A 72,089-nucleotide genomic window follows, 5' to 3' on the forward strand; every position below is an offset into this window, starting at 1 on the left:
GATATATGAAAAAGAAGATAAGAAAAATATTTATAAGAAATAAATAACAAAAAATAAAAAAATAAATAAATAAATAAAAATATAATAATGTGTATAAAAAATATATAAAAATTTAATAAGTGATGTCATTAAAAAATGAAAATAAACACTTGAGAAGTCTATATCCAAATTCAAAACTTTTTTGAAAATGAATTCATATATGCATTTAAAAAGAAATAATGGTCAAATTATTGTGCCAAAAAACTCTATTAAGTAATTTCTTAGATTTTTTTTTTCAATATGAAATATATTTGAATATATCTCCGAATTTCGATCTTATCACATCTTCACACTCAAGGACGTCATAGATTACCAAAATCTGCAACTCTACTCTAATTATCAAAACTTTTTTTAATATTGTAAAGTGTAATCTATTTTCAATACCAACTTCCCAATCTCATCACAGACTCTAAACGTTTTTAGATTTCGTCCTAATACTAACCAGTGGTGGCCACAGAGGCAACAACGGCAATAGCCAATAAATACTTGATTGAAGACATTTTCCGCTTTTAGTTTTCGATTTGAACAACAACTGCTGTGTTATTTTCTTTTTTTTTCGAAAAATTTAATTCCGCTTCTGCTTTACACAACCAAACGCCTACACTGTTCACAAATGACTGCTGCTGGCTTAACTCTCAAGGAAAGTCGAATGCAAACTGACTTCTTTCGTTTGCCTCCCTGTGGGTAGTTGTTTCTTTGAGAATTCGCGTTTCGGCAAAAATTGAGTGAAAAGCTGTGTTTGGGTGTGTTTTCTCTGCATACGCTTGAGTTAGAATGTGACAAAAATGTGTCGGATTTTCTCTCAGAGTATATCTAATTTCTAATTCAGTGAATATAATGTGGAGAACATTAACGCATCTGTGCTATTTATTTACAAAATTGATTGTTATTGATGCTCGTAAATGGGTCAGGGAAGGATAGATTCGTGGTCATAGTTTAGTTTTGCAATAGCTGAGAAAAATGAATAAAGATGTTATGGGTTAAATTTTCAAAGAAGCGTGAATTTTAATGCCATGAACAGGAAGAAACACATTTTCAGAGATTTAAAAACCCAGCAAAAACTTGAGGCTGTATGAACAGAACTCTTCATTAAAAGAGGTAATGTAAACAAGCAATCTTCAGCATTACTGGAACGTTAAAACCAGCAAGGAAAGACAAAAGTCGGGAGGTGCCGACTTTATGATACCCAACACCACTACGAATGTTTAGTAGAGTCATGTTTGGCAAATAAACGTTCATATAGGCATTAATTGTGTATTAAAGCTTGAGAGTAGCTCAATTTTTTAATAGCTTAAGAATAACCTATAAAAGTTATATATTAATCGATTTTCACCAAACCAAAAATTTATGATGCTATATAGAGGAATACATAAATTTTCGGAATACTTTAATATAAGAGCGGATGAAACTACTTTATTCGGTCAAATGTGACTTCCTTGATGTACAGGATGAGATGAAAAAACTGCAACAAACTTCAGACTGCTGTCATTTATAAGTTACTCGTCCGAGAGCTGTTAAAACTCCAGATAATTACAGTAACAGCTCATTATATTGTTTACAAGCGTACCAAAGCTTTTTGGTGAGCATTTTCCAGAAAAAAGTTATTCGTGATGGAATTTAAGCGTGATAGTGTGATTTTTTTATATGTGGCTGGAAAATCACAAGTGGCTATCGTTAGAGCTCTTCAGCATTTAAATGTGAATAAATCTTTTGTGTCTCGTACCATCGCTCGTTACCGCGATACTGGTAGCGTAATCCGACGTCAAGGAAGTGGACGGACCAAAACAGCGACATCAGCAGAAATGGTTCGAAAAATAAAGAAGCGAATTGATCGAAGCCCTAGTTGCAGTGGCCGAAAAATGGCTTGTGAGCTGAACATGTCGCAATATTCCATTCGGCAAATATTGAAAAATGAGCTCGGGGTAAAGCCATTGAAATTCCAAAAAAGTGCAAGAACTTACATCGCAACAAAAAGAAAATAGACTCAAAAGAGCTGCTTCGCTTGGCCGAAAGTGGTGAACTGCCGAATTTGGTTTTCTCCGATGAGAAAACATTCGTTGTCCAACAGTTTGTAAACAAACAAAATGATCGTGTTTACTTGCCAAAGAGGTCAGCTGAAAATGTGCACCTTCGGTTGGCCCCCAGAACTCAAGCGCCGGCCATAGTCGCTCTCCGTTCGCATTAATCGACCGTGGCATCAGAATAAATGCCGAATATTATCACGAAAATATTCTGTATTAAAGCCTTGGACACGCAAACATTTTGGCCGCAGACCTTGGACATTCCAAGAGTACTCAGCACCATCGCACACAGCACGCGTCACCCAAGAATGGTTACAAATTGAGGTTCCTCCCTTCATTTTCAGTGCACAGTGGCCACCAATATCTCCGATACCAATCCGTTGGCTCTAAAAATACCAAAGTGTCAATCACCTTAAGCAAGCGCTTCGCCGGGAATGGGCAAAAATACCGCAGAGCAAAATTCGGGCAGCGTGTGACAGTTTCATTTGCCGTTTGAAGGCCATAATTCGTGCCAAAGGTGACCAACTCGAACAAATCTAAACTTATTCTAAAATCAGATGCTATTTTCGACATTTTTGCTATAATTCAATAAAATTTTAAAAAAAAAAAAACAAGTAAGCAAAGGCTATAGTCGTGCGGGGCCGACCATGTGATACCCTACAACACTATAATATGTTAGAAGCCCCCTTATGTCCAAATCTATTTTGGAAGATTTCGCTTTTGAAATTATTTCACGGAGCACTGCCCTTAGCATTTTAACCAAGGACATTTGACCAATTTTTACGCACTCCGTCCTGCTGTTAGTTGTTGTGGTCCATTTTACAGCTAAATGTAATCCAATGGTTATCCAAAATGCTAGAATTCTTTCCTGTCCTTAATTCTCTTCTCAGGCGTGTCGATTGGCGTCAATTGTGTGATCAGAATTTTTATACCCTACACCACAAGGTGGTCAGGGTATTATGTCTTTGTGCATTTGTTTGTAACAGGCAAAAGGAAACGAGATAGACCCATAGTTCCTTTTGATGATCTGCATAGAATCACATTCTGAGTCGATTTATACATGTCCGTCTGACTGTCCGTCCGTCCGTCCGTCTGTCCATTTATTTTTGTAAACAAAGTACCGTTCGCATTTATTGCATTATCCAGATGAAATTTTGCACAAATCATTTGTTTGGCCCAAGGACGAACCCTATTGAATGGTATGGCCGAATGGTATGGAATTTTGTACATACAACCAGATTAGGCCTGAAAATAAGTATGCTAAATTCTATCGAAATCGGTTCAGATATGGCTATAGCTCCCATATATATTGTTCATCCGATTTGTTATTTTAGTCCTCCGCAGCCGTAATATGCACTCTGTAACAACCATATTTGGGGAAATATATCAAATACAGCTCAGAAATACCTATGCCAAATTTTATCGAGATCGGTTCAGATTTGGATATAGCTCCCATATATAACTTCGTCCGATTTAATTTTATTGTACACCAAACGTCTAATAGTTGTCCAAATGGGATGGAATTTGGCTCTTACGACCGAATTGAGTCTAGAAGCTAGTATGCCAAATTTGGTAAAGATCGGTTCAGATATAGCTAAAGCTCCCATATATACTCTTCATCCGATTTTTTATATTTGTTACCCACAGCTATAATATGCACTCCGTAACGACGATATTCTGGGAAATATATCAAATACAGCTCAGAAATATCTTTGCCAAAATTTATCAAGATCGGTTCCGATTTGGATATAGCTCCCATATATATCTTTATCCGATTTCAAATTGGTGTAGGGTGCAGGGTATCATAAAGTCGGCCTCGCCCGACTTTAGGACTTTCTTAACAGTTTTTTTTTGGATATTTGCCTTTTTATGAGGAAAGGACCGATACGGACCATTTTTATTCAACTTGATCCAAATGAGGCTCTGCCTATGAGAGCTATCGGCAGAAACAGCCAAACATATATATCTAGCTCCAAACCAAATATCTTGAATCGGATTCTTTTTTTCAAAGCGATATGTGGTCTAATACTATTTTGTTGTTTACGAATATTCATGAAGTTCATAAAATGTTCATAAAATAACAGATACCGTCTCCAGTTATAAGGCCGAAGGTACTTAAGAATTAATCACCAATCTTGTCAAATATATTTTACACAATTATCTATTTCTGTATGTTATCCTGTATGATCCTTTTACTCTTATTTAAAAATTCACGTAAAACAATTTTTAAAAGATCCACGATTATTCTCTTCGATAGTCCTTGAAAATAAATATTTAAAAATCCACGATTATTCTCTTCGATAGTCCTTGAACAAAATATTTAAAAAAAAATTCGACCGATTTCCCCTTATATTTTACACAAATATCTACTTCTGTATGTTATCCTGTATGATCCTTCTACTTTTCAGTTTGACAAGCTTTATTTACAAATTTGGTTATTTTTAACCCCATTTCATTATACCGTGGTGTAGGAAGTGTTTAGATCCCTGAGAAAATCGCCAGAATAGTTGACGATATGACAGGAACGACATATCAACATTTGACGAATTCGAAACACAATTGAAACAGTTCAAAGACCTCTTCTGGCTTCAATGTGAATTGCAATATGTATTGATAGGAGAATTATTTTTAAAACAACTGAATCATTTCCATGATAAGTAATTTTATTGTTTTATTGCCAAACCCGCAAAATATAACTCGTGTTCTGCCAATACGTTGCTGGAGGATATAAATGTTTCCGCAGCGGCTGTTTTAAATAATTTAATTATCTCAACATTTTTTATGCGCCTTAATGGCTTCTTTGAACTTTGAACCTCGATAATTAGTAAATAACAACAAAATGCATGCCCAAAAACTGCATAGTAGACCTTGATTCCATATTTAATTGCCCATCCGAATTGTGTGTGCCTGAGTGAAGTGCATTAAAATCGCTTTAACCTCATTTCAGATTGCTACCCACAACTCGTAAATTGTAATATTTAATTAAGATGACGATGTCGTCATTACGACTAATCGGAGTACGAAATAAATGCGTTGTGGTCATTCCACCACTTCGTCACTGGTTAGAAGGGGAGCATAACAAAATATTTCAAATTTCATTTAAGTCTCTACGACAAAAAAAAATGAAATGAAGAAATTCGCGCCATTCACCAAAACAAAATGCCAATGTCTCTGACATCTAAAATTCAGCTGACATCATCTTCAAATAAGTATTCGCATTCTCAGTCACAACTGAGAGAAGCACTAAGAACGAAAGGGAATGTTGAGCGAAACGAAAGTGCTTGCTGCTACAACACTCTCCCACTCAGAGTGGAGATACTTGAATATTTTGAGCGAAAAAGGGGAGAATATGTGAGTAGGGAAGTTGTGAATAAATTAATTTATAAATAAATATATATAAAAAAGTAATTTTGTATATAAAAAATAAAAGAGATTACACATTTGTTTTAATATTCTATAAATAAATGAATAAATACATAAATAAAACGTACTGATAATAAAATCAAATTAATGAATGTGTAAATATAAAATTAAGATTTTTTAAATTAATAAATAAAAAAGTAATAAGTACTTTTGGTTTACAATTAACCCGAAAACGATAGAAGATATACATGGGAGTTATATCCAAATCTGAACGGATCTTGATACAATTTAGCAGAGGCATCTCTGCGCTGTATCTGATATCTGATACCCAACATCATTCTAGTGAGGGTGCATATTACGAATGTGGGGGACTTAACACCCCAAATCGGAGGAAACATGTATATAGGAGCTATAGCTATATCTCAACCGATTTTCTCCGAATTCGATGTACTTACTTTTAGACTGAATTCGGTCTGATGTACAAAAAATCCAGAACTTTTGGACTTAAATTGGCCACTTGGTAGGAGCTATATATCTGAACCGAATTTCACCAAATTTTACTTACATGCAACTTTGGGCCAAACAAATATTGTTTGCAAAATTTTATATGAAGCATGGACGGACGGACGGACTGACAGACCGACTGACATACATAAATCGACTTAGAAAATGATTGTATGAAGATCCTCAAAAGTAAGTATGGGCCTTCTCTATGTTACAAACAAATTCACAAAAACATAATACCCTTACCACTATGTGGTGCAGGGTATAAAAGTCCAAGTTTAGTCCTTAAAAAATAATTTAAAAATCCACGATTAGTCCTTAAAAAAAATAATTTAAAAAATTCACGTTTAGTCCTTCAAAAGAAAATAAATAGTAATAATAATTTAAAAATCCATGATTAGTCCTTAAAAAAAATAATTTAAAAAATTCACGTTTAGTCCTTCAAAAGAAAATAAATAATAATAATAATTTAAAAATCCACGATTAGTCCTTAAAAAAAATAATTTAAAAAATTCACGTTTAGTCCTTCAAAAGAAAATAAATAATAATAATAATTTAAAAATCCAGGTTTTGTCCTTGCAGAAAATAATTTAAAAATCCAGGTTTAGTCCTTGAAAAAGTAATTTAAAAATCCACCTTTAGTCCTTGAAAAAAGTAATTTAAAAATCCACGTTTAGTCGATCTGATAGTCCTTGAAAAAAAATTGAAAATTCCACATTTAGTCGCTCCCATAGTCCTTGAAAACAAATATTTTAGAAATCCACGATTAGTCCTCAAAAAAAAAAATATTCTAAAAATCCACGTTTAGTCCTTTGTCCTTGACCCTTTGTCCTTGAAAAAACTATTCTAAAAATCCACATTTAGTCCTTGAAAACACTATTTTAAAAATTCACGTTTAGTCTTTGAAAAAAATATTCAAAACATCCACATTTAGTCCTTGAAAATAAAAAAAACAAGATCCAGGATTCGACAGTCCTCAAAAACAAATATTTTAAAAATCCACGTTTAGTCCTCGAAAGCAATATTCTAAAAACCACGTTTAGTCCTTGAAAGCAAATATTTTAAAAATCCTCAAAAAATATGCAAAAATAACACCTTTACTCCTTGAAAAAAAAAATATTTTAAAGATCCACGTAAAACAAATATTTAAAAAATCTACATTTAGTCGCTTCGATACTCCTTGAAAACAAATATTTTAAAAATAAACGATTATTCTCTTCGATAGTCCTTAAAAACATATTTTAATAGTCCACGTTTAGGCCTTGAAAACAAATATTCTAGAAATCCACGAAAAATATTTTAGAAAACGAAAAATATTCTAAAAATCCACGTTTAGTCCTTTGTCCTTGAAAAAAATATTCTAAAAATCCACATTTAGTCCTTGAAAACAATATTTTAAAAATCCACGTTTAGTCCTTTGTCCTTGAAAAAATATTCAAAACATCCACATTTAGTCCTTGAAAAAATATTCTAAAAATCCACTTTTAATCTTTGAAAAAAATATTTTAAATATCCACGTTTAGTGTCGAAAAAAATATTCAAAACATCCACCTTCAGTCCTTGAAAAAATATTTAAAAAATTCACCTTTAGTCCTTGAAAAAAAAAATATTTTAAAAATCCACGGTTAGTCCTTGAAAAACGTTTAAAATCTTCGATGGGTATTAGGCGAACGCTTAATGTTAGATTTGTCAAAGTTACACTGTGCGACGAAATTAAATTTTTTGGATAATAACTGAAAACCTCCAACAGATTAAATAAGTTTTTAAAAATTAACCTAAAGAGGAATATAAAGAAGTACTTTGGATTACTTCAAGATATGTCACTTCGGTTTACTTTTTGCTACAGTGTCTTTTTAAAGATTTACTCCGATTTCAATTTTTTGTATGTTTTTGTCAAGTTTTCCATTCAATTTCTCTAAATCTTGGAATTTCGAATTCTTGATTTTCTTGAATTCTTGATATTTACAAAATTTCTTGAGAAATAGTTTTCTACAATAGAGATATTATTCCTTATAAAAATATTCCTCTTTTCATTGTATATGGTATGTTTTGATGTCGGTGATGGGAGTTTTTGACTATTTGTCTAACACACCTTACTTCCAATCTTCCGGTGATGATTACAGGTGTAGAGCTCCATTTTATTAGCCCCAATTTGCAAATGACGTCTTCCAATAATCCTCTTGTAAATGATTTCCTATACAACTTCCAAACACATTCATAACGCACACCCCCATAATAAAAAATTCAATATGTATGTGTGTGACATCATTCTCATCAGCATTCTTTTGTGGCTTGTTTCCTTTTTGCCTTTTCACAACAACTGTGTGTTGTTAGCCTTCAACAACAAGTTGAAAGCTTTGCAAAACGGAAGTAATTTCATTTTGTTCTTTTTTTGTTTGCTATTTGAAATTCCTAACCGAGGATATACTTAATATTCCACCAACCAAACAATCAACTAACGCTGAATATGTGAATGGAACACGCAACTGTTGGCGTCTAACCACACACAAACACAAACAAAGCGAGTCCTTGCCGTTGAAATATGTCTTGAAAGTTTAGAAATTTATGACAGCTAAAAAGAAAGCAGTGATATCACTATTTCCATCATTTTATAGTCGAGTGGTGGAAAATGAAAGTGATTTTGGTTTTAAAATCACTCAAACTCAATATGTGTGTGGGGAGAGAGACTGAGTGAGTTGTGGTAATGCGTTGGAGTGATTTTAAAGTTTTGAAAAATTAAATATTTATTATTTGAGAGGAGAGTTGTAGGAAGTGAATTAATGTTGGGGAATAACAGATTTTTTTCTTTTTTCATTAAATGCAATATTTTTTGTATTTTATTGAAAATGTACTCTTCTTGTATATTTAAGTAAATTGTCGTGTTATTGAGAAGAAGTAGTTTTTTTTTATCAAAAGGCTTGTTTAGCGATTAGTATACAGTTAGATAAACGCATTCAAATCCACAAAAAATGGAACAAATCGAAGACGAAGCTCTTAGAATTTCTGACTCGCGTTTTTTTTGACCTTGAAAAAAATATATTTCAAAATCCACGTTGACTTCTCGAAAAAAAAATATTAAAAAAGTATTTTATATTTAAACTCCTTTTAAAATCTTCTTTAAAAATCAACCATTTTTCTCAACGTACTCAACGATTTTGGTCCAAAAGATCACTGCAAAAATAAATATTTATTCATGGTCTGAAGGTCACCTAAAAATATACTTTCAAGTTTGCTATAAAGGCTATCTCTTAAAAAAACATAGATTTCTTATCAGAATGTCTCTCTAAAAATATTCTGTGACTTGGAAGATCCCTGTGTAATTATTCATTAAAAGTACTGGATTATTGGCGGTGAAGTAATTATATCAAAATTTCCTCCTTAACTTCCTTGTAAAGTATCCTTAAGAAATTTGAAATTCATATCCTTGTAATTCTTTTTGTATTAAAAGTAATCCCAATTATTAGCACAAAGATAGCTTCAGATAACTTTTTACATCTACGTTTTTTTGTTTAGAAGATATCGCAGAAACAAATTCTAATATATCAATTTTTGTCGTTTATTGTCTTCAAATTCTCTCTAAAAATATTTATCTAAAATTAGTTTTCTAAGGTCCTTTTAAAAATTACTTAAAATATTCCTCTGAAGGGGTCTTTTTAAATCTTCTTAAGGAACACATGATTTGTGGACCCTGGAAGACCAATTAACATGGATTTTAAAAGGACCCTAAAATGGCAAGAATTGTTGATTTTTAATGAAAGCTAGAAGGCCACTACCTGTGGATTTCTGAATTATCCTAAATTTTCATTAGAATACTGGACCTTAAAAGAACTAAATTTTTTTAATTTTTAAGGGAACCTGGAAGACCACTAAACGATGACGATAAGTATGGATTTTTAAGAATCCATAAAATGTCATTAAAAGTAAAATTTTCAAGAACACTAAAGGACTAAAAGCATGTAGTTTTTAAGAACCCTAAAAGGTCTAAAAGAAAAAAGAATTAATTTTTAAAGGAACCCAAAGAGGATTAAAAGCGTAGCTTTTTAAGCGAACCCAAAAAGGATTAAAAATGTGGATTTTTAAGGAACCCAAATAAGACTAAAAACTTAAACTTTTAAAGGAAACTTAAATAATTTTTAATAGACCGTAGATGTCGTGAGACTTGGATTTTTAAAGGATACTAGAATGCCAGTAGATATGGATCCAAAGGACTTAAAAATTTACTAAAAATTGTTTTTTATGGTACTAAAAAGGACAAAAATCCTGAATTTTTAAAGGAACAAAATAGGACTTAGTATTTTATAAAAAAATTAACTAAAACCATGTTATTTTTCGAGGAAAAATACAGGAGTAAGAACTTGATTTTTTATAATTCTTTTTGTGTTCTGGGAAATAAACAATGTTTATAAACTTTTTTTAAATCAATGTATACAGGCCTTCCAGGGAATTAAATCTACACCAAAGGCTTTCTAAAGATTTTTTAAAAAAATCACCCTAGGTCTCTTTGGACCAAATCCGTTTCAGAACATTTGGAGTCGATGCTGCTGCCCACGATAATTCTCGAATGGAGTAGCCGATTTGGTCTAAACTTGGTACACGTAATATTTTTGTAAAACTTAGATCGAGTTCGGAGATGGGCAATATCGGTCCACTCCTTCTGGTACCTCCCCCACAAAAGGTCGAAATTTTCAATCTGGTTTTGCTCCAACTTTGTCAGTGTTAGGTCTGGTGTGAAAATGGACAATATCGGTCTACTCCATCAAGTACCTACCCCACAAATGGTCAACATTTTGAATAATTACAACTCTCATAAAATCTGATGTAAGAGTTTGATTGTCTTAAAATTTCACACATTCCAATACTTATACTAACCCAACGCCTGGTACCAAGATTGAATGCATCGGTCCACTTTTTCTGGTACCTCCCCCTCAAAAGGTCGAAATTTTCAAAAAAAAAAAAATCTCTGCACAGAAAGAGAAATAAACTGATTTTGCTATAAGTTTGCAAATACTAATATTTGCGTCAGTTCTAGGTCAGGTGCAAAAATAGATTATATCGGTTTACTCCATCAGGTGTCTCCCTCACAAAGGGTCAAAATTTGTAATAATTACAAGTCTTATAAAATGTAATGTAAGAATCCGATTGTGTAAAAATTTCGCACATCCCAATAATTTTATAAACCCAAGTTCTGGTGTTAAGATTAAATATATCGTTCCACTCCTTATGGTACATCCCCACAAATGGTCTAAATTTTGTATATCCATTAAGCTCATAAAACGCGACATTAATATCGGATTCCACTTAGACTTGGTACATCTGAATATTTTTATCAACACAGGATCTGTTAAAAAACGGTAGAGATCGGACCATTCCTCCTGGTACCTCCCCCACAAAAGGTCAAAGTTTTGAATAACCAAAACGTTTATAAAATCCGAAATAAACATCAGGTTCTCTTTATATTTCACACATCCCATTATTTCCACTAACAAAAGATCTGTTGTGAAAATGGGGTATATCGGTTCACTTCTTCTGTTACTTCCACCACAAAGGCACAACATTTGGAATATCCATGAAGCTCATAAAAAGCGAAATTTACATCCGATTCTATTTAATACTTGGCACATCTTAAAATTTCCATTAACACAACACAGTCTAAACCTAGTACGTCGCATTATTCATATCATATTTAATTAAGTCCGATACGAAATGACCAATGTTGGCCCATTCCCCCGCAACCTACTGCATAATGGGTTAAATATTTGAATAATCATATCAATATCAATAATCATCAATCAAAATATTTTTAAATAATCGAACATTGGCTGAGGGTATACATCTGTCGGCAAAACCGACCGATACTTTTTTACTTGTTCGTTTTTTTATTATTTGGAGATTTATTAGATTATTAGACAAAGATTAAGTTTTCCCATAAAGTAAACAAAATATCTATTTATTTAGCCAGCTACCATACCACTGGCATCATTAGCGACATCTATGAAAGCTTTTGATTTGATTTGTTGTACATAGAAACTTTTGTGTTTTCCGCTTTTCCACAAAGCTTTTCCTATTTTCGTTTTGTTTATGTAGGACATCTGTTGGTAGAATAATGAACAAAAATAATGGTGAAGAAAGCTTCAGGGCATGGAATTTGCCACATCCATTATTTTTAAAATAATATCTACAAAAATATATCCCGTATATTACCTCCGAATAACTTAACTTTGCACGAGATTTTCTTAATAGCTGGCATTTTATTTTGGCAAGACAGAAAAATTAGTGGTATAATATCAATTTTTTCTTTATCAACCTCATGACCAAAGCTAGCTGATGAACTTTTCTGTAGGTGAAAAAACCTGGCCCTCACAACAATTCCTGTCATTGATTTTCATCCGTGCCATGTTGCGTCATTCCGGTGTTAAAATTACACAATAAATTTGCATAAATTTAATTAAATGAATATCCAGTTTAGCACCCTGTCATTCTTCCTTCCGTTCTCATCATCTCATTTCAGGTAACCATTCCAACTCGTGTACAGACAATGGTCATTAAAAATGAACTGCATGATGCATCGTCATTCTCATCACCCATCAGACACAACGTGTTGTCAGATTGGGCAATGGCTGGCTTCCTGGGGGTGATAAATTAATTTTGGAATCATAACCAAGGCAATTAGCCGTTCATTTGTTTCTATGTGACATGTTTGTTTTTTGTAAATTCTATTTTGCATTAACACGTTAAGGATATAAAGTTTACAACACAAAATATGACCAGCTTGCATGACGACCTTGAACTATACGCTAAGTCCATTCAAAATTTTAAGTAAATGTTTGTAAATTTACATTAGCGTGCATATTTATTTTAAATAACAATAAAGAGGGTTTAACATTATAGGCGGGGTAATTAAAAGAGTTCGCGTTACTCAAGAAACGTTGTTTATTATAGTTTAAGTAGGCATATCCTTAAATGTCATATTAAAAATAAACAAATGTGTAAAATGAGAACGATAAGCAATTTTTTTTGTTAGCTTACGACACAATCTTAAAATTAATGGAACATTTTTTGACAATATTGTAAATTTTTAATACTAGTAGATATATAAAATTAGTTTTTCCATTTTCATCGAAATATTGGTTTCCATAAAAAAATACATATGAATAAAAAAATTTGAAATCGGTCACTAAAGTTTTTGGTATATCTAGAAAAAAATTAAATTTTGGAATATTGTGCACATTTCGGCAATACCTAACTATCGGTATTTTATCGATTTTAATAGCAATTTTCCAGTGACAGCTGATTATATTATTTACAAGCATACAAAAGCATTTTGGTGAGAATTTTCCAGAAAAGACTTATTCGTGATGGAATTCAAGCGTGATAGTGTGATTTCTTTATATTTGGCTGGAAACCCAAAAGTGGCTATCGTTAGAGCACTCCAGCATTAAAATGTGAATAAATCTTTTGTGTCTCGTACCATCGCTCGTTACAGTGATACTGGTAGCGTAGCCCAACATCAAGAAAGTGGACGGAAGAAAACAGCAACATCAGCAGAAATGGTTCGAAAAGTAAAGAATCGACTTGATCGAAACCCGCGTCGCAGTGGCCGAAAAATGGCTCGTGAGCTGAACATATCGCAATATTCCATTCGGCAAATATTGAAAAATGAGCTCGGGGTAAAGCCATTGAAATTCCAAAAAGTACAAGAACTTACACCGCAACAGAACGAAATTAGACTCAAAAAAACTAAAGAGTTGCTTCGCTTGGCCAAATGTGGTGAACTGCCGAAGTTGGTTTTCTCCGATGAGAAAACATTCTTTGTCCAGTAGTTTGTAAACAAACAAAATGATCGTGTTTACTTGCCAAAGAGGTCAGCTGAAAATGTGCACCTTTGGTTGGCCACCAGAACTCAACCGCCATGGGCCACCATAACAGCCGATGGTCGCTCTCCGCTCATATTAATCGACCCTGGCATCAGAGTATATGCCGAATATCATCGCGAAAATATTCTGGAGGATGTATTAGAGCATTGGGCACGCAACCATTTTGGCCTCAGACCTTGGACATTCCAACAGGACTCAGCACCATCGCACTCAGCACGCGCGACTAAAGAATGATTACAAAATGAGGTTCCTCGCTTCATTTCCAGCGCACAATGGCCAACAAAATCTCCGGATACCAATCCGTTGGACTATTGTGTCTGGAGTATTTTGGAAAGCAAGGTTGGCACTAAAAAATACCAAAGTGTCGAGAACCTCAAGCAAGCGCTTCGCCGGGAATGGGTCAAAATACCGCAGAGCAACATTCGGGCAGCATGTGACGGTTTCATTGGCCGTTTGAAGGGCACAATTCGTGCCAAAGTTGACCAATTTGAACAATCGAACAAATTGTGACCTGTAGTGGGACTGCAAAATGAGGAAAGTTTTAATTTTTGGTCCATAAATCCGTTGGACTATTGTGTCTGAGTATTTTGGAAAGCAAGGTTGGTACTAAAAGATACCAAAGGGTCGATCACCTCAAGCAAGCGCTTCGCCGGAAATGGACCAAAATACCGCAGAGCAACATTCGGGCAGTGTGTGACGGTTTCATTGGCCGTTTGATGGTCATAATTCGTGCCAAAGGTGACCAACTCGAACAAATCTAAACTTATTCTAAATTTTTTTTGCTGTTTCCGAAATATTTAGCTTGCATTCATCAAAATTAAAAAAAGTGTAAAAATTGTGTCGTTTGACCTTTTTTGCAGTTTTTTTTATCTCACCCTGTATTCCAATGCTAAATTCAGAGTAGATTGGGGTTTATAATTCCGACCTCTAAAGCTACTGCAAAATCAGCAATCTTTTCAGGTTTTATCCATTTCAATCTCTAAATATCTTGCGATCATCACGAAACGCAATAGGCTTCTATTCTTACCTTAACCTCACCTCCATGTAAAATTTCGTGAGGATCATAAATACGACTTGTAGATCATAGATCGACTGAGCTCGATGAGATTGGGATATCCATATATATCATTTAGACCAATATTTCGGGGAGTTACATAATTTTTGGCCCAATCAAACATATAATATCACCAAATCAGTGTTGTAGGGTACAAAACACTGACTCAATTCGCATTTTTAAAGATTTAAAATTTTTAAAAATTTTGACCCTTTGTAGGGTATTTACCAAAAAGGGAAGTCCGCTATGATCCATTTTCACACAAGATTTAGTGTTGTTAGATGTATAGTGATGTGCAATATTGATTGAATATTGAATATTTCTTATTCAAGTTAGATCAATTTCAGCAAACCCGAACCAAGTGTTTCAAATTTGGTAAAAATCGGTTCAGATATAGCTATAGATCCCACATATTTATTGTATCCGATTTAGTGTTTAAGTCCCTTATATTCTTTATACACACTTCACAACAATGATATTTGGTACCAGATATCAGATCCAGCCCAGGATTTTTTTCTTTTTCCCATTTCAGTTTATTATGCACCAAAAGGTTAATATCAGTACAAATAAAGTGGATTTTGGCTTATATGACCAAATTCAGCCCAGAAGCATGTTCTTCAAATTTGGTAAAGGTCTGTCTAGATATAGCTATAGCTATGTATAGAAATTTAGCACAAACATTTATATTATATGCAGGGTATGAAAATGGTGTATATTGGTTCAAGTTTAGGTATAGCCAAAACCAAATTCGCAGAAACTTCACACTTGTGGTTCTCGATAGGTTCTATCCTTGCATAGAACTGCTATAGCCCCCATAGAACTGTACCTCCCTTGACACCTTGACAGTTGGTGTTCTTGGTAGGACTGTTCTCTCACTGCAAAAAAAAAAAATATTTGCCACAGGTCCAATAATTGCTATAGCCCCTGTAAGACGGTACCTACCGATTATCGGTGTTTTAAAGGTTTCCGCCACAATTTCCATCAAGATTACATGAAATTTGACATTTGGCGTTTTTGGTAGGTCTGTTCTCACATTGCCAAAAATATTTGCTAGAGGTCCATTAATTGGTATAGCCCCAATAAAACGGAGCTTCCGGATTTTCAGTATTTTAAAGGTTTCTGCCACAATTACCAATTAGGGTTTCTTGGTAGGTCTGCTCTCTCTCTCTACAGGTCCACTAATTTGTATAGCCCCCATATAACGGTGCACCCTATTTTCGGAACTTTTAAGGGTTCTGCAACAATTTCCAATCAAATTACATGAAATTTGACATTTAGGGTTCTTGGTTGGACTGTTCTCTCCCTACAAAAAATATTTGCTACAGGTCCACTAATTGGTATAGGACCCATATAACGACACCTCCCAAAATTCGGTATCTAGAAGGTTTCTGCCACTATTTCCAACCAAATTACGTGAAACTCGACATCTGGGGTTTTTGGTAGGACTGTTCTCTCCCTGCAAAAATATTTGCCACAGGTCTACTAATTGGTATAGCCCCCATATAACGGTACCTCCCTATTTTCGGCATTTCGAAGGTTTTTGCCGCAATGTCCAAGCCTATCAGCTGAAATTTGGCAATAACGGTGATCGGTAGATATGTTCTCTTCCTGCGTAAAATGTTCGATTCATGTCAACTAATTGGTATGGTCCCCATGTAAAGGTACCTCCAGAATTTCGGTATTTTGAAGATTTATGCCACAATTTCCAACCAAATTAGATGAAACTTGGAATTTGGGGTTCTTGGTGGTTCTTTTCTCACCTTTCAAAAATGTTCGCTGAGGTGCGCTCACTAATTGGTATAGCCCCCACACAACAGCACTTTCGATTTTAGGCATTTTTAAGGTGTCTGTCACAATTTCCAACCAAATTACGTGAAACTTGACATCTGCGGTTTTTGGTAGATCTGTTCTCTCCCTGCAAAAAATATTTGCTACAGGTCTACATATAACAGTACCTCCCGATTTTCGACATTTTAAAGGTTTCTGGCACAATTCCCAACCAAATTAGATGAAACTTGACATTTCGGTTTCTGTTCTCTCCCTGAAAAAAATATTTGTTACCGGTCCACTAATTGGTATAGCCCCCATATAAAGACACCTCCCAATATTCCGTATTTAGAAGGTTTCTGCCACAATTTCCAACCAAATTGCATGAAACTTGACATCTGGGGGTATTGGTAGATCTGTTGTCTCCCTGCAAAAAATATTTGCTACAGGTCCACTAATTGGTATAATCCCCATATAACAGTACTTCCCGGTGTTCGGAATTTTAAAGGTTTTGCCACAATTCCCAACCAAATTAGATAAAACCTGGCAATTGGGGTTCACGATAGGTCTCTCCTTGCTTGTTGGGCTCTCTCTTTGCAAAAAAAGTTTTGATTAAGATCCACTAATTAGCATAGCCCCATATAACAGTATCGCCCGATTTTCGGTATTTTCAAGGTTTTTGCAACAATTTCCAAGCAAATCATCTGAAACTTGACAACAAGGGTGCTCGGTAGGTCTGCTACTTCCTTCCGAAAATTTTCCTGAATTGAACATTTTTCGGTAGGAGATAACAGACCAGAAACCTTGAAAATACCGACAATTTCCAACCAAATGACATGAAACTTGACATCTAGGGTTTTTGGTAGGTCTATTCTCCCCCTGCAAAAAATATTTGCTATAGGTCCACTAATTGATATAACCTCCATATAAAGGCACCTCTTGATTTTCGATATTTTCAAGATTTATGCCACAATTTCCAATTTAATAAGTGTTTAGAAATACTTTAAAATCTTTGAGATTTTTATATGGGTTATATTCCTCTAATCAGTGAAATAGCAGACCGGATAAAGCACACAATGGATAAATCGGTCATGTTTTATTATGTGTTTAATATCTAGAATTCATAAATTTTGTACAAAATATTTTTGGGAAAATTGCTATTATATCAAAACTTGCTTCTGTGAAATAAGGAAAGTAAATGGTAGGTTTTAAAGTAACTTTATTTGGTTTTCTTTTTTCTGTCATATTTCGAAGGTTGTTTTTTTCTTGTTAATTTATTTAATTATGTATTTGTGTACATTGAACATTTACAAATATGGCGAAATAGATGCTTATAAAATATATTTTTAAATCTTAGGTATAAAATAATATCAAGGCGAACTTAAGGCAGTTTGTCAAAAGCTTCTCTTCTTTAAAACTTTTCCATTAACATTTTGAAAATCGGATTTTTGTTTCGGTTTTTATAATTTAAGAAATTTTTTGTTAATATTTTTTTTTTTAAATTTTGAAAATTAATTTTTATATAAATTTTGACTTATTTACTTTTAAAATATAACTTCTAAAGTTCTCATTCTTAGATAAAATAAAGCTAAAATTAAGATCACAGAACAAAACTGTGTAAAAATAAATATATTTATTTAAATTAATTAATATTAAAAAAATAAACTTTTTAGAGAAGAAAATACAATTACACAAGTGACTGTTTTCAATTGATCGGAAATCGTGGACATAGCTGTATATTTCCCATACTTTTTAAAACTATATATCATTAAATTAATTTGCGTACTAACTACTTAATAAATTAATTCTTAAAATTAGATTAAATCAAGTGACTAACAACAAAAATATCACAAAATAATTATAAAAGAATAAATCCACTCATTTTTTTTTTTTGGTTGGCTTAATTGTAATTACGGAAGTTATTAGGTGTGTAGGAGGGGGAGGTTTGGAGGGAGGGAGGATTACTATTTAGTTTCCATCGTTTTTTTTTTTTGTGTTTTAATTTTCTTGTGCTGCTCCACATAAAGTATACATTTCGTAAATTATTTAGCCACCATTCCGCTGAAAACGTTTAAACACTGACATGCTTGCCCACCACGACAATTATCAAGGTGACGGCAGCCGAAAGGAGACCCAACAAATTACCACCCATCCCAATGGCGCCATTACATTTCTCCGTCAGACAATCTTCACAGAAAATGCGATGGACATTTTTCTCGGTGGGATCATCCATGCAATGATTCAAAGTATCCGATTTGTTGGTATAGTAACAGAAGCGTTTTACTATCGTCTGGCCATTAACTGAAAATGAAAGAGAGAGTGAGAGAGATGGGGAGAGAGATAAACGTTAATGTCCTGCAAATAAGCTCATTAGCATAATTAAAAAATGAAAAAATGCCAACCTTCTTCCACGGTTTTACGACAAACTGGCCTTTCATGCTCCGATTTAATGCTGCTATTACAGGCACGCAACACGCTTAGATTGCGTTCCTTGAGCAAATCTACAGGTATGTTGTCTTCGTTGAAAACTTCACCACAAAAGTCCTCAGAGCCAATTGTGTCGGAGCTACAATGCCAGCACTGTAGGCGATTGCTGGGATTGGGGTCGGCAGCTGGAAAAAGGAAAAAAGTAAAATAGAGAACATTTTTTAAATAAGGAATAATGGGAAAACTTCAATTATTTTGTGTGACAAATGTAAAAATTTTCAATTATTATAGGAAAAAGTCCAGTAGATTATGAAAATGGAGCTAGAAATAGAAGACACATGTATCGGCGTTTTGAAAGTTTAGATCCCAAAGAAACCTAAATTGAGGAGGAAACACGATTCCTTGAAATCCTTGAATTTAAGGTATAAAGGGTTAGATAAAAAAATGCAACAAAGTAGTCGCCATAATTTTTACATTATTTTTTTTTAAATTCTATTGAATAAAAGCAACAATTGTCGGAAATGGCATATAAAATTTCAGAATAACTTTAGATTTGCTCGAATTCATCACCTTTGGCACGAATTATGGCCTTCAAACGGCCAATGAAACTGTCACACGCTGCCCGAATGTTGCTCTGCGGTATTTTGGTCCATTCCCGGCGAAGCGCTTGCATGAGGTGATCGACACTTTGTTATTTTTTAGTGTCAACCTTGCTTTCCAAAATACTCGAGACACAATAGTTCAACGGATTGGTATCCGGAGTCTTTGGTGTCCATTGTGCGTTGGAAATGAAGCGAGGAACCTCATTTTGTAACCATTCTTTGGTGACGCTGAGCTCGATGGTACTATGTCCTGTTGGAATGTCCAGGGTCTGCGGCAAAAATGTTTGCGTGCCCAAGGCTCTAATACACCCTCCAGAATGTTTTCGCGATAATATTCGCCATTTATTCTGATGCCACGGTCGATTAATACGAGCCGAGAGCGATAATCGGCTGTTATGGCGGCCCACACCGTCACCATGACCGGGGCTTGAGTTCTGGTGGCCAACAGATGGTACATTTTCAGCTGACCTCTTTGGCAAGTAAGCACGATCATTTTGTTTGTTTACAAACTGCTGGACAACGAAGGTTTTCTCATCGGAGAAAACCAAATTCGGCAGTTCACAACTGTCGGCCAAGCGAAGCAACTTTTTAGCTCTTTTGAGTCTATTTTTATACCCTACACCACAAGGTGGTCAGGGTATTATGTCTTTGTGCATTTGTTTGTAACAGGCAAAAGGAAACGAGATACATCCATAGTCCCTTTTGATGATCTGCATAGAATCACATTCTGAGTCGATTTATGCATGTCCGTCCGTCTGTCCATGTATTTTTGTAAACAAGGCACAGATCGCATTTATTGCCCTATCCAGATTAAATTTTGCAAATCATTTGCTTGGCCTAAGGACGAACCTATTGAAATTGGAGATAATCGGTCAAAATTTAGATGTAGCTCCCATGTATATCTTCGTCCGATTTGCCTTTTATTGTGCACCAAACGTGTAATATCAGACCAAATAGTATGGAATTTTGCACATACAACTAAATTAGGCCTGAAAATAAGTATGCCAAATTTGATCGAAATCGGTTCAGATATAGCTATAGCTCCCATATATATTGTTCATCCGATTTGTTATTTTTGTCCTCCGCAGCCGTAATATGCACTCTGTAACAACAATATTTGGGGAAATATATCAAATGCAGCTCAGAAATACCTTTGCTAAATTTTATCGAGATCGGTTCAGATTTGGATATAGCTCCCATATATAACTTCGTCCGATTTACCTTTTATTGTGCACCAAACGTCTAATATTTGCTCAAATTGGATGGAATTTGGCACATACGACCGAATTTACTCTAGAAGGTAGTATGACAAATTTGATATTTCAGATATAGCTATAGCTCCCATATATATATTGTTCATCCGATTTGTTGTATTTGTTACCTACAGCCGTAATATGCACTCCGTAATAACGATATTCAGGGAATTATATCAAATACAGCTCAAAAATATCTTTGCCAAATTTTATTGAGATCGGTTCAGATTTGGATATAGTTCCCATATATATCTTTATCTGATTTCAAATTAATTGTGCACCAAATGGGCAATACAAGTCCGAATTTAACTTTAAATTGTAATTATAATCATAGCGTGTGTGATTGAATTCACCCATAAAAACTTTTAATTGTTATGCGCAGGTCTACTAAATTAGCAAAGTGGTGTAGGGTATCATAAAGTCGGCCTCGCCCGTCTTTAAGCATTTCTCTACTGGTTTTTACGTTGCGGTGTAAGTTCTTGCACTTTTGGGAAATTCAATGGCTTTTCCCCGAGTTCATTTTTCAATATTTGCCGAATGAAATATTGCGATATGTTCAGCTCACGAGCCATTTTTCGACCACTGCGTCGCGGCTTTCGATCAAGTTGCTTCGTTACTTTTCGAAGTATTTCTGGTGATGTTGCTGCTTTATTCCGTCCACTTCCTTGACGTCGGGCTACACTACCAGTATCATTGTGACGAGCGATGGTACGTGACACAAAGATTTATTCACTTTTAATTGTTGGAGTGCTCTAACGATAGCCACTTGTGGTTTTCCAGCCAAATATAAAGAAATCACATTATCACGCCTGAATTACACCACGAATAACTTATTTTCTAGAAATTTCTCACCAAAATGCTTTTGTACGCTTGTAAATAATATAATCAGCTATCACTGGAATATTTTTAACAGCTGTCGGACGAGTGGCTTAGAAATGACAGCACTCTGAAGTTGGTTGCAGTTTTTTCATCTCAGCCTGTATGGTTACTCTTTAAAACTCTCTCTTTAAAAGATATTCGATTTAAAATTTAATTAATTTTCAAAAGTCAATTGAGTTAATGACACACTTTACTACTTCCCATGACAAACATTGAACCTTAAGCATTTTCCATAAATTGTCTTGTTTCCTTTACAAAAAAAAAAAAAAAAAAAAAACGCACGCACATTTTCGACCATTTAAACTCTAAACTACCTCTACAATTGTTGTTCAATAAAATTATTTTAACAACACCATATTTTTGAGATGCGATGACGTAAATATATTAGAAATAAAATTCATTGTTTGTAACAAATTTCTTAGAATTAGACCATGTTACCCCACACGAAGAACCATTCATTGATGGAATACTAAAAAGAAAATTGCCCTTAACATAGATTACGTTGAGCGCCATTCTGGCTGACAGAAAGAAACTACAAATAACGGCAAAATGCCTTCGAAAATTGCCAAATGTTGACTGGGTCACATAAAACTTTCTTAAAATAGTGGTGTTGTTGAACTGGTGATGGTGATGATGTCAACATCCCAGCGAAAAAAAAACTCCAACTCCAGTTAATACGAAGAGCGACAGATAGACAAATGAATAAGAACAAAGGACAAATAGGATAACCCACATATCGAAAGAACAACAAATATGCTTCGAAAATAAAAATAACCCACACTCATTGCTTCTGATGATGACAATGCTTTTGGAACTATGTCAGGAATTGTCAGACACTAGGCTTTGAATACCAATAACTTGGCACCATTTCATGTTGTTGTTGGTATTTATTTTTATTTTAGTTCTTGATTTCAATACTTGAATTATAATTGAGGCATGACTTTTGATATTTCACATTTTTATAGGTCATTTAATATGTCCTCCCTCGTATTTTTCTAAGCGATTTGAGGGCAAATGAAAAGGAGAACAAAGGGTCATGTAAAAAATTCGAAAATGCCAAAAAAAAAAAACAAGAGTTTGACCAATAAAAGAGTTTTTAAAAAAAATATTTAGATAAATTAGAAAAATTTAGACAAATGAAAAATATTTTGGAAATATTTAAATTGCATTTTTGTCGATATTTTTTTATTTTGTTCAATGTTTTTTTTTTGCGGAATAGTTCACATAAGTTTGTATTCTCCTTTAATACAAAACAAGTACACCACACCCAATCATGTATTTTTTTCTCCCTGTTTTATGTACGACCATTAAAACTGCCAGACACTGTGGTGAAAATGATTGGAGATTTCAAGAAATATAAATTTGTGAAATGATTTGTAATAAATGAGATTGCTTAGTGGGGTATTAGATGCCGTTAAGTTGTTAATTTTCCACACAATTCATGATTTATTAGTTTGCTGATAATCCATTAGAAAATAGAAAAATATGTACATATAGAAATTAATAGAGGAACATAAGGGAAAATTCGAAATTAAAAACAGAAAATTTGGAAAACAAAATTAGGAAGTAATACAGAAGTTATTCTTATAAAAGAATCGAAGGTCTTCTCCTAATAGACAAGAAAAAATACTTCTACAAAAATAGCAGAGCAATCTTCTTCAGAGAAGAGCAGACGATGGTTTACTTCAGAGAAGAGCAGAGGATTGTTTACTTCGGAGAAGAGCAGAGAAAGGTATTCTTCAGAGAAGAGCAGAAGAAGATGAGAGGAAGCTCATTTTCAGAGAAGAGTAGAGTAAGGTGTTCTTCAGAGAAGAACAGAGAAAGGTCTTCATCAGAGAAGTCCAGAAGTCTAGAAGGTCTTCTTTATTTAAAACCAGAAGTTTATAAAAGACCAGAAGTTCTTTTTTAAAGAAGATCAGAAGGTCTTCTTTACAGAAGACCAGAAGGACTTCTTTATAGATGACAATAAGGGCTTCTTTATAGAATACCACAAGATCTTCTGTATATAAGATTAGAAGGTCTACTTTATAGAAGACCAGAAAGCCTTATTCATAGAAGGCTAGTAGAAAGTCTTTTTTTGTAGAAGAGCAGCAGAAGGTCTTCCTCATAGAAGACCAGTTGAAGGTCTTCTTCATAGAAGACCAGAAGGTTACTTGAAGACCAGTAGGTCTTCTCCATAGACGACCAGAAGGTCTTCTTACTAGAAGAACCGGAAATTTTCTTCTTAGAAGGCCAGAAGGACTTCTCCATAGAAGACCAGTAGGTCTTCTTCTTCAGAGAAGACCAGTAGGGGACCAGTAGGTCTTCTTCCCCATAGAAGACCAGAAGAAGAAGACCTACTCTAGAGAAGACAGGTAGGTCTTTTTCTAGAGAGAAGAACAGTAGGTCTTCTTCTCCAGAGAAGAACAGTAGATCTCCATCTTCAGAGGGGACCAGTAGGTCTTCTTCCCCATAGAAGACCAGTAGGTCTTCTTCTCTAGAGAAGACCAATATTTCCGCTTCTCCATAGAAGACCAGTAGGTCTTCTTCTCCAGAGGAGACCAGGAGGTCTTCTAATAGCTGTACGGGACGTCTTCTCGTAGTAGTCCGGGAGGTCTTCTCCTAGAAGAGCTGAAGGTCTTCTCCCAGAAGATCTGAAGGTCTTCTCCCAGAAGATCTGAAGGTCTTCTCCCAGAAGATCTGAAGGTCTTCTCCCAAAAGAGGTGAAGGTCTTATCATAGCTGTACAGGACTTCTTCTCGTAGTAGTCCGGGAGGTCTTCTCCCAGTAGAGCTGAAGGTCTTCCCCCAGAAGAGCTGAAGGTCTTCTGGTAAAAGAGCTGAAGGTCTTCTCCCAGAAGCTGAAGGTCTTCTGGTAAAAGAGATGAAGGTCTTCTGCTAGAAGAGCTAAAGGTCTACTTCATAGAAGAGCTTAGGTCTTCTTCACAGAAGATCTAAAGATCTTGTTCATAGAAGATCTAAAGGTCTTCTTCATAGAAGACTGAAGGACTTCTGCTAGAAGAACTGAAGGTCTTCTGCTAGAAGAGCCGAAAATTTTCTGCATAAAAAAACTAGAAGTCTCCTTTATAGAAGCTGAAGCTCTTCTTATAAAAAACAGAAAATCTTTACCTGGAAGAGCTGAGGTTTTCTCTTGGAAGAACTGAAAGTCTTCTCCTTGAAGAGCTGAAGTTCTTCTCGTGAAAGAGCTAAAGATTTTCTCTTGGAAGACCTGATGATATTCTCTTGGAAGAGCATAAGTTCTTTTCATAGAAAACCTGAATATCTTATGATACCGAAATATCTTTCTCATATAAGATCACAAGGTCTTCTTGATAGATAACTAGAACCTATCCTCATAAAAACCTCCAAATTCTTTTGATACCATTGGGGCTTAACAATGCTCAATGGTATTCGTGAAGAACATTGGAAGATCTTCTCAAAGAATATCCGAAGGTATTCTCATTGAAGACCCAAAGTTCGTCTCCCAGAGGAACGGAAAACATTTCAAAAAAAAAAAAAAAAAAAAAAGAAAGCCTAAAGGCTCTCCTCAAAAATAAACAGAAGGTTTCTTCATAGAGGATCAAATGGTCTCCTCATAGAATACCAGAAATCCTTCCCAAAATGGTACCAGAAGATCAGAACGCCCATTATCCGGATCTTTACGGAAGGCTAAATTGTAATTTTTACAGAAACTTTAAGTTTTTTTTATGATAGCTCAGCGTGGAAGGAATGATATTAAAATCCTAGGCGCTACTTGATCAAAAAAACCAGTAAAGAAAGTCTTAAAGTCGGGCGGGACCGACTTTATGATACCATACACCACTTTGCTGATTTAGTAGAGATCCGCATAACAATTAAAATTTTTTGTTGGAGAATTCAATCATACACGCTATTTGGTGCACAATTAATTTGAAATTGGATAAAGATATATATGGGAGCTATATGCAAATCGGAACCGATCTCGATAAAATTTGGCAAAGATATTTCTGAGCTGTATTTGATATATTTCCCTGAATATCGTTGTTACGGAGTGCATATTACGGCTGTGGGTAACAAATATAACACATCGGATGAACAATATATATGGGAGCTATAGCTATATCTGACCGATCTGAACCGATCTTCACCAAATTTGACATACTAGCTTCTAGACTCAATTTGGTTGTAAGTGCCAAATTCCATCCCATTTTGACAAATATTAGACGTTTGGTGCACAATAAAAGGTAAATCGGACGAAGATATATATGGGAGCTATATCTAAATTTTTACCGATTATCTCCAATTTCAATAGGGTTCGTCCTTGGGTCAAACAAATGATTTGTGCAAAATTTCATCTGGATCGGGCAATAAATGCGAACTGTACGTTGTTTACAAAAATACATGGACAAACGGACGGTCGGACATGCATAAATCGACTATGTTGGAGATCCAAACGTCTTGTAATAAAGGACCACCATGTTTTCTCCAAAAAAATCTTTGTTACTGACCACAAAATTTTGTAAACGACCGTAAGGCTTTCAATGGAAGTTCTGAAGGACTCCCTTTTTCACTGATTTACTCTCACTTGTTTGTCTTGCTCTGTCCACCAAGAAATATTGGCTCAAACCTCATTATTTGTTGCCAAATATGTCAGAGATTTCAACAATGGCGGACAATTGCAAAAGTAGTATAAAGGCAACTTCAAATTGCCGTTCAAGTAAAATTTAACCTCCAAAAATAATTGTTTAAGGTGTAGCCACGTTTTTTTTTTTTGGCATTTGTGTGAATTACCGAAATGGGAGCAGCAGTTTTTTTTCCCGCCACTTTAAAGGACAGGGTACATAATAGATAGTCTCCTTGACTTAAATTGAATGAAAAATAATGTGATAATTTGTGTTGATATTTGTGTGTGTGCATAAAAGTACATTTTAAAATTTATGTCGGACACTATTCAAAGTTCAGTGGGTTTTCATGACAAATTACTACGGGCCAGAGTTCGCCAAGTTACCTTTTTGATATACATATGCATATATACATATATATATATGTGAGTATATAAACTCACACATGCACATATAGTTTATGGACTTACCATGAAAGGTGCCAACTTGCCACGTCCAAGGAGCCAACAAGTCCTTTTGTTGTGCCACCTTTCGTGTAAACAATGGTCAAGAAATTGAAATGGCTGCACAAGTTTATTTGCAAGTTTTTAGCACGTCACACCTTTTTTTCTAGCTTGGCAAGTAAATTAACGACGATTCTTTTCGATGAGGTGTCAATGGGTATGGAAAATTCTCCGGCACCCAATTGAATGGATTATAAATAGAAATTGTAAACCAGTTGTTGGGGTTAAGCATTTTGCTGCAATGCAATGACCAACGCACATAAGCTATTTCGAATGGAGACTCTTGTAGACGTTTGTTATGGCTCGTTAATGGAAGTATGCGTTTGAGTTAAGGAAGTGTGTTTCTTTTTTATTTTAAACTGAAACCGGAAATGAATATGACCTATTTTATTTTAATACCTTGATAAATATTTACCACAAAAGTTGTAAGTTGTTCTTATCGAGTGTGGTCTAATGGATTATTTTAGAACACGTCAGGGGTTTTCATATCACAGTATTTGCGTACTATGCGTTGTGAATAGGAAGTTCTTATTTTTCATGTAGCTAGTTCTAAAAAGCACGCATGGTGTTCAGTAGTGGGATTCTCAAACTTTTTGCCGTTACGGATTAAAGCTTAAACTCAAAATGTTAAAATGAAATTTGAAATGGGAATCAAGGTTGAGGAGTAGAGTCGATGTAAGGAGGTAGTCTCGGAATTGTGTACTAATGTAAACGAAAACAAGTAAAAAAACGTTAAGTTCGGCCGGGCCAAACTTTTAATACCCTTCACCTTAGGTTAAAGGAAACATTAGAAGAAATGTGGCAAAAACCATTAAAATGCCGAATATCGGGAGGTACCGTTATATGGGGGCTATACCAAATCGTGGACCTGTAATTACAATGACTCGCCACACGAACTGGGACCCATTATGATCTACAACTACCAATTTTTAGAGAAATTCTTGAAAAAATGTATCAAAAATCATCAAAATACCGAATATTGGGAGGTACCGTTATATGGGGACTAAATGAAAACGTGGACCTATACATACAATGTTTCGCCACACGAACTAGGACCTATTATGACCCACAAATACCAATTTGTAGACAAATCAGTTAAAAAATGTGGCAAAAACCATCAAAATACCGAATACCAAATCATGGACCTACACATGCAATTTTTCGCCACCGGAGCTGGAACACATTATGACCAACAAATACCAATTTTTAGACAAATCCGTGAAAAAATGTGGCAAAAAAAATAAAATACCGAATATTGGGAGGTACCGTTATATGGGGGCTATACCACAACATGAACCTATACATGCAATGTTTTGCCACAAGCTCAGGGACCCATTATGACCTACAAATACCAATTTTCAGACAAATCCGTGAAAAAATGTGGCATAAATCATCAGAATACCGAATATCGGCAGGAATCGTTATATGGGGACTATACCAGAACGTGGACCGATATATCTCATTTTCAATCCCAACCATCCTAGATACAATACAAATTGCTCTGTTAAATTTTGGCGCTCTACGTCAAATAATGTGGGCTGTATCGTGATTTCAACAGACAGACAGACGGACATCGTTAAATCGACTTAGAATTTTATGCTGATTATGAATATATATACTTTATGGGGTATGGGGTCTACGACGAATATTTAAGGATGTTACAAACGGAATGGCAAATTTAATATACCCTCCTTTCCAAGGTGGAGGGTATAATTACTAAACGGTACTAAATTTAGTACAATTTGAATTTTGAGGTACGGATGGAACTGGAATCCTGAAAGTTGAAATTAATTAACAGGTGGAGTATAGGATTGGGATATGGAGGATGTCTTCTAAATTTGTACTCATGTCCACGAAAAGAAATAATTGGTGCTAAATTTGGTAAATGTGATTTGGGTGAACCGATAGAGTTGGAATTCTGAAATTTGGATATAAAATTGCTATTGTATTGTGTGACTAATGTATGTAGGTAGTTTTGGAAATTCGTACTTATTTGTACTAAATGGTACTAAATTTTGTACAATTTATATGTTCCCATAGAGCTGCAGTCCTGAAATTTGGAATTAAAATTACTATTGGAGTGTAAGCTTGGAAATTTTAGAAATTTGTACTTATATGCAATATTGCTTGAACGGATACTGCTTGAAATCTGATATTTGGCATCAGGAACACTGGTTGGGTTGGGATTTCTAAGCCACTCGTCTGACAGCTGTTAAAATTATTCCGGTGACAGCTCATTATATTGTTTACAAGCGTACAAAAGCATTTTGGTGTTTTCCAGAAAAAAAGTTATTCGTGATGGAATTCAAGCGTGATAGTGTGATTTCTTTATATTTGGTTGGAAAACCTCAAGTGACTACCGTTAGAGCACTGCACCATTAAAATGTGAATAAATCTTTTGTGTCTCGTACCATTGCTCGTTACCGGTGATACTGGTAGCGTAGCCCGACGTCAAGGAAGTGAACGAAAAAAAAAACAAGTAAGTAAAGGCTATAGTCGTGCGGGGCCGACCATGTGATACCCTACAACACTAAAATATGTCAGAAGTCTCCTTATGTCCAAATCCATTTTGGAAGGTTTCGCTTTTGAAATTTTATCACGGAGCACTGCCCACATATTACCCTTAGCATTTTGACCAGGGACATTTGTCCAATATTTATGCACTCCGTCATGCTGTTAGTTATTATGGTCCATTTTACAGCTAAATATAGTGGTCATAAAAATGCTAGAATTCTTCCCTGTCCTTAACTCTCTTCTCAGGCGTGTTGATTAGCTTCAATTGTGTGATGAAGAAATTTTTTCTTTTTGTTGTCCATTTCGACCCTATTGCGACATCTTTGAAAACAATAAGCCTAACCCTTCTGAGCCTTAGTCTACCTTTGTGAAATTTTTCGTGAGGATCGGACGATAATTGCAATCTGCATATAATAACCCCAACCTGTGTTGTAAGGTGAAAAACATTTTACAAAATGTACACTTCAATATTCTTAGTCAAATTGAAAAAATCGCATGCGATAAAAATTATGAAAAAATAAAAAAATGTCACAAAATACTACAAAATCTATATTAACATCATTATTGGCATATTTTTCTGCAATTTTTTTAGATGTCATACTTTTATGTCAAGAGGGCATTCTGAATTGACAAAAGTTGTTAAAATCGGTCCATCCATCCCCCTTTCTTTGTGTATACACATTGTATATATTTCGAAATATACATTCGATATATTTACTATCGGCATCCACGTAACGGTCAGAATTGATCCGTTCGTCTATTTGTGATTTCGCCGGGATTAAAAATATTCGCGGATTAATGGAAAATTTGACTTTCATTTAACACAAATGTTGTGGCCTATTTCACCCACTAAATATTACCCGATGATCATCAAAATTGAAAGACTTCTGCCCAGCCCTAAGTTCTAGCCCCATGCTAACTTCCGCATTGATTGGTCTATAATTGCGACCTGTAGAGCAACTGCAAAATCAGGAATTTTTTTAGTTTTTGGTCCATTTCAACTCCTAAATATTATGCGATCATCTCAAAAAAATAAGCTGACCATAACCCCACCTCCATGCCAAATTTCGTGAGAATCGGGCCATAATTGCGACCTGTAGAGTGATTACAAATTAACATGGACAGACGGACGGACATACATGGCTAGATCGACTCAGCTCGGCGAAATAGGAAGATCCATATATACTTTCCTATGTGGAAAACCAATATTTCGAAGTGTTACATAATTTTTGGCCCAATCAAACTTATAATATCCCCAATACATTGTGTTGTAGGGTATATAAATCGCATGCGATACATCTTTTGACAAAAAATATTCACATTTTTATTTGCATATTTTTGGGCAATTTTTCTTCGAGTCTATTCTTTTCTGGTAAGACGCCATTCCGAATTGTCGGGAATTGTCAAAATCAGTCCTGCGGTTTTTATGTACATATAGACTGTACCTAATTTGCAATGTACCCGTACCACTGTAGCGGTCAGGAGTAACATTTTAGTTTAGTGGAAATGTTCGTATTTTTTACATAAAAGTTATGGTCCATTTTACCCGCTAAATAGGCTTCTGAAGGCTTCTGAATTGTTACCTGTAGACCAACTTTAAAATCAGAAAAAAAATCAGTTTTTGGTCCATTTCAACCCCTAAATTTTATGTGATCATCTCCAAAAACTAGGTTTGTATTCTCACCCTATCCCCACCTCCATTTTCAATTTCGTGAGGACTGCGCCATAACTGCGACCAGTAGCGTGGTTACAAATTAACATGGACAGACGGACGGACGGACATACATAGCTAGATCGACTCAGCTCGGCTAGACAGGACTATATACCTTCGAATATATCGAGGTGTTACTTAATTTTTGGCCCAAACTTATAATTCCTCCAATACATAGTATTGTAGGGTATAAAAATCGTGATTCTTGGGCAATACGTTAATGATTTCACCACAGTCCTTCAGATGATTTTAAGCCACCCACGAATTTTATCTAGATTGACCTTGTGGAAATATCTTAAAAATCCCTGATTTATTGGCTAGGTTCTAAGTCCCTGAAAAAAAAATATTCTTAAACCGGGACATAAATCATTTGATGTATTTGTTAATCCTTGTCAAAAATGGTCCTTATCTACAGACATTTTTTCAAAATATATTGGTATAGGGTATCTTTTTAAACCTTACACCATACATAGTATGGAAGGTTTATTAAGTTCGTCATTCCGTTTGTAACTCATCGAAATAATTATTTAATAACAAAGTATATTTATTCTTCATTAGCGTACAATTCTGAGACTATTTAGCCCTGTCCGTCCGTCCGTCTGTACGTCAGTTGTGAACACGCTGTAGTAAAAACGAATTAAGATAAGAAGCATACATCAGACTTTTGTCTGCAGGCAGGGTACATCGTCCCCCATATATAACGGTACACCCGATATTCGATATTTTTCAATGAAAATGTCTGAAATTCTACACTAGAATTTCTTTGTGAGTCCCCGTCCCCGATATCGTATAGCCCTTATACAACTGTACCCCCGATATTGGGTATTTGGATGATTTTAGCGACATTTTTACTGGAATTGTTTCAAATTTCGTATTTAAAGTTCGCAATGGGTACAATGGGTCACGTCTTTATATAGCCCACATATAACAGATTTCCTTTAAGTGGTATTTTTCGACGGAATTTTTTGGAAAATTTTCAAGGTGGACGGTAATAAAAGTTCGGCCCGGACGCTTTTTTATTTGTTTATTATCCGCCAGACTATAGTCTAAGTTTATTTTCTTTTAAATTTATTTATCTTCAGGACATCATTTCAATATCTAGACACCCATTCCTAATAATAAAGTATATTTTTTAAAATCTCTCATCAATAATTCACACCACTCTTCTCTACGCCATACAATATGTTCGCGTAGCGGAAAATTATATGACACTCTGACTGGAACTAGCCGGGCAAATTGGTTCGCATTAGAATTTTATTTAATGACAGATTTCGTTTCATAAAAATCTCCACAGTAATCATTAAAGTTAACTCGGCGGATGATAACAACAATGGCAGCAACAACAACGCCCGTCCGTAGAAAATGCGAATGAAATGTGACGCCAAAAAGGATGAGAGTGGCGCCACATAGACGCCTGTTCTAGATAACAATGCCAAAAAGATAAATAGCAAAAAAAGGAAGGAAAAGGACACATAACCAACGTTTGACAAAGCACCAATGTCCTTTTTGTATGTGTATATACTCTCTGCCATGGTATGTGAATTCTAAAATTTCAACGCACTTAACTTTATGTCCTTTGTCCGGTTATGTATGTTTGTAAAAAAAAAGGTTGTATGTATGCGTTTTTATTCAAGATTTATATAGACTTTCATTAATTTTAAGTTTGACTCGTTCGAATAATTGTCGTCGGAATATGTGTTGTAGGACTTCGTGCTGGCGCAACACATTAGATGGACATGTCATTTCGGACATTAGTGTCAAGTTTAATACAACGGGGTTACGTGTGACAGAACTGATGGCATTCAGTCATTGTCTCCTCCGAATGACTGTTCATCTGTTTTATGTATCAATGTCTGTTGGTTATTCAATGTCATTATGACGCCCCCTCTTTTTTCGATAATTTATGATGGGGATTAGGGACATCAAAGGATAAAACGCATGACATTTGAAATTTTAATAGATTAGAATATTACAAAAAAATGATGAAATGATTGCTGTCGGGTGATGATGGATTAATGTCATCAATAAATAAACATTTGGGGCAAAGCCCTTTGAATATTTGTTATGTAATGTGAGAAAGTGAATATTTGCAGTTCAAAACTAAATAATATTGGAGAATAAATAAAGCGAAATTTAGGAATGTGTTTTCAAATCGTGGAATAATTTCAGATATGTTTTCCTCAACTTGCTGAGCTACGAATGGATTTTTATACCCTCCACTATAGTAAGGAAGGTATAATAAGTTTGTCATTCCGTTGACAAACCGTTGACACCTCCAAATTCGTTTTAGACCCCGCAAAGTAGTGCCGATTTAACGATGAACGTCCGTCTGTCCGTCCATGTGTGGAAATCACTCCAGCTTCCGAACGATTTGAAGTAGTTTGATAAAATTTTACTCAAATGTGTGTTTTGTCTGCAGGATTTTTGGTATTCAAAATGGGCTCTAAGGGTTCACTGTTGGGGATAACCCCCATATAACTGTACCTCTCTACATTCGTTAGTTTCGTGATTTCAGCGACATTATTTACCGCAATTGTTTCAAATTTCGAATTTCAAGTTCCAAATAGGTACTACAGCCTACGACAGAAAATTAGCTATGCAGGTCCAGGTCTTCGTATAGCTCCCTTATAACGGTACCTCCCTCTATTCGGTATTCTGATGATTGTTCCGATATTATTTACCGGAATTGTTTCAAATTTCCCATTTTCACTTCGAAATGGGTACTACAGTCTGTAACAGAAAATTGTGTTTTCAGGTCCACGTCTACATATAGCCCCTATATAGCTGTACCTTTCTATATTCCGTATTTGTATGATTTGTTTGTTGTTTCAAATGTCATGTTTGCAATTCGTAACGGGTAAAACAGCCTGTGATAGATAATTGTCTATGCAGGTCCAGGTATCCGTATAGCGCTCATATAGCTATACCGTGTTATATTTGGATTTTTTCAAGTTTCGTATTTGAATATTGTTGTAATGGCCTATGACAAGTCCTCGCAAGTACTCGTCTTAGTATAGACCTCAATGTATCGGCAAACTCCCTATTTTGGCTATTTTTATGATTTTAACAGTAACAGTTTAATACACATCACAAATAAAATACAGTGTGAGATAAAAAAACTGCAACAAAGTCAAATGCCATAATTTTTACATTTTTTTTAAATTTTATTAAATGAAAGCAAAAATGTCGGAAATAGCATCAAATTTTAGAATAAGTTTAGATTTGATCAAATTGGTCACCTTTGGCCTTCAAACGGCCAATGAAACCGTCAAACGCTGCCAGAATTTTACTCTGCAGTATTTTGGCCCATTCCCGGCGAACGATATCATCAATTTTTGTTAATAAAAAAACTTAGTTTATTTGTGAAAAATTCAGCACTTTTTTCAATTTGATGCACATTTTCTTATAATTTCACAGCACAAAATCCAGTCTGGGTTGTGGAAAATGTCAAGTGGACTCTGGGTTCTTTGATTAAATGTTGTTAAAGCTCTTTTACAATTTTGGACTAAATATAATGGAATCCTATATTTTGACATAAAACTGGAAACAAATGTTCGATTTTCTTTAAATTTCGACATTGCCAATAGTTTTGTTTTTATAAGACGAAGTGGAAAGCTTTCAACATTTCCCAAAAATTATCATATATCCACTACTTATCATATCTCTAACTACAAAATTTCTATAATTTTTGGGTATTACAGAATTTGGAAAATATTATATATCATTTGAGTGCGGGATATATATAGATCGTTTAAAATTCCTTGAATTTTTTGACGAATATTTGTACCTATCACAACTCAATAATTTTTTGAAAGAAGATCTATATTTGATCTTAAAACACAGCCAATGTGGCACAGCTTCTAAAATAGCAAATTTCTACTATCTACTTTTAGAGATTTTTTTTGCTAATTTGTTTACAGCATTTCATTTATTTGGATAAAATAAATTTAAGAGTAGAGCAATGAGCTAATGAGTGCTGAAAGATTGATTAATTAAATTTCTTACTGACTGACTGAGATTCATCAATGAATTGACGAAATGGTTGAAGCTAAAATCGACTATAGCATATTTTATACCCTACACCACGCTCATCGACAATCCAATCTCGACGAGTTAATTCACCCTAGCTGGGTTTGCTCGTTCGTCCACCTGGCTGTATTAAATTAGATTCTCTCTCTATGTTACGATCCTAAAGAAGTATAAAAATAAAAAAAATATTTAAGGGATAAAATAGACCAGAAACAGCTTTTTTGGCTTTCAATAGATCACAATTACAGACCAATCGACGCTGATTCTAGATTGGAGTTAAAGATGGGATTAGGAAAAATACCAACCATTTGGGATAGTCATCGGATTATATTTACTTCTTATATTTTACCTTAAGTAACACAAGTAGCAAGCACATATGTTCGGCCGAGCCGAACTTTTAATTTCTTTCACCATTTGTAAGGAACTTGATTTTTTTTTAAATATCGTTTAATTCAAAACCATTATAAGAGGGGCTGTACGAAAAGGAGGACCTGTACACGAAAATTTTTGTAATAAGCTATAGTACTCATTAGGACCTTCAAATAGGAAAAAAAGGAGGTACCGTTGTTTGTGGGGTATACGAAGATGTTGACCTCCATAGAAATTTTTGTCACAGGTTGAAGTATCCATTACGAAATTTGGAACATTTCCGGTATATAATGTCTCCAATGCCATAAACATACCGAATATTGGGAATAACTTTTTATGTGGGGTATACGAAGACGTGGACCTGCATAAGTTTTTTGGTCATAGGTTGTAGTACCCATTAGAATCTTTGAAAATTTGAAATAATTCCGGTCTATATTCGGTCGTTAAAATCCCTTAAATGCCGAATATTGAGAAGTACCGTTATAAAGGGGCTATACGAAAAAATGGATCGACATGTCTCATTTGCGAACTTAACCTGCCTGCTGGCAAAATACAAGTGTTAGCCATCTATCTCAATTTGTTCGAAAGATAGCATAGAATTCAATGCTGATCAAGAATATATATACTTTGTTGGGTCTGACACGAGTATTTCGAACGACAAAGTTAATATTGCCCATATTTTATGTTGGGGGGAATTGTTTCGTGTGTAGGTAGGTTTGAAGCAACCCTGCTGCGAGAGGGGTGCTGGTGGCAATCGCCGGCGTAGTCGAGTTATTAACAATTGGAGTACAGGTCGGATTGGACACAATGCATTCGAGTCGATGATACTCGGCTTGTAGTATGTGGTTCTTGTAGGCGCCAGTCGTGCTCGGCTGTTGTATTCGCGTACTGCTACTCGGCAATTGGATTCGTATTGTTGGTGATCGGCACTTGTCGTCGAAACAGCGGTATTTGGCTGAGTAGTCGTGAGTAACGAATTTCTTTGAATGAAAATCTTCTAAGAAAATTTTGAGTGGATTCGTCCGACCACGAAAACTGGGCACATCGTACATTTTTCACTAAGCCTAGATAGAGTTCAGAAATGGGCAACTTCCCAAAATAATCTTAAATTTGCAAAACAACTAAGACCTGATTTAAATAAATGAATTATAATTGCCGCAAGTGTTTTTGGTTAGATAGGTGAGGAAAATGGAGACCCCTCAGATAGAAAACGAACCTTAATAGCATGGTTTTTAAGTAATCCAGTAATAGATTAACTCCAAATGTCCGATGAGGTATATTTTGGCCATAGTCATATGTCTGAGGGTATATAAATTTCGTTCATTTCTATTTGCACTAATAAAAATTTATAATTTACCCTAACCCACCGTGGAGGGCCATTCATAGATTTCACTTCAGGCAAACATTTTGTTTACACTAAGTGAAATTACTTTTATTCGTTATTTGTTTATAATACATTTTTGAAATATTTTAAACCGCAAAAATTAAAAAAAAAAAAAATACAAAACACCGCAAGCACTTATAGCCAATTGTTCGGCTGTCTAGAATATATTTTCGACATTAATTAAAAATGTACATATTGTTTTTTTTTTTTTTTTTGTATTATCGAAATTGTACGTATTCAATATTATGCAAAATTTATTATAAACAAAAATGAGAAGAAGAAACCACACTACAACACACAAGAATTTTAATGTCTTCTAGGTATTAAAATATTTATAATTTTTGAGGGATAATAAGTTTTCGAAATTTTTTGATTTTTGTAAAATTTCAAACACAATACTATGAAAAGATATTTATATTTTACTAGCTGGCCCGGTCCGCGTTGCCGGCCCCTACTTTTAGTTTTTAATGCATATTTTTTAAGGCATTATAGAACACTGATCTGAATGATTTCAAAATAGTCAAAGATAATTGGTCTTTTACACCCATTACCTTAAGATAGGAATTAATTTATTTTTGTCATTTAAATTGTGTGTTGGAAAACCCATAAAGTCCATATTTTTCTTCATAGTATAATTCAATAACGATCCATAAAATAATATTCGTGATTTTTTCATGTTTCTGCCACAATTTGATATTTCGGAGATCAAAGCATGTAGACGTACATCCCACATCTACGTTCCCAGCCAATATTCTCTTGAGAGTTAAAAATTCAATAGTATACCAAATTTTTTTTTTCTGACCAAACATTGGTTAGGAAGGTGGATTTGCGGGTACACTAATGTGGGAACTATACTCAAATAAATGCCTATGTGGACAATTATCTGTAAGACGATTCTCTACCCCAGAGTAGCCTAAATACAATTTTTTAGCCAAATCAATTGATGAATGTGATCAAGACCAAGATGGACTCTACTCCAAAAGTCAAAATATTATGAGAAGAGGTTTTTTACACCCGTAGAAACAAAGATGCCAAATAAAGGCCTGAAAAATGAAAGAAAAATGTCGAAAACCCCGAATATAGCTTAAATTATATAATGGTTATACCAAAACGTGATCATTTTTTGCGAGGATGGTTTCTTCTCAAATTACCAACTTTTGCTAAAATGCATATGAGTAAAATATGGTTAAAATGTAAACTATACTTGAAAAAGGAGTGTACCCTTATCCGGGGGTCATATATCGTGACCTGCAAAAGCGATTTAAGATATCTTGAAAGTTTTTTTTTTTTCCTAAATGTCCAATTCGCTCTACCATTTTGCACCCTTTATATTCAGTATTTCACTGATTGCAATTCCAATGAATTGCATTTTGAGTTCTCATTGGGCGGATTATTGTAATATGAAAGAAATAGGTCCACATATAAGGGTTATACCAAAGCATGGTCCTATTCTTATAATTATTTGAAAAAATGTGTTGTTCTTCTTAAAATCTCAAATTACCAACATTTGATATACATCTGATATATATTTGAACAACTGATTATTCATGAAACCCCTAGGAAAAATTTAAAACTCTATGGTAACTTTTGCGAAGTATAGAGCAAAATATTTGAGGCCCTTTGTGTTTGGTTAAACTATGTAAAATGGACCCTAAAAACGTTTGATCCCCCCTTTTTGGGATTGTTATGTACCAACCAAACTGACTACTGATGATAGCGCATAGTCACCGTATAACGTTTCATGGGAGTTAAGGTTACTTTTAAGGTTTCGGAAGAATTTTCCGAGGAAATGTATCCTTTTCTTTCCAAATTTTCAATTTGCTCCACTATTTTATATAGTTCGCATATAACAGTGCTCTTCATATTCGGTATTTCACTGGTTGCAGTCCCAATGAATTTTGCATTTTAAGTTCTCATTGGATGGATTATTTCCATATCTAGTCAATTTCCATTGATTTTTTTTTTTCGATTTTTCCCGATTTGAGAATTTTTGCCATTACATCTCTTTTATCGTGTTTTTAGCGATTTTGAAAAAGTAATTATCTTTTAACATTGGTCTAACCGCGTTAAGTTATTTCGATATCATTTGACTGACTTCCATGCAACCCGCCATGAATTTCAGTTCTCAAGAAATCAAGTCAATTAAATAAATTGGTATTAATATTCGAATTAAAAAAAAAATATAAAAAAACACTACAAATGTACATTAGAAAAAAGTAAGTCAAAATGGAAAAAATCATGCAAAATAAAACATTACTATTGTACATTTCATAAGTCAAAATGAAAATGTTAATATATCACATTTTTACGCGATTTTTTTGGATATTATCCTTTTCGGAAAAGAGACAATTCCGAATTTGTTTGAATCGTTAAAATCTGTCCAGCGGTTCTTAAGTTATAAGCGTAGTAACTAACACAACTTCCTTTTATATATATAGATATCAGAAGATGCGTTGATATTGCTTATATCAGATTGAGAGTATTTTTATACCCTCCACCATACATAGTATGAAATAGTATTAAAGACCTAACAAATCAGGGTAAACTTCTAAGACGATTTAGTCATGCCCGTCCATCTGTTGTAATGACGCTAGAGTAAAAAAAAAATGAGATAGGAAGCTAAAATTTTGCAGAGATCATTCTTTTGATCATTCTGCCGGCTGATTAAGTTCGAAGATGGGCCATATCGGTCCACTATATCGTGTAGCCCCCATAAAACGGTAAGCCCCCGATATTCGGTAGTTTGTTGATTTTAGCGACATTTTTGACCGGAATTGTTTCAAATTTGGAATTTGAAGTTCGTAATAGATACTACAGCATAAAACATAAAATGGGCCGTGTAGGTCCACATCTTCGTATAGCTCCATATAACGGTACCCACCGATATTCTGTATTTTGATGAATTTAGCGACATTATTCGCCGGAATTATATTAAACTTTGTATCTGATAACGGTACCTCCCTTTATTCCTTTATTATTTATATTATTTTGATGGTATTAGCAGCATTATTCACCGAAATTGTTTCAAATTTGATAATATTATATTCGAATTTTATATATGTTCAAATTCGGTCGAAACCCGCGTCGTAGTTGCCAAAAAATGCCTCGTGAACTGAATATATCGCAATATTTCATTCGGCAAATATTGAAAAACTGAAAATTGAAATTTCAAAAAGTGAAAGAACTTACACCGCAACCGAATAAAGAGCTAAAGATATTTTTCCGCTTGTCCGAAAGTGGTGAACTGCCGAATTTGGTTTTCGCCGATGAGAAAACATTCGTTGTCCAGCAGTTTGCAAACAAAACAAAATGATCGTGTTTACTTGCCAAAGAGGTCAGCTGAAAATGTGCACCTTCCTGTGGCCACAAGAACTCAAGCGCCGGTCATACTGATGGTGTGGACTGCCATTACAGCCGATGGTCGCTCTCCGCTCGTATTAATCGACCGTGGCATCAGAATAAATGTCGAATATTATCGCGAAAATATTCTGGAGGGTGTATTAAAGCCATGGGCCCGCAAACATTTTGGCCGCAGACCTTGGACATTCCAACAGGACTCAGCACCATCGCACTCAGCACGCGCCATCCAAGAATGGTTACAAAATGACCAATTCGACCAATTATGGCAAATCTAAACTTATTCTAAAATTTAATGCTATTTCCGACATTTTTTGCTTTCATTCAATAAAATTAAAAAAAAATATATAAAAATTATGGCGTTTGACTTTGTTGCAGTTTTTTTTTTTTATCTCACCCTGTATTGTACCTATTTTGCTATATATTCGATATCTTGACTGTAAAGGTCGAAGTGGCCAATTAGAGTATTTGTGATTTCCCTTTGATTAAAAATATTCGAATTTTCTTACGTAAAACGTTTGGTCCATTTCATCCGCTAAATATTATTCGATGACCATCCAAATATTGTAGGCTTCTGGCCAGCCCTAAAGTTCCGATTGGTCTATAATTGTGGCCTGTAGAGAAATAGCAAATTCAGAAAATGTTTTGTTTTTTGGACCATTTTAACTTTAAATATTTTGCGATTATCTCCGAAAGCAATAGGCTTCTATTCTGAATATAACCCCACCTCAATGCAAAATTTCGTGAGAATCGGGACATAATTGTAAGCTGTAGGGTGATTACAAATTAACATGACGGATAGACGGACGACCATACATAGCTAGATTGACTCAGCTCGTCGAGATAGGAAGATCCATATATTCACTCCTATGTGCAGGACCAATAATTCAAGGTGTTCCATAATTTTTGGCCCAATCAAACTTATAATAACGCAAACACATTGTATTGTAGGGCATGAAAATCCGTTAAAAAATACTGAAAATACTGCCAAAATCACAAAAATACTGAATATAGGAAGTTACCGTTATATTGGGGTCTATACGAAGACGTCGAGGTGTTCCATAATTTTTGAGCCAGTCAAAACTATAATAGCATAAACACATTATGCTGTATGGTATAATAAAATCCTTCTACTTTTAAATTATGGAAATTTAATTTCTATATTTTAGGAAGACCTCTCCTCACGATATTGGTAGGAAAATAAATTTACATAATTTGGCATCTCTCTTTCTGTGCATTGCACTTTTTCTTTGCCAAAAAGTCCATTTCCCTAATAAACGGTCATTTTATTCCATTCGGTCACACGCATTTCAATGACCTGTTTGGCACATTACTTTCATTTCGATTCCACTGACCGGCAGCGGCGGCGGCGGCAGCTATCAGTCATTGGCATTCTGGAATTTTCATTTTTTTGGTTTTGTTTGTATTTTACCGCGGCGTTGCTATATTTGGACTCTCTATCTGTTGGCATGTTTGTGTCTATTTTCCGTGTTCGTGCTGTGACTTGTGTGGTTCATTGGCCGTTTTATTACAATTATTCAATTTTCATTATTGTTGCAGGCGAGGACGGAGTAAAGTGAAGTATTGGGGGAGGGACATGTTTTTATTTTCAGCAAAAAATTTAGTTACATTTTGTTTTTCATATTTGTTAGGTATCTGTCGTTCGTTCTCATTCATTGTTTGCATGTTTGCCATCGTGACCCTTGCATGAAAAGGGCAAATAAAAAGAAGAACAAAAATTCGCACTAATAAATTAACCTACATGAATGATAAATGTTTTTTTTTTTTTTCAAACAGAGTTACAGGTAGGTCAGGTGTAGGTTGTGCATTTGTATCTGTGTGCGTGTGTGTCTTTTTGAAAGTCATAGGTCCTGGTTTTTAATCTATTTTAGTTATTAAGAAGTAATTTTTTCGGACGAATGAGTAATATTCTTTGTGATTTATTAAGAAAACGTATACGCCCATCATGCGAAATGTGTCCAGCAAATCAACAGGTTTGAAGGTTATAGACATTAGTAGTTAGAGTTCATTATCTAGGTCCGTGGATTTGAATGAAAGCTCGGCGTATGAGTGATATGACATTTATGAAATCACTCATACGTTTAGGAACTATTTTACTGATCTATAAACTAGGTTGACACAACTCTACTGCTAGGGAAGTACTGCTGAGATAAGGAAACCTTAAAAAAAGTAAGGAAAAGTAAAAAATCCGGCGACAGACTATGTGATACCCTACACCACTATGTATATTTAGTAGAGCTCCAGTAACAAAAGAATTTATTGGAAGTAGATTATACCGCCTTTCAAAAAATTGGCTTGGAGCAGGTATAATTTGGTTTCCGATGGAAGTAAAATGTGGGAGGCATATCCAATTCTGAACCGATTTTCACTCAATACCAACTAACATTGCTATAGATTGCATGGCTTCACTTCGAGTAGGATTATATTAAAAAAATATAAATCGGAGCCTAGTTCTGCCAAAATGGAAACTTACTTTCCGAAATTCACTCCATTTGGGCTGATATTAGCCATTATTTGTACAATAAACCTGAAATCGGATATGGGAGCTATATCTAAATCTTAGCCGGTCTCGTTAAAATTTGGCAAAGATATTTCCGAACTCTAAATCATTGTTGTCAAATTCATATTACGAATGTGAGCGACTTAAAGACCAAATCAAATGAAACGGATTTTATACAAATTTGATCTACTTGCTTCTATACTGAATTCGATCGGATGTGCCAAAATTACAGACTTTCAGACGGATATTGGCTATTTGGTGAACAATTAGCCCAGGAGCTATATCCAAATCTGAACCGATCCTAATATAATTTGGTAGAGCTATTTCTGGGCTGTATCTGATATCTGGTATCAAATATCATTGTTGTCGAATGCATATTACGAATGTGAGGGACTTAAACACCAATTCGGATGAAACATATATATGGGACCTATAGCTATATCTGAACCGATTTTCACCAAATTTGAAGTACTTGTACGGAACAGCCAAATTTCTGTTCATTTGGGCTGATATTAGCCATTTTGTACCCAATAAACTTGATATCGGATAACGATATGTAGGGGAGCTATATCCAAATCTGATCCGGTCTCGATAAAATTTGTCAGAGGTATTTCTGGGCTGTATATGATATCTGGTACCATATAATATTCCTTAGGAGTACATATTACTCATGTAAGGGACTTAAAACCCTAAATCGGATGAAACATACATATGACAGCTACATCTATGTCTGAACCGATTTTCTCCAAATTTGATGTTCTTGCTTCTAGACTCAATTCGGATGTGCCAAAATTCAGGTCACTTGGACTGATATTGGCCGATTAACCCGAAATCGGTTGAATATATATGGGAGATATATTTAAATATGAACCGATTCTCACCAATTTCAATAGGGTTCCTCCTTGGGCCAAACAAATATTGTTTGGAAAAACTCATGTCAATGGGATAATAAATGCTTCAGGTCGCATTTATTGTTCACAAAAAATAAATCGACTCAGGAAGTAGTTCCATGAATATCTTCAAAAGTAACTATGGGTCTATCTCGCTTCCTTCTCCCTCGTCTATATGATATGGCAATATTCGTCAATTAAATCAGAATAAACAGCCAGAAGTTCAGATTTTTTGTATTTTGGATTTCGCATGTAGATTATTTTCAGTGTTTCGGTAGAATGGAAATATTGGTATTTTTTCTATCAAAAGTAGTGGTCCATTTTACCCGCTATCGTAAAATCAAACTTAACGCGAGATTTCGATTGGTCTATAATTGCGACCCGTAGAGCAACTGCAAAATCAGGAAATTTTTTAGTTTTTGGTCAATTTAAACCCCTATATATTATGCGATTACCTCCAGTGGGATTCTATTATGGCTCTAGCCCCACCTCCATTCTAAATTTCGCGAATATCGGGCCATAATTGCGACCTATAGAATGGTTACAAATTAAAATGGACAGACGGACGGACAGAAGGACGGACGGACATACATAGCTAGATCGACTAAGCTCGGCGAGATAGGAAGATCCATATATACTTTCCTATATGGGAAACCAATATTTCGGGGTGTTACATAATTTTTGGCCCAATCAAACTTATAATACTCCCAACACAAAGTGTTGTAGGTCATAAAAGTCCACTATTATATCCCTGATATTCTATAAAAATATTTTTCAAAAATCCAAGCCTTTAAAAAAGGTCTGTCTCTGAGATTTCACCGAAAATAAAAAAAAAACTAAGTTGAGTTACTCCCTCCAAAAATATTCCGAAGGATTAGTTTCTCTGATAGTCCCATAAAATGTTTTGCTTTCAAATACACGATTGTAGCTCTGATAACATTCCAAAAATGTCCTAATCCAGGTTCTATTCTTCTAATTGCTTCAAAAAAATATTCTTAAAAATTTCACTTTTAGTTCCTCCGATAGTCCTTCAAACATTTTTTTTTTTAAATTCACGTTGAGTTCCCTCGACGGTCCCTAAAAATATCTTAAAAACTAAAATTTAATTCTTTTGATAGTCCTTTAAAGAATTTTTTAAAAATCATGGTCTAGTTTTTCTGTTAGTTCTTCTATTTAATCTCTCTGATAGCGTTTAAAATGCTAAAAAACAAATAACAAAGCAGTTAGTTCGGCTGGGCCGAACTTTGAATACCCTCCACAATTTGGAAAGAATTTGTAAATTGTCCAAAAAAAAAAATTGTCCTTAAAAAATTCTGTTAAAATCTTATGTATCATGCAGTGTATAAAAAACTAATATAGTTCCTCCATATTTAGGTTCTCCGATAATCTTTCAAAACTATTGTTTAGAATTTAATTTAAACGTCATCTATAGTACCTCAAAAATTATACGATTTTAGCTTTGACACTCCTTCGATAATTTTCAAAAATTAAAATTCACGTTTAGTTTTTCTGATGATCTTTCTGCAGACAAATCTTCAAAAATATTCCAAGAAATCTAAGTTTAGTTCCAAGTTTGGCTATCCTCAAAATTATTCCTAAAAAAGGCTTTTAAGATCCTTTTACAGTCCTTTAAAAAAATTTTTCTAAAAAAAAGCCCGTCTAGATCCTCTAATAATCCTTGGAAAAATACTCTTTAAAATTCACGTTTACGATTTCATTGTCCTTTATAATATTTTTATGAGTTCACGTTCTTAGAAAAATATTTTAAAAAAGTCCTTGCAGTGAAAATATTCTTAAAATTAATTTTAAAGCCGACTTTGAGTTCCTCTGATTTTCTCGAAAAAATAATCTCTAAAACTCTACAATTATAGCTCTGATAATACTTTAAATAAAACTATATAATATTTGTATTAGGTTTAAAAAAATCCTGGAAAATTCCAGTCTTTAAAATACTAGTCTACTTTTCAAGTTAATTGTACAATTCAGAAACCTTTTTGAAGTCTGATATGAAAAAATCCTCCTGCAGCCTCTAAATATTTTCTTTAATAAACAATATTATAATCACTTCTAACCACTGTACAATTGGTTATTTAGTGCAGACTTGTTTACAAATGTTGTACACAAATTTGTTTGGATATTTCCAATTTTACACATCATCGAAAAAAAAAATTGAAACTAAATTTCATTTCCTTTCTGTTTTCAGTTTTTACTTTGGGTATGTCTTCGGTGTGCGTGTGTGGCATCAGGTGAGGTTGATCATGAAACTCAACCGCACATCACAGCCGATAAAGGTGATAATGATCATGCGAGTACTTGACCTTCATAGACTGGATGTAATTACACAGCGCAAGAAATAAATTTAAATTTCTTGTTAATTTGTTTTTGCATGACTTTGTTGTTAATTTGCATGTTTTTTTTTTGGCGTTGGAAATTATGCTCTCGATGTGAATTTTTTTTAGTTCAAAGAAGTGGGTTGGTCATCTGATGTAGATTTTTTCCTTCTCAATTGTATTTTTTAATGTTGTTTTTATTTTTTGTTTTGTTTATAATTTGGCTACAATTGTAAATTGCCGATTGTGTAAGAAGAAGAAGAAAAAGAACGACGAATAGGTGTGCTATTCTTAATGAGTTTATTCCCATAAAGAGGATTTAATTATGGGAGACGATTGATGGAAGTACTTTTTATTAGTTACGGAAATGGTCCCAGGTGGGGGGTTGGCGGAATGTTGAATAAAACAACATTTGACGTAAAAATACACATTTTTTAATTGGAAATGAAGAAAAATATTGTTTCATTATTTTTGTGAGAATTTTATAAGTTACAATTAATGCTAGAAAAGTGGACCGATATTATCAATTTTTGCACCTGACCTAGAACTGGCGTAAATATTAGGATTTGCAAAAATTGGATCTTTCTGTGCAGAAAAAATATTTTTTTTTTTAAAATTCTGATCTTTTGTGGGGAGGTACCAGAAGGAGTGGACCGATTTTTACACCAGACCTTGGATTAATAAAATTATTGGGACGTGTGAAATTTGAAGACAATCGGACTTTTACATCACATTTTATGAGAGTTGTAATTATTCGAAATTTTAACCATTTGTGTGGGAGGTACTTGATGGAGTGGACCGATATTGTCCATTTTCGCACCAGACCTAGCACTGACGCAAATATTAGGATTTTACAAAGTTGAAGCAAAATCGGATTAGCTTTTCTCTTTCTGTGCAAAAAATATTTTTTTTTGGAAATTTCGACCATTTTTGGGGGAGGTACCAGAAGGAGCGAGTTAATATAAATATTGGGATGTGTGAAATTTGAAGACAATTGGACTCTTACATCACATTTTATAAGAGTTGTAGTTATTTAAAATTTTGACCTTAATTGATTTTATCCATTTTCGTACCAGACCTAGCACCGACACAAATATTAAGATTTGTAACAATGGAGCAAAATCGGATTATCGTATCTCTTTCTGTGCAAAAATTATATTTTTTTGAAAATTTCGAGAGTTATTGTGTGTATCAACCAGCCAGACAGATGGACGGACATCGCTAGATCGACTCCAAATGTTCTGAAACGGATTTGGTCCAAAGAGACTTAGGGTATAAAACCGTTATTTCGACTAGACACGTTTTGACCGTATAAAATGCCATATGTCCGAGGGTTTAATAAAGGGGACTTTTTTTCAAAACACATTGTGTCAATAAATGGCTGTTATTATCGTAAACTCTCTTTTCTATTGTTTTATGCAATTACTTTCCTTGCATTTAATCGAATCCTGTTCAATTTTAGCATTTCATTTTCAGCAATTACTACATGTTGCAATTAAAAACAAATAACAGAGTTGAAGGCATTTCGCAATTTAAGTAAAGGTTAATGTATCCTTACAATCCTTACACTTCTTACAAATCTTATTTAATATTTACAAATGACTTAGGCGAACACTTAGGAGTGGTCACGACAAGCAGTAATTAGTCTATAAACTTATTAAGATGTCATTAAGCTAGCAAAGGTCAAATTGACTAAGGGTCTAATGACTAAAATTATGGAATATTCAAGGACATAACTAAGGGACATTATCAAAGCAAAATTTTGCATTGAAGGAGCCGTCGAAGACAATAGCGACAGATAAGTACCCATTTTGTGTCACCACGTACATTTTTTATACCAACAGTCATATGGCTAGAGAGGGTATATGTCATTTGATACGACTAAAACGTGCCTCATAAAAATAATAGTTTTAGACGCCAGTAGTGCAATTATCTAACCTTTTTTGAGTTACTGACAAAAGTCGGTAAAATTAAAACGCTTATAATTTCGGTAATCTATGAACTTTATCGGACCAAATCCGTATGGACCAAATCCGTTTCAGGACATTTGGAGTCAATCGAGCGATGTATCTCCCCCACAAAGGGTTAAAATTTTGAATAATTATAACGCTTATAAAATGTGATGTATGTGTCTGATTGTCTTTAAATTACCACATAATAATATTTCTATTAACCCAAGATCTAATGTGAAGATCAAATATATCGGTCCAATCCTTTTGATATCTCCCCCAAAAAGGGTCAAAATTTTTAATAAATTTTACTTTTATATAGTGTGATGTTAGATTCCAATTATCTTCAAATCTCACATCAAACCTTGGGTTAGTTGAAATAATAAGATGTGTGATATATGACCTCCTCCTCCTTCTGTTAACTCCCCCACAAAGGGTCAACATTTTTTAATTAAATATTCGTCGTAGCCACCATAAAGTACATATATTCATAATCAGCATAAAATTCTATGTCGATTTAACGATCTCCGTTTGTCTGTCCGTTCGTCTGGGTCTAGGATGGTTGGCACTGAAACTTAAGAATGAGATATATCGGTTCATGTTTTGGTGTAGTTCCTATATAACGGTACCTCCCGATATTCGGTATATTGATGATTTTCGCCACATTTTTTCATGGATTTGTCTAAAAATTGGTATTTGTTAGTCCCAATGGGTTCTGGCCCCGGTGGCAAAACATTGTATATATAAGTCCACGTTGTGGTATAGCCCCCATATAGCGGTACTTCCCGATATTCGGTACTTTGCTGATTTTTGCCATATTTTCTCACCAATTTGTCTAAAAATTCTTATTTGTGGGTGATAATGGGTTCTAATGTTTCCTTTAACCTAAGGTGGAGGATATTAAAAGTTCGGCCCGGCCGGTTTTTATACCCCACAACACTATGTGTTGGGTGTATTATACGTTTGATTGAACCAAAAATTATGTAACACCTCGAAATATTGGTTTCCCACATAGGAAAGTATATATCTCGCTGAACTGAGTCGATCCAGCTATGTATTTGTAAAAAAGTAAAAAAGACTATTACATTTGTGTTAAACAAAAGTCAAATTTTCCATTAAACCGCGAATATTTTTAGTCCCGGCGAAATCACAAATAAACAAACAGGACAAATCTGACCGTTACATAGATACCTATAGTAAATATATCGGATTTATATGGCGAAATATATACAATGTGTACATACAAAGAAGGGGATGTTAGCTAGAAGCTTATATCTCAAGAATGACTGGGCCGATTTTGATAAATTTTGTCAATTCAGAATGCCCTCTTGGTATAAAAAAATCGCATAAAAAGATATCAATAATGATGTTAACATAGATTTTGCAGTATTTTGTGACATTTTTTTATTTTTTCATATTTTTTATCGCATGCGATTTTTTCAACTCATAATATTGAAGTGTATATTTTGTAATAGTTTTCACCTTACAACACAGGTTGGTGTTATTATATACCGATTGCAATTATCGTCCGATCCTCACAAAAATTTTCACAAGGGTAGGGTTTGGATCAGAAGGGCTAGGTCTAACATGTTTCTGATTTTTCAGCCGTTATAAAGGTCACAAATAGAATCCAAATGACACGAAATCTCACATGAAGTTAGAGTTTAGGACAGCGAGTAGAATCGACCACTACTTTTGTGTGAAAAATGCCAAAATTTCATTCTATCTAAACGCTGAAAATAACTTACAGGCAAAATCCAAAATACACAAATGGCAAACTGCTGGCTTTTTTATACTGATTTCGTTGACGAATATAAACAATATCGCAGACCAGCAAATCATATAGATGAGTGTAAATTTAGAGATTTAGGGGTTCAAAAAACCAAAAATGAAAAAGATTTTCCTGATCACACAATTGAAGCCAATCGACACGACTGAGAAGATAGTTAATGACAGTGCTGGGCAGTGCTCCGTGACATAATTTCAAAAACTAAATCTTTCAAAATGAATTTGGACATAAGGGAGCTTCTAACATATTGTAGTGTTGTAGGGTATCACATGATTGGCCCCGCATGACTATATCCTTTATTACTTGTTTTATGTTGAAAATGGGTCATATCATTCATACTTATAGACGACCAACAAAAACTATTGCCCGAAAACTCCAACCATTATTGAGGTTGCGCTCTACTGACCTAATACACCATTACTCCGATTTCGAATCACTCAATTATGTAAGGGATTTTGTCGCATTATATCATCTCGGGATATTTTACGCACTCGGGAGAATTGACCAAATTATTGTTGATGACAAATGATAAGTTCTCCTTAAATCGGGTCGCATTCATAGGGCCTGGCTTAGGTCGCCTCCGAATTTATTTTTTTTTTTTTTAAATTTTTTTAAAATTTTATATCGAAAAATTAGTTTTTTGGCTGGTGGGACCCTCAAAAGATTTCAAAATGCATTTCTTTTTCAAAAATTCAGATTCTTCATATATTCCTTTGTTGGATACAGTCAATATATCTAAACAATTTGTGTCAAATACTAACCTTTGGTTTTTAAAACAGCTGCCAAAAGAAATACTCCCATAATCATCATTTTCATATTCATGGACATTTTTTGATATCCGGATGGTTCTTGGTAACGGTATTTAGTGTCAAATACACCAAAAACTATATTTCGTTTCTTTTTTTTTTGCAAAAATTTGATTTTAAACTTGTCTAAATTGACAAGTTTTTGTGAGTTATTCGCCTTTGTGTTATTTCAAAACACAACAAATTTTTTTGATTGACACTTTGTTGTTCTAAATGAAATGGAAACTTTTGTTTGTTGTTGTTGTTTTCTTTTCTCAATAAAAACTAATTATTCACGTTCAAAAAATTCGTAATACAACTTAAATGCACTGGATATTTCTCTCTAACAATAAATAAATATTTCAAAAACACAAATGTAAATGCTTGTTTTATTTATTTATTTTTTTTTTGCAAAAAATAAATTGTTTTCTTTTTAATAATTTCTTTTTTTTTTCAAATTTTCTAATTGAAAATCTTTCTGTCGTTTCAAAATTCTTCCCAGAGAAAAAATTGTTCGTTACGATGCAAACGCTATCTAAATTGACGAGCAACTGATTGTAACAGCCAATGTTGTCGACGGAAGAAGCTCAGCCGAAACGGAAAATTGAAAAGCGAACGATGATTGTGTGAGCGGCGATATTTAGTTTTCCCCGATTCGTATGCGTGAGTGTGAGTGTGCGTGTGTGGTGTTTTTTGTTGTTACTGGAGGAGTATAGCAGCACAACACAGTGGGTTGGTAATGACGAAATAATGTAGGTGTATACATCAGTGGAAAATGAGAACTTCTGGGGGTGACTTTAACCCCGATTTAAAAATAAGAGAAAAGGCTGGAAATAAGCCAAAATATGCTATGGGATATAAGAACTTGATATATGGCTGGTGAAATCAGGGTTTTTAAATTGTTAAAACAAATATGGTGACATATATAATGTAACCGAAAAGAGGAATTATTTTCCTTGATGACTTATGGTGAAATTTGATATTTTAGTTTTTGACGTCATCCTTCAAAAGGAATTCTTTTTTTGAGATTTTTAAATAAACCTCTCTGATCCTTAATATGTTTAATATATTTAAAAAATTCTGAAGTTTAGGTAATATTAGGATTTTTGATGTATAACCGGACCTACACCATTTTTATACCCTCAACCATTCTACATATGGAGGGTATATTAACTTTGTCATTCCGTTTGTAACTCCTCGAAATATTCATAATAGACCCTACAAAGTATATATATTCTGGATCAGCGAAAAATTCTAGGATGATCTAGCGTTGTCAGTCAGTCTGTCTGTCCGTCTGTATGTTATAATCACGCCATCTTTCGAACGAAGTGAGATAGAAGGCTAAAAATTTGCACACATGCATAGTTTATCAGTAGGCATATTAAGGTCGTAAATGGGCCATGCCGGTCTACGTTTTCGTATAGCCCCCATATAACGGTACCTCCCTATATTCGGTATTTTGAGGATTTTAGCGACATTATTCACAAAATTTCAAATTTGGTATTTGAAGTTAGAAATGGATATTAAATCCAATGACAGAGAATTGCCTGTGTAGGTCCACGTTTTCTTATAGGCGCCATATAACAGTACCTCCCTATATTCGATAATTTGATGATGTTAGCGACATTATTCACCGGAATTGTTTCAAATTTGGTATTTGAAGTTCGAAATGGATACTACAGCCTAAGACAGAAAATTGTCTGTGCAGGTTCACGTTTTCGTATAGCCCCCATATAACTGTACCTCTCGATATTCGGTATTTTGATGATTTTAGCGACATTACTGACCGGAGTAGTTTCAAATTAAGTATTTAAAGTTCGTAATGGGAACTACAGTTTGTGACAGAAAATTGTCTATGTAGGTCCAGATCTTCGTATAGGCCCTAGTTTTCAGTACCTCCCTATATTTGGTATCTGGACGATTTTAGGTACTATACTTACTGAAATTGTTTGAGATGTCGTATTTGAAGTTCGTAATGGAAGCTACATCCTGTGACAAAATATTGTCTATGCAGGTCCAGGTCTTCGTATAGCTCCGATATAACCGTACCTCCCTATATACGGTATTTTGATGATTTTAGCTAAATTAATCACCGTTTATTTATGACAAACAAAGCCTATGTAGGTCCACGTCGTATAGACCCAAATATAACGGCTGTATTCGGTATTTTTAAGAATTTAAAGGAATTTTTAACGGATTTTTTTTTTGAAAATTCCCAAAGTTGTTCAAAATGGTGGAGGGCATTCAAAGTTCGGACCAGCGGCTTTTTAACTTGTTTTTTTTTTTTTTGAATGACTTATGGCTTGGTACAGCACAAACCGTTTTGCTCCAAACATAAACATTTATCAAATCCTCGAGTTTAAGTAATATTTACATTTCTAATGTTTTGCTGGACCTACAGATCTGTAGAATTTTATGACAAATACATTTGCAGCATATTTTGGCTTGCTACGATCCTGTTTAAAAGGATATTTCAATCATATTTTAAACAAGTAAAACGCAGTAAGTGTGTCCGGATCGAACTTTGAATACCCTCCATCCTTTCGAAAGAATTTGCAACATTTAAAAAAACCTTGAAAAAAAATACTGAAAAGACAGGAGTTACTGTTATATTGGGGCCTATACCAAGATGTTGAGGTGTATATGCAATTTTTGTCATAGGCCATTATGATATAAAAATTCGATATTTGAAGCAATTCAATATGGCTAAAATTATCAAAATACCGAGTTTAGGGAGGTACCGTTACATGGCCATACAGTTTTCTGTCAGAGGCTATAGAAACCATTAGGAACTTCAAATACGAAATTTGTTACAATTCCGCTGAATAATGTCGCTAAGATCATCAAAATACCGAATATTGGGAGATAAAATTATATTGGACCTATATAAAGTCGGACTGGTTCGAAAAGTAAAGAAGCGACTTGATCGAAAACCCTGTCGCAATGGCTGAAAATGGCTCATGATGGTTTTCTCCGATGAGCAAAAACATTCGTTGTCCAGCAGTTTGTAAACAAACAAAATTATCGTGTTTACTTGCCAAAAAGGTCAGCTGAAAATGTGCATCTTCAGTTGTCCACCAGAACTCAACAGCCGATGGCCGCTCTCCGCTCGTATTAATCGACCGTTGCATGAGAATAAATGCCGAATATTATGGGGAAAATATTCTGGAGGGTGCCACCAAAATCTCGGGATACCAATTCGTTGGGCCATTGTGTCTGGAGTATTTTGGAAAGCAAGGTTGGCACTGTGTCGATCACCTCAAGCAAGCGCTTCGCCGGGAATTTGCTGAAATACCGCAGAGCAACATTCGGGCAGCGTGTGAAGGTTCCATTGGCCTTTTGAAGGCCATAATTCGTGCCAAAGGTGACCAATTCAAACAAAACTAAACTTATTCTAAAATTTGATGCAATTACCGACATTTTTCGCTTTCATTCACTAAAATTTGAAAAAAATAAATTAATAAAGTATGGCGTTTATCTTTGTTGTAGTTTTTTATCTCACCCTGTATTTCTTTTGGATTTAGGGGTTGAAATTGACAAAAAAGCAGAAAAATTTTCCGATATTGCTATTGCTCTACAGGCCACAATTATAGACCAATCAACGAAAGTAAGCATAAAGTTAAAGGTTAGGGCTGAGCTAGTAAAAAGCTAGTAAAATAGACCATAACGCTTATATAAGAAATTGTGAATATTTCCATTAAACCGCAAATATTTTATTCCCGGCTAAGCCGAAAACACATGCTCAGGTCACTTCTGACCATTATTGTGATGCTGAGAGGCAAGATATCGGATATATCACAAAATATGTACAATATATATGTAAAAGAAATATATATTAGTTATTTCGCTTATAATTCAAAAACCGCTGGACTGATTTTCGCAATTCTCATCAATTCGGAATGGTCTATTGCCAGAAAAGGAAAAATCGAAGAAAAATTCGTAAAAATGTGCGAATAAAATTGAATATTTGTTGTTAAATTTTTTCAATTTCTGTCATATTTTTTATCGCATGCGAAGTTTTCAATTTGACTTACAATTTTGAATAGCAATTTTTCTAAAGTTTTTCCACACACAGGTCACAATTATTGTGCGATGCTCACGAAATTTTGCATGGGGTTAGTGTCAGAATTAAAGCCTATTTTTCACAATTATTGTGCGATGCTCACGAAATTTCGCATGGGGTTAGGGTCAAAATTAAAGCCTATTTTTTTGAATATGTATACTTAGGGGTTCAAATGGACCAAAAAATTAAAATTTTCCTCTACGGGTCACAATTAAAAACCTATCGACACGGAATTTTGTATGGGGTTAGAGTTAAATACCAGGAAGAAGTCTAGTATTTTTGATAACCATTGGATTATATTTAGCTGTAAAATGAACATCTTTCGTGTGAAATTGTTTTTAATACCTAACAACACGACGGAGTGCGTAAATATTGTGGAAATGCCCTCTGCCAAAAAGCTAAGGGTAACATCTATGCAGGGCTCTTTGACATAATTTTAAAGACGAAATCTTCCAAACTGGATTTGGAGATAAGGGGCCTTTCAACATATTGTGTGTTGTGGGGTATCACATTGTAGGCCCGGCATGACTGCTGCTTTGCTTAGTTATTTAATTAATAAAGATGTAGTCGTTGATTTTACAGTTTTTAGAGCTATCTTTGATAAATATTTCTTAACCGCCACCAGAACTGTACAGGTTTTTTAAAAATATTTTATATTAGCATCATTTTCCATAACATTTTTCCTCGACAATCCCAATGTGCACACCATCAAAATGACGTCGCTGTGCCATTTTAAAATAAAAGTTTCATTTTATTCGTGCCGTATAACGTCATACCCGTCAATCGACTAGCATCGCTCCATTATCCTCCAGCAAGTACAATCATCACGTTACCATAAAACGGGGAAGGGATGATGCGTGTCCTTCTTTGCGAGGGGTGAATGTAATAATTTCTCTCTCCTTTTCCCTTGCACCGCATAGTTACTTTCCGCTTCCTTTTGGTACGCACGACACGAAGACATAACACGACAAGTGTTCCTTTTTTTATTCATTCTCTTGTCTGACGCTACAGGAATTTTGAACACGACAAGGATTTTTGTTGATGTGTTTTTCTTTTACAAAAGTTCGCAGAGTTAGTTGTTCGTTCGTTACTTCAAGGATTTTCACTTGGGAAATTTGGCGCCAATTTGTCGTCTTACTGGGGATGTGTTGTGTATCTATATGTTGCAGCCATTCGGGCGCCACACATTAACAGTGGAAAAGCTTTTCGTTTTTTCCGTTATGGGAGGTAGTGCGGTGGAGAGTTTGTTTTTTCCTGTTAACAGTCAAGTGTTTGAGAGATTTTTTGGTATCTAAAAGCTTTTGATGATGTAAAGGATTGCTGATGAATATATGTTGCGCGATTGACCTTCACGTATAGTGGCATAAGAAAGGATTCTGCAACCTAGGCAATTAATAACAAATGTAGACGTCAATTTGAGGCGCCTAAGTCAATATTGAATGGAGAAAAGAAAAGCTATTCCTCCCTACATATTTTACGAATTATCAGCGCTATAATCGAAAAATGTTTAGGATTATTTTCTGAAGGACTTAAGATTTAAAATTGTGAATTTTTTCAGGATATTTTTTGAAAGACTTAATTAGGAATTAAGGCATAATTAGGGATTCTTTAAGTTTTTGGTAGCTTTTAAGAGTTTTATTTTTGTGAATATTTAAGAATATTTACAGGGTGAAATATAAAAACTGCAACAGTCAAACGCCATAATTTGTACATTTTTTTTTAAATTTTTCTTGAATAAAAACAAAAAATGTCCGAAATAGCATCAAATTTTTGAATAAGTTTAGATTTGTTCGAATTTGTCACCTTTGGCACGAATTATGGCCTTCAAACGGCCAATGAAACCATCACACGCTGCCCGAATGTTGCTCTGCGGTATTTTGGCCCATTTCCGGCCATGCGCTTGCTTGAGATGATAGACACTTTGGTATTTTTTAGTGCCATCCTTCCCTTCCCAAATACTCCAAACACAATAGTCCAACAGATTAGTATCCGGAAATCTTAGTGGCCATTGTTCGCTGGAAATGAAGCGAGGAACCCCATTTTGTAACCATTGTCCAGAATATTTTCGCGATAATATTTGGCATTTATTCTGATGCCACGGCCAATGAATACGAGCGGAGAACGACAATCGTCTGTAATGGCGGCCCACACCATTACCATGGCCGGCGCTTGAGTTCTGGCGGCCAACCGAAGGTGCTCGTTTTCAGCTGATCTCTTTGGCAAGCGCCGATCACACGATCATTTTGTTTGTCTACAAACTGCTGGACAACGAATGTTTTCTCATCGGAGGAAACTAAATTCGGCAGTTCAACACTTTCGTCGGGCTAAGCTACCAGTACCACAGTAACGAGCGATGGTACAAGACACAAAAGATTTATTCATATTTAAATGCTGGAGTGTTCTCACTAACGATAGCCACTTTCGATTTTCCAGTCAAGTATAAAGAAATCAGACTATCACGCTTGAATTCCATCACGAATAACTCTGGAAAATTCTCAACAAAATGCTTTTATACACTTGTAAGCAATATAATGAGCTGTCACTGGAATATTTTTAACTGCTGTCGGACGAGTTATAATTTAGATATTATTTGAGAAAAATTTACTTTTCCAACTTCGACTCTTCTATTTTTTTTTTTTTTTTTTCGTAAAAACCTTTTCACTGAAATTACAAACAACCGAAAGAAAATTTGAGTTAAATCTAATCTTTTTCAAATAATATGCAAATTATAACTGCTCTAAGGCCATTATACACATTAAAATAAGTTTCATAGTTGCTATGATAAACTTCAAATAAATTCTCTATTTATTTTTAAAGGGTAGCTCTACAAAATGTGCATAATAGTGTAGGATATCCTATAATCCCCCTTCCGACTTTGACCTTTCTATACTGCTTTAAATTGTTTTGCAATGTTTAGGGACCATTAACCCTGTAATTGTTAAGTTTAAATAGTTTTTAAGTCATTTAAAAAAATACCAAAACTTTTTTGGTCGAATTAGTCGAAAATGGCCACTCATAACGCGAAAGCTTCTTCATACGTTTGAATACCCCCAAAAAAAGTTTTTATTTTCCGGTTTAGGTCTGTACTACAAATTTTCAACTGTATTTACAGTTTGATAATCATAGCAGTAGCATGAAAACATTTAAATTTTATTCTCTTATCTTAAAAAATGAATCATTGTATCGTATGCAAATTACGAAATGCTTCAATTTTTTGTTTCATACGTAGTTTTTTCTTCAATAGCTATGTTTCCATACTACTGGTATTTTTCATATCCCGATCCTGAATTTGTGCAAAGGAAAAGCATAAATAAAAATCCAAAAAGTACATTTCCATAAAACTCATTTAAACCCGCTTAAAATAAAGCCAAATGTGGTAGCTAAACTAAATTATGTTGATAATAATTGCTGAGGCAGCGTACGGCTGCTGGCCGGCCTGCCGCTACTGCTGCTGTATCTGTCTGCCTGTATTGCTGTCTATTCGTTTGTTCCTTCTGGCCTAAGGGGGTTTTTTGCTACTACCTTTACGGTTGCAATTATTTTGGAATTGTCGCATATGCTGAGATTTTTTGATGTTGTTGGTGTGTGTTTGTTTCTGATTGGTTTTTATTGTTGTTAATATTGTTGCTTAAATTTTCATTTGCTGTTTTCTGTTGGAAAATACATGTCATATATTACTTGCATTACGTATATTTATCGTATTTTTCGCGTTTATTTTTCGCAACGAGGTGCCTGTAAATAATGCAAAGCAGTTTTAGAAACAAAAAGTTTTTATTGCCAGGGAAAAATATATAGCAAATATCATATCAAACTTCTAAAATATTGGCTTTTCAGCGTTTTTAGCTATTATTTGGGATCACTTTTTTTAAGCATGAATTATTGAATATTTTAAAATGGCCATAACTCCTTAAATATGGAGTTTTCGGCGTTTTTAGCTATTACTTGTGATCACTTTTTAAGCATTAATTATTGAATATTTTAAAATGGCCATAACTCCTTAAATATTGAGTTTTCGGGGTTTTTAGCTTTTATTTGTGATCACTTTTTTAAGAACGAATTATCAAATATTTTAAAATGGCCATAACTCCTTAAATATGGAGTTTTCGGCGTTTTTAGCTATTATTTGTGATCACGTTTTAAAGCACGAATTATTCAATATTTTAAAATGGCCATAACTCCTTAAATATTGAGTTTTCGGCGTTTTTAGCTATTATTTATGATCACTTTTTTAAGCACGAATTATTGAATATTTTAAAATGTCCATAACTCCTTTAATATTCAGTTTTCGGCGTTTTTAGCTATTATTTGTGATCACTTTTTTAAGCACGAATTATTGAATATTTTAAAATGGCCATAACTCCTTAAATATTGAGTTTTCGGGGTTTTTAGCTTTTATTTGTGATCACTTTTTTAAGAACGAATTATCAAATATTTTAAAATGGCTATAACTCCTTAAATATGGAGTTTTCGGCGTTTTTAGCTATTATTTGTGATCACTTTTTTAAGCACGAATTATTGAATATTTTAAAATGGCCATAACTCCTTAAATATTGAGTTTTCGACGTTTTTAGCTATTATTTGTGATCACCTTTTTAAGCACGAATTATCGAATTTTTAGCTATTATTTGTGATCACGTTTTAAAGCACGAATTATTCAATATTTTAAAATGGCCATAACTCCTTAAATATTGAGTTTTCGGCGTTTTTAGCTATTATTTGTGATCACTTTTTTAAGCACGAATTATTGAATATTTTAAAATGGCCATAACTCCTTAAATATTGAGTTTTCGACGTTTTTAGCTATTATTTGTGATCACCTTTTTAAGCACGAATTATCGAATATTTTAAAATGGCCATAACTCCTTAAATATTGAGTTTTCGGCGTTTTTCGCAATTATTTGTGATCACTTTTGAAGCACGAATTATTGAATATTTTAAAATGGCCATAACTGCTTAAAAATTGAGTTTTCGGCGTTTTTAGCTATTATTTGAGATCACTTTTTTAAGCATGAATTATTGAATATTTTAAAATGGCCATAACTCCTTAAATATTGAGTTTTCGGCGTTTTTAGCTATTATTTGTGAACACTTTTTTTAACATGAATTATTGAATATTTTAAAATGGCCATAACTCCTTAAATATTGAGTTTTCGGCGTTTTTAGCTATTATTTGTGATCACTTTTTTAAGCACGAATTATTGAATATTTAAAATGGCCATAACTCCTTAAATATTGAGTTTTCGGCGTTTTTAGCTATTATTTGTGATCACTTTTTTAAGCACGAATTATTAAATATTTTAATATTATTATAATATTATTGAACATTTTAAAATAGCCATAACTCCTTAAATATTGAGTTTTCGGCGTTTTTAGCTATTATTTGTGATCACTTTTTTAAGCACGAATTTTCGAATATTTTGAAATGGCCATAACTCCTTAAATATTGAGTTTTCGGCGTTTTTAGCTATTATTTGTGATCACTTTTTTAAGCACGAATTATCGAATATTTTAAAATGGCCATAACTCCTTAAATAGTGATTTTTCGGCGTTTTTAGCTATTATTTGTGATCACTTTTTTAAGCATGAATTATTGAATATTTTAAAATAGCCATAACTCCTTAAATATTGAGTTTTCGGCGTTTTTAGCTATTATTTGTGATCACTTTTTTAAGCACGAATTATTGAATATTTTAAAATGGCCATGACTCCTTAAATAGTGAATTTTCGGTGTTTTTAGCTTTTATTTGTGATCACTTTTTTAAGCACGAATTATCAAATATTTTAAAATGGCCATAACTCCTCAAATATTGAGTTTTCGGCGTTTTTAGCTATTATTTGTGATCACCTTTTTAAGCACGAATTATCGAATATTTTAAAATGGCCATAACTCCTTAAATATTGAGTTTTCGGCGTTTTTAGCAATTATTTGTGATCACTTTTGAAGCACGAATTATTGAATATTTTAAAATGGCCATAACTGCTTAAAAATTGAGTTTTCGGCGTTTTTAGCTATTATTTGAGATCACTTTTTTAAGCATGAATTATTGAATATTTTAAAATGGCCATAACTCCTTAAATATTGAGTTTTCGGCGTTGTTAGCTATTATTTGTGATCACTTTTTTAAGCATGAATTATTTAATATTTTAAAATGGCCATAACTCCTTAAATATTGAGTTTTCGGCGTTTTTAGCTATTATTTGTGATCACTTTTTTAAGCACGCATTATTGAATATTTTAAAATGGCCATAACTTCTTAAATATTGAGTTTTCGGCGTTTTTAGCTATTATTTGTGATCACTTTTTTAAGCACGAATTATTGAATATTTTAAAATGACCATAACTCCTTAAATATTGGGTTTTCGGCATTTTTAGCTATTATTTGTGATCACTTTTTTAAGCACAAATTATTGAATATTTTAAAATGGCCATAACTCCTTAAATATTGAGTTTTCGGCGTTTTTAGCTATTATTTGTGATCACTTTTTTAAGCATGAATTATTCAATATTTCAAAATGGCCATAACTCCTTAAATATTGAGTTTTCGGCGTTTTTAGCTATTATTTGTGATCACTTTTTTAAGCACGAATTATCAAATATTTTAAAATGGCCATAACTCCTTAAATATTGAGTTTTCGGCGTTTTTAGCTATTATTTGTGATCACTTTTTTTTAGCACGAATTATCGAATATTTTAAAATGGCTATAACTCCTTAAATATTGAGTTTTCGGCGTTTTTAGATATTATTTGTGATCACTTTTTAAGCACGAATTATCGAATATTTTGAAATGGCCATAACTCCTTAAATAGTGAGTTTTCGGCGTTTTTAGCTATTATTTGTGATCACTTTTTTAAGCACGAATTATCGAATATTTTGAAATGGCCATAACTCCTTAAATATTGAGTTTTCGGCGTTTTTAGCTATTATTTGTGATCACTTTTTTAAGCACGAATTATCGAATATTTTAAAATGGCCATAACTCCTTAAATAGTGATTTTTCGGCGTTTTTAGCTATTATTTGTGATCACTTTTTTAAGCATGAATTATTGAATATTTTAAAATGGCCATAACTCCTTAAATATTGAGTTTTCGGCGTTTTTAGCTATTATTTGTGATCACTTTTTTAAGCACGAATTATTGAATATTTTAAAATGGCCATAACTCCTTAAATATTGAGTTTTCGGCGTTTTTAGCTATTATTTGTGATCACTTTTTAAGCACGATTTATCGAATATTTTAAAATGGCCATAACTCCTTAAATATTGAGTTTTCGGCGTTTTTAGCTATTATTTGTGATCACTTTTTTAAGCACGAATTATTGAATATTTTAAAATGGCCATAACTCCTTAAATATTGAGTTTTCGGCGTTTTTAGCTATTATTTGTGATCACTTTTTAAAGCACGAATTATTGAATATTTTAAAATGGCCATAACTCCTTAAATATTGAGTTTTCGGCGTTTTTAGCTATTATTTGTGATCACTTTTTTAAGCATGAATTATTGAATATTATAAAATGGCCATAACTCCTTAAATATTGAGTTTTCGGCGTTTTTAGCTATTATTTGTTATCACTTTTTTAAGCACTAATTATTGAATATTTTAAAATGGCCATAACTCCTTAAATATTGAGTTTTCGGCGTTTTTAGCTATTATTTGTGATCACTTTTTTAAGCACGAATTATTGAATATTTTAAAATGGCCATAACTCCTTAAATAGTGAGTTTTCGGCGTTTTTAGCTATTATTTGTGATCGCTTTTTAAGCACGAATTATCGAATATTTTAAAATGGCCATAACTCCTTAAATATTGAGTTTTCGGCGTTTTTAGCTATTATTTGTGATCACTTTTTTAAGCACGAATTATCGAATATTTTAAAATGGCCATAACTCCTTAAATAATGATTTTTCGGCGTTTTTAGCTATTATTTGTGATCACTTTTTTAAGCATGAATTATTGAATATTTTAAAATGGCCATAACTCCTTAAATATTGAGTTTTCGGCGTTTTTAGCTATTATTTGTGATCACTTTTTTAAGCACGAATTATCGAATATTTTAAAATGGCCATAACTCCTTAAATAGTGATTTTTCGGCGTTTTTAGCTATTATTTGTGATCACTTTTTTAAGCATGAATTATTGAATATTTTAAAATGGCCATAACTCCTTAAATATTGAGTTTTCGGCGTTTTTAGCTATTATTTGTGATCACTTTTTAAGCACGAATTATCGAATATTGTAAAATTTCCTTAACTCCATAAATAGTGAGTTTTCGGCGTTTTTAGCTATTATTTGTGATCACTTTTTTAAGCACGAATTATCGAATAATTTAAAATGGCCATAACTTCTTAAATAGTGAGTTTTCGGCGTTTTTAGCTATTATTTGTGATCACTTTTTAAGCACGATTTATCGAATATTTTAAAATGGCCATAACTCCTTAAATAGTGATTTTTCGGCGTTTTTAGCTATTATTTGTGATCACTTTTTTAAGCACGAATTATTGAATATTTTAAAATGGCCATAACTCCTTAAATATTGAGTTTTCGGCGTTTTTAGCTATTATTTGTGATCACTTTTTAAGCACGAATTATCGAATATTGTAAAATTTCCTTAACTCCATAAATAGTGAGTTTTCGGCGTTTTTAGCTATTATTTGTGATCACTTTTTTAAGCACGAATTATCGAATAATTTAAAATGGCCATAACTTCTTAAATAGTGAGTTTTCGGCGTTTTTAGCTATTATTTGTGATCACTTTTTAAAGCACGAATTATTGAATATTTTAAAATGGCCATAACTCCTTAAATATTGAGTTTTCGGCGTTTTTAGCTATTATTTGTGATCACTTTTTTAAGCACGAATTATTGAATATTTTAAAATGGCCATAACTTCTTAAATATTGAGTTTTCGGCGTTTTTAGCTATTATTTGTGATCACTTTTTTAAGCACGAATTATTGAATATTTTAAAATGACCATAACTCCTTAAATATTGAGTTTTCGGCGTTTTTAGCTATTATTTGTTATCACTTTTTTAAGCACTAATTATTGAATATTTTAAAATGGCCATAACTCCTTAAATATTGAGTTTTCGGCGTTTTTAGCTATTATTTGTGATCACTTTTTTAAGCACGAATTATTGAATATTTTAAAATGGCCATAACTCCTTAAATAGTGAGTTTTCGGCGTTTTTAGCTATTATTTGTGATCGCTTTTTAAGCACGAATTATCGAATATTTTAAAATGGCCATAACTCCTTAAATATTGAGTTTTCGGCGTTTTTAGCTATTATTTGTGATCACTTTTTTAAGCACGAATTATCGAATATTTTAAAATGGCCATAACTCCTTAAATAATGATTTTTCGGCGTTTTTAGCTATTATTTGTGATCACTTTTTTAAGCATGAATTATTGAATATTTTAAAATGGCCATAACTCCTTAAATATTGAGTTTTCGGCGTTTTTAGCTATTATTTGTGATCATTTTTTTAAGCACGAATTACGAATATTTTAAAATGGCCATAACTCCTTAAATAGTGATTTTTCGGCGTTTTTAGCTATTATTTGTGATCACTTTTTTAAGCATGAATTATTGAATATTTTAAAATGGCCATAACTCCTTAAATATTGAGTTTTCGGCGTTTTTAGCTATTATTTGTGATCACTTTTTTAAGCACGAATTATTGAATATTTTAAAATGGCCATAACTCCTTAAATATTGAGTTTTCGGCGTTTTTAGCTATTATTTGTGATCACTTTTTAAGCACGAATTATCGAATATTGTAAAATTTCCTTAACTCCATAAATAGTGAGTTTTCGGCGTTTTTAGCTATTATTTGTGATCACTTTTTTAAGCACGAATTATCGAATAATTTAAAATGGCCATAACTTCTTAAATAGTGAGTTTTCGGCGTTTTTAGCTATTATTTGTGATCACTTTTTAAAGCACGAATTATTGAATATTTTAAAATGGCCATAACTCCTTAAATATTGAGTTTTCGGCGTTTTTAGCTATTATTTGTGATCACTTTTTTAAGCACGAATTATTGAATATTTTAAAATGGCCATAACTTCTTAAATATTGAGTTTTCGGCGTTTTTAGCTATTATTTGTGATCACTTTTTTAAGCACGAATTATTGAATATTTTAAAATGACCATAACTCCTTAAATATTGAGTTTTCGGCGTTTTTAGCTATTATTTGTGATCACTTTTTTAAGCACGAATTATTGAATATTTTAAAATGGCCACAACTCCTTAAATATTGAGTTTTCGGCGTTTTTAGCTATTATTTGTGATCACTTTTTTAAGCACGAATTATTCAATATTTCAAAATGGCCATAACTCCTTAAATATTGAGTTTTCGGCGTTTTTAGCTATTATTTGTGATCACTTTTTTAAGCACGAATTATTGAATATTTTAAAATGGCCATAACTCCTTAAATATTGAGTTTTCGGCGTTTTTAGCTATTATTTGTGATCACTTTTTAAGCACGAATTATCGAATATTGTAAAATTTCCTTAACTCCATAAATAGTGAGTTTTCGGCGTTTTTAGCTATTATTTGTGATCACTTTTTTAAGCACGAATTATTGAATATTTTAAAATGGCCATAACTTCTTAAATATTGAGTTTTCGGCGTTTTTAGCTATTATTTGTGATCACTTTTTTAAGCACGAATTATTGAATATTTTAAAATGACCATAACTCCTTAAATATTGAGTTTTCGGCGTTTTTAGCTATTATTTGTGATCACTTTTTTAAGCACGAATTATTGAATATTTTAAAATGGCCACAACTCCTTAAATATTGAGTTTTCGGCGTTTTTAGCTATTATTTGTGATCACTTTTTTAAGCACGAATTATTCAATATTTCAAAATGGCCATAACTCCTTAAATATTGAGTTTTCGGCGTTTTTAGCTATTATTTGTGATCACTTTTTTAAGCACGAATTATTGAATATTTTAAAATAGCCATAACTCCTTAAATATTGAGTTTTCGGCGTTTTTAGCTATTATTTGTGATCACTTTTTTAAGCACGAATTATTGAATATTTTAAAATGGCCACAACTCCTTAAATATTGAGTTTTCGGCGTTTTTAGCTTTTATTTGTGATCACTTTTTTAAGCACGAATTATTCAATATTTCAAAATGGCCATAACTCCTTAAATATTGAGTTTTCGGCGTTTTTAGCTATTATTTGTGATCACTTTTTTAAGCACGAATTATCAAATATTTTAAAATGGCCATAACTCCTTAAATATTGAGTTTTCGGCGTTTTTAGCTATTATTTGTGATCACTTTTTTAAGCACGAATTATTGAATATTTTAAAATGGCCACAACTCCTTAAATATTGAGTTTTCGGCGTTTTTAGCTATTATTTGTGATCACTTTTTTAAGCACGAATTATCAAATATTTTAAAATGGCCATAACTCCTTAAATATTGAGTTTTCGGCGTTTTTAGCTATTATTTGTGATCACTTTTTTAAGCACGAATTATCGAATATTTTAAAATGGCCATAACTCCTTAAATATTGAGTTTTCGGCGTTTTTAGCTATTATTTGTTATCACTTTTTTAAGCACGAATTATTGAATATTTTAAAATGGCCATAACTCCTTAAATATTGAGTTTTCGGCGTTTTTAGCTATTATTTGTGATCACTTTTTTAAGCACGAATTATTGAATATTTTAAAATGGCCATAACTTCTTAAATATTGAGTTTTCGGCGTTTTTAGCTATTATTTGTGATCACTTTTTAAAGCACGAATTATTGAATATTTTAAAATGACCATAACTCCTTAAATATTGAGTTTTCGGCGTTTTTAGCTATTATTTGTGATCACTTTTTTAAGCACGAATTATTGAATATTTTAAAATGGCCATAACTCCTTAAATATTGAGTTTTCGGCGTTTTTAGATATTATTTGTGATCACTTTTTTAAGCACGAATTATTTAATATTTTAAAATGGCCATAACTCCTTAAATAGTGAGTTTTCGGTGTTTTTAGCTATTATTTGTGATCACTTTTTTAAGCACGAATTATTTAATATTTTAAAATGGCCATAACTCCTTAAATATTGAGTTTTCGGTGTTTTTAGCTATTATTTGTGATCACTTTTTTAAGCACGAATTATTGAATATTTTAAAATGGCCATAACTCCTTAAATATTGAGTTTTCGGCGTTTTTAGCTATTATTTGTGATCACTTTTTTTAATCACGAATTATTGAATATTTTAAAATGGCCATAACTCCTTAAATATTGAGTTTTCGGCGTTTTTAGCTATTATTTGTGATCACTTTTTTTTAGCACGTATTATTGAATATTTTAAAATGGCCATAACTCCTTAAATATTGAGTTTTCGGCGTTTTTAGCTATTATTTGTGATCACTTTTTAAAGCACGAATTATTGAATATTTTAAAAGGCCATAACTCCTTAAATATTGAGTTTTCGGCGTTTTTAGCTATTATTTGTGATCACTTTTTTAAGCACGAATTATTGATTATTTTAAAATGGCCATAACTCCTTAAATATTGAGTTTTCGGCGTTTTAGCTATTACTTGTGATCACTTTTTTAAGCATGAATTATTTAATATTTTAAAATGACCATAACTCCTTAAATATTGAGTTTTCGGCGTTTTTAGCTATTATTTGTGATCACTTTTTTAAGCACGAATTATCGAATATTTTAAAATGGCCATAACTCCTTAAATAGTGAGTTTTCGGCGTTTTTAGCTATTATTTGTGATCACTTTTTTAAGCATGAATTATTGAATATTTTAAAATGGCCATAACTCCTTAAATATTGAGTTTTCAGCGTTTTTAGCTATTATTTGTGATCACTTTTCAAGCACGAATTATCGAATATTTTGAAATGGCCATAACTCCTTAAATATTGAGTTTTCGGCGTTTTTAGCAATTGCACGAAGCACGAATTATTGAATATTTTAAAATGGCCATAACTCCTTAAATATTGAGTTTTCGGCGTTTTTAGCTATTATTTGTGATCACTTTTTTAAGCACGAATTATCGAATATTTTAAAATGGCCATAACTCCTTAAATAGTGAGTTTTCGGCGTTTTTAGCTATTATTTGTGATCACTTTTTTAAGCACGAATTATTGAATATTTTAAAATGGCCATAACTCCTTAAATATTGAGTTTTCGGCGTTTTTAGCTATTATTTGTGATCACTTTTTTAAGCACGAATTATCGAATATTTTAAAATGGCCATAACTCCTTAAATAGTGAGTTTTCGGCGTTTTTAGCTATTATTTGTGATCACTTTTTTAAGCATGAATTATTGAATATTTTAAAATGGCCATAACTCCTTAAATATTGAGTTTTCAGCGTTTTTAGCTATTATTTGTGATCACTTTTCAAGCACGAATTATCGAATATTTTGAAATGGCCATAACTCCTTAAATATTGAGTTTTCGGCGTTTTTAGCAATTGCACGAAGCACGAATTATTGAATATTTTAAAATGGCCATAACTCCTTAAATATTGAGTTTTCGGCGTTTTTAGCTATTATTTGTGATCACTTTTTAAAGCACGAATTATTGAATATTTTAAAATGGCCATAACTCCTTAAATATTGAGTTTTCGGCGTTTTTAGCTATTATTTGTGATCACCTTTTTAAGCACGAATTATTGAATATTTTAAAATGACCATAACTCCTTAAATATTGAGTTTTCGGCGTTTTTAGCTATTATTTGTGATCACTCTTTAAGCACGAATTATTGAATATTTTAAAATGGCCATAACTCCTTAAATATTGAGTTTTCGGCGTTTTTAGCTATTATTTGTGATCACTTTTTTAAGCACGAATTATTGAATATTTTAAAATGGCCATAACTCCTTAAATATTGAGTTTTCGGCGTTTTTAGCTATTATTATTTGTGATCACTTTTTTAAGCACGAATTATTGAATATTTTAAAATGGCCATAACTCCTTAAATATTGAGTTTTCGGCGTTTTTAGCTATTATTTGTGATCACTTTTTTGAGCACGAATTATTGAATATTTTAAAATAGCCATAACTCCTTAAATATTGAGTTTTCGGCGTTTTTAGCTATTATTTGTGATCACTTTTTTAAGCACGAATTATTGAATATTTTAAAATGGCCACAACTCCTTAAATATTGAGTTTTCGGCGTTTTTAGCTATTATTTGTGATCACTTTTTTAAGCACGAATTATTCAATATTTCAAAATGGCCATAACTCCTTAAATATTGAGTTTTCGGCGTTTTTAGCTATTATTTGTGATCACTTTTTTAAGCACGAATTATCAAATATTTTAAAATGGCCATAACTCCTTAAATATTGAGTTTTCGGCGTTTTTAGCTATTATTTGTGATCACTTTTTTAAGCACGAATTATTGAATATTTTAAAATGGCCACAACTTCTTAAATATTGAGTTTTCGGCGTTTTTAGCTATTATTTGTGATCACTTTTTTAAGCACGAATTATTCAATATTTCAAAATGGCCATAACTCCTTAAATATTGAGTTTTCGGCGTTTTTAGCTATTATTTGTGATCACTTTTTTAAGCACGAATTATTGAATATTTTAAAATGGCCATAACTCCTTAAATATTGAGTTTTCGGCGTTTTTAGCTATTATTTGTGATCACTTTTTTAAGCACGAATTATCGAATATTTTAAAATGGCCATAACTCCTTAAATATTGAGTTTTCGGCGTTTTTAGCTATTATTTGTGATCACTTTTTTAAGCACGAATTATTGAATATTTTAAAATGGCCATAACTCCTTAAATATTGAGTTTTCGGCGTTTTTAGCTATTATTTGTGATCACTTTTTTAAGCACGAATTATTGAATATTTTAAAATGGCCATAACTTCTTAAATATTGAGTTTTCGGTGTTTTTAGCTATTATTTGTGATCACTTTTTAAAGCACGAATTATTGAATATTTTAAAATGACCATAACTCCTTAAATATTGAGTTTTCGGCGTTTTTAGCTATTATTTGTGATCACTTTTTAAAGCACGAATTATTGAATATTTTAAAATGGCCATGACTCCTTAAATAGTGAATTTTCGGTGTTTTTAGCTTTTATTTGTGATCACTTTTTTAAGCACGAATTATCAAATATTTTAAAATGGCCATAACTCCTCAAATATTTAGTTTTCGGCGTTTTTAGCTATTATTTGTGATCACTTTTTTAAGCACGAATTATTGAATATTTTAAAATGGCCATAACTCCTTAAATATTGAGTTTTCGGCGTTTTTAGCTATTATTTGTGATCACGTTTTTAAGCACGAGTTATTGAATATTTTAAAATGGCCATAACTCCTTAAATATTGAGTTTTCGGCGTTTTTAGCTATTATTTGTGATCACTTTTTTAAACACGAATTATCGAATATTTTAAAATGGCCATAACTCCTGAAATATTGAGTTTTCGGCGTTTTTAGCTATTATTTGTGATCACTTTTTTAAGCAAGAGTTATTGAATATTTTAAAATGGCCATAACTCCTTAAATATTGATTTTTCGGCGTTTTTAGCTATTATTTGTGATCACTTTTTTAAGCACGAATTATTGAATATTTTAAAATGGCCATAACTCCTTAAATATTGAGTTTTCGGTGTTTTTAGCTATTATTTGTGATCACTTTTTTAAGCACGAATTATTGAATATTTTAAAATGGCCATAACTCTTTAAATATTGAGTTTTCGGCGTTTTTAGCTATTATTTGTGATCACTTTTTTAAACACGAATTATCGAATATTTTGAAATGGCCATAACTCCTTAAATATTGAGTTTTCGGCGTTTTTAGCTATTATTTGTGGTCACTTTTTTAAGCACGAATTATGGAATATTTTAAAATGGCCATAACTCCTTAAATAGTGATTTTTCGGCGTTTTTAGCTATTATTTGTGATCACTTTTTTAAGCACGAATTATTGAATATTTTAAAATGGCCATGACTCCTTAAATAGTGAATTTTCGGTGTTTTTAGCTTTTATTTGTGATCACTTTTTTAAGCACGAATTATCAAATATTTTAAAATGGCCATAACTCCTGAAATATTGAGTTTTCGGCGTTTTTAGCTATTATTTGTGATCACTTTTTTAAGCAAGAGTTATTGAATATTTTAAAATGGCCATAACTCCTTAAATATTGAGTTTTCGGCGTTTTTAGATATTATTTGTGATCACTTTTTTAAGCACGAATTATTTAATATTTTAAAATGGCCATAACCCCTTAAATATTGAGTTTTCGGTGTTTTTAGCTATTATTTGAGATCACTTTTTTAAGCACGAATTATTGAATATTTTAAAATGGCCATAACTCCTTAAATATTGAGTTTTCGGCGTTTTTAGATATTATTTGTGATCACTTTTTTAAGCACGAATTATTTAATATTTTAAAATGGCCATAACCCCTTAAATATTGAGTTTTCGGTGTTTTTAGCTATTATTTGTGATCACTTTTTTAAGCACGAATTATTGAATATTTTAAAATGGCCATAACTCCTTAAATATTGAGTTTTCGGCGTTTTTAGCTATTATTTGTGATCACTTTTTTTAATCACGAATTATTGAATATTTTAAAATGGCCATAACTCCTTAAATATTGAGTTTTCGGCGTTTTTAGCTATTATTTGTGATCACTTTTTTTAGCACGTATTATTGAATATTTTAAAATGGCCATAACTCCTTAAATATTGAGTTTTCGGCGTTTTTAGCTATTATTTGTGATCACTTTTTTAAGCACGAATTATTGAATATTTTAAAATGGCCATAACTCCTTAAATAGTGAGTTTTCGGCGTTTTTAGCTATTATTTGTGATCACTTTTTAAGCACGAATTATCGAATATTTTGAAATGGCCATAACTCCTTAAATAGTGAGTTTTCGGCGTTTTTAGCTATTATTTGTGATCACTTTTTTAAGCACGAATTATCGAATATTTTGAAATGGCCATAACTCCTTAAATATTGAGTTTTCGGCGTTTTTAGCTATTATTTGTGATCACTTTTTTAAGCACGAATTATTGAATATTTTAAAATGGCCATAACCCCTTAAATAGTGATTTTTCGGCGTTTTTAGCTATTATTTGTGATCACTTTTTTAAGCATGAATTATTGAATATTTTAAAATGGCCATAACTCCTTAAATATTGAGTTTTCGGCGTTTTAAGCTATTATTTGTGATCACTTTTTAAGCACGAATTATCAAATATTTTAAAATGGCCATAACTCCTTAAATAGTGAGTTTTCGGCGTTTTTAGCTATTATTTGTGATCACTTTTTTAAGCACGAATTATTGAATATTTTAAAATGGCCATAACTCCTTAAATATTGAGTTTTCGGCGTTTTTAGGTATTATTTGTGATCACTTTTTAAGCACGAATTACTGAATATTTTAAAATGGCCATAACTCCTTAAATATTGAGTTTTCGGCGTTTTTAGCTATTATTTGTGATCACTTTTTAAAGCACGAATTATTGAATATTTTAAAAGGCCATAACTCCTTAAATATTGAGTTTTCGGCGTTTTTAGCTATTA

The 72,089-nt window shown here is 33.2% G+C and overlaps 2 protein-coding genes across 2 annotated transcripts in view; both read right to left on the bottom strand.

The window, feature by feature from the left end:
• LOC101887513 (uncharacterized) overlaps nt 1-694 on the bottom strand; it is a 5,473-nt gene extending 4,779 nt beyond the window's left edge. Inside the window, exon 1 of the mRNA XM_005185480.4 lies at nt 482-694. Within this exon, the coding sequence (XP_005185537.1) occupies nt 482-539 (58 nt within the window). The 5' untranslated portion in view covers nt 540-694. The remainder of the gene's footprint in view (nt 1-481) is intronic.
• A 17,132-nt stretch (nt 695-17,826) lies between these two features.
• On the bottom strand, nt 17,827-50,900 carry LOC101887345 (uncharacterized). The gene is made up of 3 exons (XM_005185479.4): nt 50,469-50,900; nt 19,025-19,234; nt 17,827-18,923 (listed from the first exon to the last, which is right to left on the bottom strand). Exons 1-3 carry the CDS (start codon nt 50,533-50,535, stop codon nt 18,694-18,696), a joined length of 507 nt encoding a protein of 168 aa, XP_005185536.1. The 5' UTR covers nt 50,536-50,900; the 3' UTR covers nt 17,827-18,693.
• Between the last annotated feature and the right edge of the window lie 21,189 nt (nt 50,901-72,089).

The sequence above is a fragment of the Musca domestica genome, unplaced genomic scaffold (assembly GCF_030504385.1).
Source record: "Musca domestica strain aabys unplaced genomic scaffold, Musca_domestica.polishedcontigs.V.1.1 34, whole genome shotgun sequence".
NCBI lineage: Eukaryota > Metazoa > Arthropoda > Insecta > Diptera > Muscidae > Musca > Musca domestica.

Excerpts from the sequence above, each read along its gene's own strand:
- LOC101887345 (XM_005185479.4), bottom strand. The coding sequence starts at position 50,535 with ATGTCCATGAATATGAAAATGATGATTATGGGAGTATTTCTTTTGGCA. Across the intron at positions 19,235-50,468 it reads AGCTGTTTTAAAAACCAAAG|CTGCCGACCCCAATCCCAGC; the intron begins GTTAGTATTTGA and ends TCCTTTTTCCAG. Across the intron at positions 18,924-19,024 it reads TCGTAAAACCGTGGAAGAAG|TTAATGGCCAGACGATAGTA; the intron begins GTTGGCATTTTT and ends TTTCATTTTCAG.